Genomic DNA, 72,089 nt, shown 5'->3' with positions numbered 1-72,089 from the left:
TTTATCTAGAAAACAAATTGATATAAATTTTATTTGAGAGGTTGTCATAGGTTAGCAAGCATAGTCCCGGAAGGGACGTCCTTGCCAAGGGGTGCTTACAGCTTCCTCTGGGGCCTAACAGAACCTATCAGCTGGCCAGTTTGAATATGGACAATTCTTTAAGCCACTTAAAGTTGTGACCGCCTCTGTGATCCACATTTAAGAATAGACAAACTCCCCCCCAAGCTCTCTCTCGTTTCCGGCGCTGGCACAGGTGGCTGCGGGCCCCGTGTGGGGCCAGCGGGCCCAGCCAGGCCCTGCTTGGGCCAGGCCGGGCCGGGCCACGGCCATCCTGGAGCCGATGGGCCCTGTTCCAGCCGTGGAACTCCCCCCCCCCCCCCCACTGCCTTTCCGTGGGCAGCCGGAGCGGCTCGGCTCTCCCCCCTCTCCACTTCGATAAGCAACATTCCAGCTGCAAGGCCGAGGTGAGATTAACCCTTTTTTTGCTGTGAAGAGCTGAAAACCTGAGGGAAGAGAGAGAGGAGATGCTTAAAGCTGAAATTCTGTTGTGAAGCTATGATATATCAGAGTATCCTGTTGTAATTTCATGAAGATATGGGGGGTGGAGTGTTCAACCCGTGAGCAAAAGCACCTGCACTGAGATAGGCAGATGCTGACGCAGCTGTAATTTCATGAGAAGTTTGGACAGGGAGAGATGGACCAGATGAGGACTTTTGCTCCAAATGGGAAAGGAGAAAACCTCAGTTCCTAGAGATGCTCCCAGAGATAGTCCTAACGATGAAGATGATGAAGACCCTTTGCTCCCAGGGAAGGAGAAAGGCCTCTGTTCTTGCTTCTGAACGGCTCAACCTTAAAATTGTACCCCAAAAAACTTCAAGAGTGGACCCTCGAAAGCAGTTGCAGGAAAAGCTGCAAGTCGGGGGAAGGGACTCACATGCAGGCAGAGAGACTCCTCTTCCTAAATGGACTGAACAATATTTGGAAGTGGGCGGCTGGCTCGTTGTGATAATGTTTTCATAGCACGAGCAAGAAGAGACTTCTCTTTCTAAATGGACTGAACAAGGTTATTATGGAAGTGGTAAACAGACTGAACATCTGAAGGGTTGTCTTTGTACATTGTCAGTGGGAGAAGGGAGGAAGGTGGGGGGAGGAGGAGAGTTCTGAAGGTGGTATAATTTTTTTTCCCCTCTTTTAGGTCTGTTAATAAACTTCTTGATATTCTTTCAAGTTTGGTGCCTGCTTTGCGTTCCTCCTAATTCTTATCTCACAGCAGATAAACAGTAATGAGTATTTTAGACCAAACCACTACAGAGGTTTACCTTATTTCACCCAGTCCAGCTTTTTTTTTTTTTTTTTTTTTTTTTTTTTTAACAGCGAAATGTAAAGACAGGTTAGTTTCCTCTGGTAGAGTTTAACAAGTTCTGAGGTATGGGTCAGCTTGGAAGCTGAAGCATCTAGTGGTCAAAAGAAAGGCACAAGCCCAAACAGCTACCATGTGGCAAGCTCACTGCAGTGTTTGGGGCTGAGCTTCAAAATGTTCGTCTTTTGGCAAACGAGCATTTGACGGTGTGCTACTGACACAATCCTTTCAAACAAAAGGTTATTTGAATAAATTATACAACCTTTGCCTTGAAACTTGGGAGCTGAAGATGCAAAACAAACTCTTAAATAAAAATTTCTTTTATTTCATGGCAAGTATTTGTTAATACAGCAAAATTTATGATGTACCTTTGCCTTGCCCATTTGCATTCTATTTCCATCAATGCCTGCCACCTGTATAGATTGCACAATTAATAGTTTAGAATCCCCAAGTATTCAATATTAATTAGGCACTCAAATTATTGTTCTAAAACAGCTTTTGTGATATGGAGGACATGTTTTTCTGTCATCTGCTCAATATTTATTTTAAACCACCTCAGGAATATTCAGTGCACGAAAACCTTTTTATGTTTGAATGGATTAAATGTTCAAGTCCAAATTAAAGCTACATATTGCATTTACATAGTTCATTCTCCACAAAGGGCAATTTGTTTTGCATGCATAGCTTTTAATATATGCAAATGAAGATGAAAATACAACACATTGTTAATTTGGACAAAGCAGAGCTTTTAGACCGTTTCAACCCCTGGCTGATGATCTTTCTTTCAGTAGCAGTTTTACAATTATGCAGCATGTACATGTGTTCTCAAATAAAAAGGGTCGTGCTAAGTAAACTCAAATAGACCTCACTTTGGCTCTTAGGAATATAATAAAGCTTCAAAAGCTATTATTAGTATTTTAGTTTTAGCATAAATAGGAAAGGGCAGCTGGGGATAAGCAATATAAGTGAACAGTATGTTACACACTACTGTCTTTCCTTGTCAGTTTGAAACATATGCAAGAAAAACACAGCCAAGATCAAATACTAGTTAGTATTAGGGTTTGATTTAAAAAAACCAAAAAGTTTCCTAGAGTTAACCAAAGCACCTAACCATCTTGCCCTATTTGAAATTGGTAGAGTTTATGTGGATAAATCCATCTGTCATTTTGAAGTCACAAATCCCACTATAATTTTGAAACCATGAAACGACTTGTACATTTGGAATGGTTGATGTTAGCAATCTGTTTTGCAAAACATAAAAGCCTTAATATACCCTACTGCTTCATTCTAGAAAAGCTGCCTTGTATCATACTAACAATCAATAATGCTCATAAGGATAAAAGTATGGGTGCTTGACGAGCTGTTTGATGGCCCAGTCTTAACTGATTTGTGTTCATTTACAGGTACTTAAGAAATCAGACTCCCATTTTTTTTCTCTTGTCAGCCAGTCCTACCTTTTTAGGTCAATGGAAACATTGAAATTATCATCTTCCTTCTGCCTTTAACATGTTTTTTCATTGATTAAGAAGAGAAACCAAACTCAGAAGTGTCTACAAGCACCTACCTGGCAGTCACATAAAATAATTGATGCCTGGACATTATTTGAGTGAATTTAAAAGCAATATTTAAACCAGCCGATATTTTTATAAGTTTGTTGCCTCTATCAGCACAACATATGTACACAAATTCAACAATTTGAATAGAAAATTATGCCTCTCTCTTACTATGTCCTATTAACTCACATAAATAAAACTTAAGATTTATGTGGCCAAAAGTTCTTGAGTTGTAAATATTGTTAGTATTATTATTTGTTACCACAGCACACATTTCTAAAGCCTGAATACTCCTGCATTGCCTTGCTTCAGTGGCTGGTCAGCTTTCATTTATTAGTGCCACCCCATTATATGTAATTTCAGCTTTCGTTCCAAAAACTCCCTAAATGATCATGTCCCTCTAAAATTAAGGCAAATTCATAACAAATGTATAAAAGAAAACAAAATTAGACAAACAGTACAGTGAGGATACAGGCTAATACTTTGGCACAAAATTTTCTGTCCTTGAACGCCCTTACACAACACCTCAAGTGTCCATGTCACAGGGGCCCTGCTTGCAATGATGTTTACCCATTGGTCCTCATGGGAAGGAGCTCTCATGTTTAAACACATTTCCACCCATGACTGTGTAGGACCTCCAGTCAGTAACTATGTTCTGTTCTGGGTTTTGTCTTTCTTGGAAAACAGCCATGGAGATGACACTGATGAAGTGTGCAGACATTGGCAGCTTGAGGTTATCTCAGAAAAGATGCTACGTTAAACAGAAAGTAGACATGCTCACTGCCTGTTAGAAACTGTTCAGCATTGTCTGCCTTATGTCAGAGCCTACGTCCTCCAGGAATTGACATGGTGCTTTCTGAATCTGGAGGAACTATTATCAGCAGAAAGCACATTTCAGTTTAATTTTTTTTTAACTGATTGGGACCAGCTGAGGGTTTATTCACTGCACTCTAATCCCTCACCCTCTTTAGAATTGTTAGTAGCTCTAAGTGAATATGACATGGATTTTACTGGGCTTGGCCTTGTGGCTACTGCAGGACTTCTGGGGGGGACCAAAGCAGTTTTGCACAGCAATCCCCTTAGTCAGAGAAAATGGGATGGTGTCTGCCTTTTCAGCTATGGAAAATCAGTCAAGGAAATTTGCAGTGGAGATAATCAACAAAACCAAGAGTACGGAGTCTGGTTGGGATAGAGTTCATTTTCTCATAGCAGCTTGTACAGTGTAGTGTTCTAGATTTGTGGCCAATACAATGCTGATAACACAGCTGTCTTGCTGAACAGTGTTTTCCCAGCATCGAGGGCTTCTCTGTTTCTCCCTCTGACACTCCAGTGTGGGAGCTGGGGGTGGGCAGGATGTTGAGAGGGGACACAACAAGGCAGATGTGCTGAGTTACCAAGGAGATATTCCACATCATATCATGCCGCAGCAGCAATAAAACAAAGAGGAGGGGGTTTAGAAAGGTTTTGCTTCAGAACTGGCTGGGCAACAGTCTGCCTGTGAGAGGTGGTGAGTGGTTTTGCACCACTTGTTTTGTTTCAATGTATTTCTTTCTTCTTCCACTCCTTCTTCACTTATTGAACAATTTTTGGCTGGAGCCAAAAGATTTTTTGCCAATACACTTCCTTTGCTCCTCCCCCATTCCACTGGAGGAAGGGAGAAAGTGAGAAAACAGCTGTGTGATACTTCACTGCCTACCAGGCTTCACTCACGTGATGGCGATTAATGTTTGACAGGCTGAAGTTTCTGTAATTACTGAGCAGAGTTCACTACTAACAGCATGAGTTATGAGAAATAAAAATGTTAAACCAAACTTACTCACATTGAGTAATTTTGTTCAAATCCTGCTTTTTTTCTGTTAATTACATAGAAATTATCACATTTTTCTCACAAATACTTGCAATGTGAAGTGTATGATAGTTGTTGTTTTCAAAGACTTTAATGATTTTGATTACAATAATTTTAAAATAATGACTGCAGAAAAGCCAAGGTACTCCCCCCTCCCACTTTTGAAAACACCTTCTCTGGTAATGGAAAAGATTTAGGTCTCACTAATGTTGCATAGAGCTATGTAGGGGGTCCTAACTTGACAGACTGTAATGTCAAGTGGAGTGTCCTCGCTGCAGAGTCAAGCCAGAGCTTTGTCTATTCCAGTTGACCAGGCAGGTCACCCTTACACATGTGTCAGGAGCAAGCCCTTGCTGGCGCTGGTGGCCACTGGCATTTGTAAATCAGATGTTTTGATGCTTTAATAAACTCAGATGTTTTGTGGTTCCTCCATGCTGACTCATAAAAGAACATACTTCTTCTTTGGATGTGATTATGGGAGGCACCAGAGGCCTACCCACAGTTGGCTAACACCAGCTGCAACCTCACAGCAGCATGGACGACTTACAAAGCTGAGCCCAAAACCTGGTGCAGGATTTAATATCTAGCCTAGAGAGCAAGCTAGCACATCTAGAGGGTCACAGTGGGTGACCCCCACAGAAGATGGGCAAGGTTTTAGCTGGTGAAGAGGAAGACTTATGTCAACCATGTAGTAAGTGCTCAATTTATTGTAAATATATATGCAGGTACACTATCTGGTGGGAAGTTTTGCTGCTGTTCAGACAGAGAGAAGTGGACTTGGAAAGTACATCTAGGTCAGAAAACATGGAGTGCTGTGAGCCCATTGTGTTGAAGTCTGGCTCCGGGGAAAGTGCAACGTGGAGCTAACACACAGCACAGGGTATTCTAGCGTGTCATAGACCCTCATCAGAAAGATATGTACTCTCTCTCTACAGAGGCCTGAAAGGAGGGTGCAGCCAGGTGGGGGTTGGTCTCTTCTCCCATGAAACCAGTGACAGGACAAAAGGACACAGTCTTAAGCTGCACCAGGGAAACTTTACGTTGGACATTAGGAAAAAGTCCTTCACAAACAGGGTGATTGGGTACTGGAATGGGCTGCCCAGGGAAGTGGTGGAGTCACCATCCCTGGAGGTGTTTGAGAAAGATTGGATGTGGCACCCAGTGCCATGGTCTAGGTGACAAGGTGCTGTTAGGTCATAGGTTGAACTCAATTATCTCAGACATCTCTTCTAACGTAGTTAATTCTGTGATTCTGTCCTTCATTCCTGTGTTGAAGGACCATTTGACTAAGACTGGAGCTGTTCAAGGCCTTATTTAACAAGCTGTAACTAATAAGCACATCTTTAACATTTTTAGAGCTTACAAATAGCCCATTGGATAAAAGCTGGTTACCGACAAAATCATGCTTTTGTTCAACTTGTGCTGTCTCCCAAACTGCACAGAAAACACAGGCTGTGCTCTGAATGTCACTTGGTTCTCTGATCCCCCATGTCCTGCTGATGCACTCGCTCTCTTTCTCTGTGCTATAATATCAGATGGCTCCCACTCTCAGCAAAACTGCTGGCAGTCAGCCATTTGGAATACACAGCCACAACATGCAAAGAGAGTCTTGCTCAGCTTAGTAAATGAATTTTACAGGACAAAGAGTGATCAAAAGCTGGAATTTTCCTGGGAAGTGGAGTATTTTAAAGTGGTAGTTTCCTCCCCCCTGCCCTTTTTTTTTCTTTTTTTCCTTTTTCTTTTATTTTTGCAAGGTGCTATTTGTTTAGTAATCTCTCTACTTCTCAGTCTCTCCTCTGTTTGCAAGTTCACCTGCAAGTTTGCTTCACCTGCACCATGATTGTTACAAAATACTTATATTTCAGAGAGAATGATCCCCCTGACAAATAAACAAAAGGATAGGCTTTCAGTCTTACAGTTCTTGTAACAGGGAATGACCAACATCAGTTTTTATACTGGATGCAGCTTAGAGTTGTATTTGAAAGAGAAGAAAATCAGTGAGTATATAAACACTGAACCCTCAGGAAATAGTTGGAGATTTGCTCTTTGTTCAGTGTAAGTTACATCCTGCAGCAAAGTTGCTGCAGGAGCACAAGTACCACAAGCAAGTAAATTCACAGGGGAAAAATCAGTTCAGCTTAGGGGCTGCAGAAATTATTGCTCTAGAAACCTCAGCTACAGATGTTAAACGATAGTTTGTATTAGGGCGAAGCAAATATATTTGAGTGCAAAAGTGGGAATTTCCTCAACCTAATCACTAAGTTCAGTTTAGCAAACATCTGCAAGGTCGTTTCTTTCATTTGCCACATCTAGGGCTGACATTGCTCATCAACTGCTTTCTATTCCAGATACGTTAAATCATTCAAAGTAAAGAAATATGAACATGAAATAAATTATTTAAGCTGGATCTTCCAAGTCTCTCAGAATTCAAAAAAGGACTTTTGTTTCTGGGGTCTCTGGACCCAGTTGCTCATATTTTCAGCAGCTCTTTCTGAATCAGGAATTTAAACTAAAAAAAAAGAAAAATTTTTTTCATCCCTCTTCGTTAAATTTTTGTTTTTGTTTTTGGAGAGGTTTTCAGCCATATAATTTTTTTGCCAGTGGATCATCTTTCATTTGAAAGCTTCCAATGAAGCTTTTGGAGCTTGAATAACTGATTAGAAATGCCAAGTAACTTGAAGCTGCATCCAAAAACATAAGTGAAAGGAGCTGAGCATCAGAAAATAACATACGTATTGCATTGGTATACTACAGACATAATGAGAAAGGTCTAATTAAAGGAGTTTTGCTGAAATAATATTTTTCAAACAAATAACAAACATTTTTTTCCCCTGCAACTGCTTTTCCTTACTCTGCTACTGTTGTATAATAACCTTGATCCAAAAACCTCAGCTCTCCATCTGACCCTGGTAAATCCCTTCTCCCCCTAAATCCCACAAATGAACCTCTTCAGTCTCTTCTTAGGTGTTTTGCATGGACTCTGAACAACCACATCTGTGTTTTCTGTTCTAGTCCTAGTACTGCAGCCAAAGTACGATGAGTTGCTCATGCGGCTTTCTGTTTGAAAGTATGCTCATGTAGCCCCGCATGTGGGAGAAAATAAGACACCACAGTAATACTAAAATTTTCAGGGCATTCTCAGGGCTCTGGTCATGGGGATTTTTTAAGTGTTTCAAGTTCCTGAAATGCAGGTTGTTACAGAAATGCCAACAGTTACTGATCCATCTCAAATTGTGATTTGCGAAATGTAAAACCCCAGGACACATCATTGTGGTAGAGGGACAAATCTTCCATTTTACAGCTTTTACAGACAAAAATTGTCTCCAGTCCCAATGTAGAATATGCTGTACATTAGCACTTAAGAGAGCAGCACTGGAAAATAGACAACAGGCAATGAAAAATATCTGGAATGTACACTTAGAAAATAAAGCAACAATAATAAAACAAAGTCCATTTAAATTCAAGATAAAAGGAATGAACTTGAAGCAAAGAAAAAGATAAAGCCTTCAGGCATGTCTGTGATGATATATACTTGAAAAATGACTACTCTGATGCACATAAAAATAAAATTAATGGACTCCTTAACAGCCTCCAAGTGCCCCACATGCCTACATATACAAGGAGCTGATGTAGAAAATGCATTAGTTGAGGAGACCATTAATTCACTGAATCCTGGGAAAACACCTGGATTGGATGTTTTTCCATACAAATTCTATAAAATATTTAAAGAAACTGTGAGTTCCATTTCCTGTGCAACATTCACCATGGTCTTGAACATGGTGACAACCAAAGACATTTGGCATGATCTTGCTTGGGACTGCACACGTCCAGCATCATTTCATCTGTCTGCAAAGGCATTTCCAGAGGACTTAAATCTGTATTTCCCCATTACTGAAAACCACAAGTAGGTAAACTTTTTGTGCCAGAAATTATTTGTTTAATAGTAAACATATTTATGGCTTTCCTGTATTAATCAGAGTGAGTAACAAGAATCATTACTCATGGAGTCTATAAAGGATTTGTTTACAAAGCCTTAGCTTTTAAACAGTGATAAAAGTCCTCTACATCCATATTAGCAAATTGCAATAGATTTTTCAAACTAAATATTTTTCCTTAAGTATACAGAGCCTGAAATTATTCAAAGTACCCTTTTCCTCCCATAAAATTCTGATTTCACAAACCAAAAATTGTTTGTGAAGAAACAATCACTTCAACAAATTCATGAGCTTGAAAAATGTTTGTGAAGAGGTTTCAGAACTATCAAAATAATCTGTCCAAGATGTAAAATTGAGTCTTTTTCTCTAGTGTGCAAAATACTAGTTATAGTGGCAGTTTTAATAGATTGTTGGAAGTATGCCAAAGAAATGCTTTAATGGACCTTAATTATATTCTCTCCAAGTTGAAAGGCAGGGCATCCAGACTGAACCATTTCACTGCATTTCCCAGTTAACAGTTTAGAAGAGTTTATCCCTGTTACTCTGAGACAAGCAGCTCCTTCTGGCCTTCTTACTTACCAGCAAGAGACTGAAGGTTTCATCCATTTTGTGCAGGACAGAACTGGCCCAAGATTTTTTTAATCTGGATCATCTGCTATCCTTTTGTAATTTTTTTCCTCACAGGGAAATATACCATAGAAAGAGGTTTAATCCATAGGGAAAAAATTGTCATGTGTAGTTGCAGCTTTCATTTGTTTTCCTGGGGTTTTGAATTATTTAATGTGCTATTCATTTCTTCTCCAATTTTTGTTTCCACTTTGTCATCTTGGTCCTATAAATTTAATGCTCCTACTCAGTTCTACAACCTTTCTTTCACTCCATCCACTTTGTTTCTTCACTCGCCCCTTTCTGTCTAATCTCTGCCCAAATGAGAGCAGATTGTTCAGTTTCTTTGGCAAGCAGAACTAAAAATGAAAGCAAAAGCAAATTACAGTAACACAAATGATTTTGCCTGTGGAAATTATATCTACAGCTCACATTCTCATGTTAGAGGGAAGAGGGAAGATGTTGTAGTTTTAGGCCCAGCTGAGAATTAAGCACCACACAGACACTTGCTCAACCTCCACTCTCTCCCCCTCACTCTCCCCCTGTAAATTGGAGAGGAGAATCAAGGTAAGATAAAGCGGTAGGTTGAGATAAGAACAGTTTACTAATTGAAAAGAAATTAAATAAATTGAAAATAAAATACTGTAATAATGGCAAAAAATAATAATGGTAGTAACAAGGGAAAAACAAGTGAAGCACAATGCAATTGCTCACTGCCCACTGAAGGACGCCAGACCCTGTTCCCACAAACAGATCAACTGCCCTTCTAGGTAACTCCCCTCAGTTTATATACTGAGCATGGTGTTCTGTGGTGTGGAATATCCCTTTGGTGAGTTCTGGCCACCTGTCCCAGCTGCTCCCTCCCAGTTTCTCTTTTGTACGTCCTAACTGGCAGAGCATGACGCAAGAAAAAAAGGTCCTTGATTCAGGATAAGCACAACTTAGCAGGAAAGCAAAACACAATGTGTTATCTACAGCATTCTCATTCTGAATGCAATACACAGCACTGTAACAGCTGCAGAGAAGAAATTAACTCCATCCCAGCTGAAACCAAGACAGAAAAGTATTTCTTTTTAAAGGATGACAAAACCCACCAATCCGTGAACTGCACTGCCAGTGAGGGTAGTAACAAGTGTTTGGCCCTTCAGGGTTCCAGTGTGGCAAGCCACTTGAGAGTCACTTATGATTGCCAAGTTTTCAACTCCTCAATATAATTTTACATTACTACAGCTCCCAGTAATGATTTTTCTCTTTCAATAAAATATAATTAACCCTCTGAAAAATTCCATTTAAAAATCCTTACATAGAGGTCTCTTTACTTAAGCTTTAAAAGCTTCATTGTTCAGATATTGACATAATTCTTTGAGTTTCTTCAGGGAAAAAGAGGCAAAACATGACAGTTTTATTCATTAATTGAGATGTAAACCAAATAAGAGAATATGTTAGTTGCTTAGTCCTGTGTAAACACGTATTTACCATGCATATTTTAAATCTCACTTCAGAGTGACCTTGGAAAGACTGTGTCAAATGTCTAAGCCTACACTGTATCTGTTACATGCAATCTCCTTCTCATCAGTTTTCCCTGACAGTGACATCTCAAGAACCCACATACATTATGTTTTTTCCATTCATGTGCTTGCAGTTATAAAATGACAGGTAGCTTAATCAGTGTTTTATGTATACAGATCTATTTCTTCATCATTTTACAATAACACATCACACCTCAGGTACTGTCAAACTCAAAAGTTCTCTGAAATTATTGTGACTTCCTCTGACTCTGCTTGCATTTGAAATAAGCCCTACATTGCTGTGACTCTCTCATAGAGCAGTAGACAGGAAAACTTCCAAATGCTCAGCATGGCCTTGTTCCCTTTTATTGTCAGATATTAGTTACATGGACATTTAATTACATATATTTACAGCTGTTCCCTATTCAAAGATAGACTAGAAAAACAGGAGAAGGATGAAATTCAGCAGTGAGTGAGGGAAGCCAAGAACCAAGGAATGACTGTGGCTGGATGACCCTAATGTGCTTAATTGTCAGAAAGGCTAATCTGTTCAACAGGTTTGTGAGAAGGGACTAGAAAATAGAATGCAATGTAGCTGATGGGCTCAGAAAAGCATTTTTAAAAGTGTGGAACCACAGAAACAGCACACAGCTGAGTCAGTAGGACACGAGTGGAACAAAGTCAGCTTAAAACCAGGGAAGAAGAGAAAGGAAGCAATAGTTTAAAAAAGGAGGAAATTTTAGAAGGTGGCAGAAGTTTCTAAAATAGATGAATTTCCCATTATTCTCAGAGAATGAAGAGGTTGGAGAGGAGTTTTCAATCAGCCAGAGATGACGAGGTGACAAAAGAGCAAACGTGCCTCTGTGAAAGTCTACACAAAAGTTGGAGTGTTGGAATATTTCGTTTTCTCACTGTGCTTAGAGTTTTCCAGAAATGGGTGTTTTAAGTAATAGGCCTCTTTGGGCTCAAGAATGATTACTGCAGAAAACTCACTTGATTAAAAGTGAGTGCACTTACCATTCTATCATCTTCTCTCAAAAGTTGTGCTTGTCATTTCCCTGATGCTTTGCAAACCAGAGCTTGGAAAACTTACAACTAAATAACAGGAAGCTCAAAGTGAGATCAGTCATTCCCACAAAGTGGTTGGCCCATGGATACAAACTAGTTTCAAGCCTTTCTTTCTAGAGTGTTTCTTATCACAGTAAGTATACTCTAACTGTATAGATGTTGTGGGAGACAAAACAAACAAACAAACACACATCCATCCAGGAAGTAAAGAAGTTGAGAAAGGAAAAATTAACTCAAATGCTGAAAATCATTCCCGGTCATTCCCCTGTTTTTAATTATTTAAAATTTAAAATTATTTTTTGGAAACCAGGTGACACAAGAGTTCAGGAAAACATCAGACAACCAAATTAAATACATACTTCTATGAGAGATTCACAATGAGAGATGGAGGAGTCAAATATTCAACATTGATGAGTTATTACACATTTTTCTGGACACAAATATTGTTAAAATGTTGTCTGAAATCTAATGTTAAATTTAAACCTTTGCTACCTTCTGTGTCAGGAAAAAATATAGCTTTAAACAAATTGGTTAATTAACGGCAATGAACCTGTATAACACACAATATCAGTTATACAGCAGTGTCAGCTGTATAACATAAAATAATTTCTGCATGTTAGGAAGCCCAAACACAGAGCACTAACAAAAATGAGAGTGATGATCTCAGCCATCACATGGAACACAAAAGTGTGTTCTGAAAAATCTGTCTCAAAAAATAATAGTTGTGTGGAAAATGTACAAGTTTCCATTTCCCACTGTTTTGAATTTTGTTTTTCAGGTCCACTTTCCAGGCTTTCTTAATTGCTGTCATCTTTTACCTTTGGGCTGCTGAGAAATATTAGATACTTCTGCCTACTCCCAGAGGACACAATACTGAAAATCCTATTGGGGTATGACAGTCCTCAGCTCATGAACAGTGTTTAGGTCCTTGTTTTGCTAAGATAGCTTTGAATTTTGGTGCTCCACATGTGGCCAAAGCCCTCACTCCCATCCCACCCCATGCTGTGTGTCCTGCGGCTCCTTTGTCTACACCCTTTCCTCCTTGTGCCACCCCTTTCCCCTACTTCTTGTCCCCCTGAGGGAAAGCAGTCAACTGGGAGGCAGCAACACACTCTGGCCTCTGAAAAGAGAGACAAGGAGACACAGGGAAGCACAGGGGAGAGAAGAGACAGAAAACTGTCAGAAGGAGAATGGAGAGAGGAACAGGGGAGTCCCCATTCCATGGGTGCTGGGGAGAGGAGTGAGCCCACTGACCCTTGGCAAGCTCCTTCACAAAAGGGTCCGAGTAGACATAAAGGACAGAAAAAAGGTTTGAAAATCTTAAAAAGATGCCACAGACTTACAGAAATATCTGCCAAAACCACAAACACTCAAGTAGGAGAAGGCATCCCTCGTGCCTGGAGATACACGTTCTTCCCTGCCTCTCCATCTTCTTACTCCTCAGAGGAAGACTGCGGCTCTGAAGTTTTCACAACATATGCTACAGCATATGTCAGTATGTCACCAGTGCCATATGGATAATTACCATCTCACAGTGTAAACAGCGTGGAGGGGGTTTTTCAGATCTTTGTTGTAAATGATGACTAGAAATAGCTTAAAAGCATACATACGATGTGTTAGCTGTTAAGATCCTTCAATCTGGAGATTTCAAACTTTTTTTCTATTGTAGTCATCTCTTGAAAGCATATAATTACAATAAATTCCATGGTGTAAAGCTTTACATTCCCTCCAGAAATACTGTCAATTGCTGCTTTGTCCTTGACTACAGCTGAAATCCAGAGGAATAGGAAGTACTCTCTGCCTAGAGTAGTAGGCATACTTTAGGATACTTTATTACTGAAGAATGAGAGGTACAAACCTGGTACATGGACCTCTAAACCCAGGGAATGTTTCTCATTCTCATCTGCATGCCCCATGCCATCACTGCTGGCTGTTTGCTGTTCTCTAAGATTATTTTCTTTCCTGACATATGTTTGTGGAAGAATCATAGGATTCCAGTGCAGTGGCAGACGGAAATGTTGGCAAGACCTTAAGGTGGCAGACCTTAAAGCCATTTTTAAGTAGAAAAATGCAGATGAAGAAGTGTTCCAGTTTGGCCAAACTTAAAAATATATACTCTTACAGAAGGCAGGTCACTACCCCTCCCCTACCAGGTTCAGGAAAAATACATTTTCCTTGAAGGAAAGTGAAGGAGATAAAACTGTTTATTTACCAAACACATGGGAAAAGGAAAATAATGCTAAATAATAAAATCTCTCTCTGTGGAGAAAAAACCTGGGAAAAAGTGTTAGAGTCCTCCCTTTGATCTCCTCGGAGCTGGGGCTTGGCCCAGGGCCAGGCCCTCTGTGCCCGGTGGAAAGTCCTCCCAATGTGTTCTGATATTGAAGCAGTCCAGCAGAAAAGGGAGAAAATCTGAAATTCAGGGAAGGGAAAAAAGTTCAACTCTCAGTCTCTCTCCAGAGAAAAAGAAGCTGAACAACTGGCCAAAAGCTGACCGGGCAGCCGCAAGCCGGGTGCCTCCTCCCTCCCCTGCCACAGCTGAAAAAAAGTGTCTATCTCTGTGTGACCTTGAACAAGCTGCAAACTGCTTTGAGAAAGTTTTGCTCAGTTTTTCCTTCCCCCTCTCAGGCTCAGTTTAAAGGCATAGAAAGGCACAAAAATCAATTTCTGGGCATAGGGCAATAATCTGGGATACACATCATAAAGTCACCCCAAGACAAGAAGTTACATTTGAAAAAAACCTTGGCTGACGGCAGAGACCGCCACAACACAGAAGATTAAACCCTATGGAGAATTGTCTTCTGACGAGCTTACCCAGGAAACACAGTTGGTACATAATTAGTTTGGAAGGTGTTCAGATCCCATTTCAGCATCAGACATACAAGATTCTGGATTCTGACCTCTCTGGCCATTCTGGCCATGTGTTCTAGGATGCAAAGTGTTTGATGATGAGCATGTAAGTTGCCTGTAAGTGAGACATGCTTGAAAAGCTGTCTCCAAACCCAGCTCTTCTAACATGTTCACAGCAGCATGGCAGCTCTGAGCTTGGTCACTTCTATTGTTGTTGCACCCAGACTTCGTGAAAGTGGAACCACAGAGCAGCCCTAGTGCCAACAAGGATGAGATGCCTAGGCAGAAGCATTGGACTGGATGATCTCCAGAAGGCCCTTCCAATCCTCACAATTCTGTGATTCTATGAGCTCTGTGGAAATGTGTACAGGAATAGAAACAAAGCCTGCCTCTGCAGATGTCCTTTTCCTTCTTTAGACTTTCCCAGACAGGTTTTTAGCTATTCAAGAACACATTGCAGCTCAAGTAGCTGAAATGAAAAATAATGAACTTTATCCTTTAAGACTCTTACTGTTTATAAGAGAAAAATAGCATAGATTAGGATCACACTAACTAAAAGGGTCAGACTGGTTCATATATCCCCTTTTTTGTTAAATAAAATTATTAAACTGGCTTGTTCTGTATTTCTAATGAGACAGAGGGCTAGCATAGAGTATAATATTTCCATTAGTATTGTCTCTGTTATTTGTAACTCTTTATTAATAGACAGCACTTGGAATTTGTTTACCGTCTTCTTTTCCATGCCCAGTCTGCTGGAGCATTCAGAACACTTCAATAATCTGAATATTTCCCATAGCTGCACATTGACAGTATGTGGATGCATTTCCATATACAAAATGTGTGGACTTCAGTGGTGGGTCCATTTTGGAGTCTGCTGTGTCTGACATGGGGACAGAACTTGTCTTTTCTCAAAGGTCAAACATGCAGCTCTCCACTACCAAAACCTTGCCACATAAAACCAATACACCACTTCATGATAACAGACTGTCCTGTGTGCTTGTGTGCTGAAGTGCTCCAGAAAGAGCAGGTCCATAACTTCTGACATTGATTTCAGAAGACCTCTAATCATATCACCTTGATTGGTTTACAGTGGAGATGTAGCACAGAGCAATCTACACCTCATGGGCCAGTCCTAGACCCAATGTAGAGCAGAACAGAACAAGACAGTGCAAAACCAGTATAGTCTTTCACTTTTGGTCATTATCAAGCTAACTATTTATAAACTAAGCAAACAAAAACTCCAAATGAAATTGCCTCCCATCATCTCCCTTTACAAACACTTGTGCAAAGTTTGTCTTTGTTGACACTTTTTTGGCTCCACTGGTGCTGCCAGCAGCATGAGAGACATTTATGTTCAGTTCTGGTCTATCTAGACCTCCGGTGAAGAGACCAGGGCTAAGACTGGTTAAAATAAAATACTCACCCTGAATAATCTCACTGATTCTAGAACAATACCTGAGTCTCTTGAGAAGACATATGTATATAAAACTCAAGTATCAATCCACTGAGAAGCAGTGTATTTTCTGTGGTGTGAACAAAGTCCCACGGGCCCATCTCTGATAATAAAAGAGACCTTTGTCTCTTATGCATTACCAGCAATGGAACAAACCGATACAGACCTAGCAATGGGCTACTAAATGTTGTCAAAGGCAGGAGATTATCTGATTGCAGTGTATGGTTTTACCAGCAGTTGTGGACTACACTCCACAAATAATACGCAAGTGTAACACATTCATACTCTTGCTTAGGAAATGAGGCCTGGTCATATTTGTGTTGTGCTCTGTATTGTGTTATTAGCGGCTGCTTAATTTGTACCACCTTTATGGTAGTTCTACTATGATTACCATTGCATGCACTGGTGTCTGTAGTTCCCTTGATCTCTACACATATTCTTCTGTTTACTCCATAAAAATTGGATCAAAAGCTCTCTGTTGCTTGGTCTATTTGTTTCCATAATGTATTCTAAAAAGGAGGTTAGTGCCTGTTTATTGTCCCTGACAAAGTAATACACTCAGAATTACACCTATTGTGTTTTAGAACATGTTTTGCCAGAAACAGTGCCATCAGACAGAACAGGTACCATCAACATAGTCTTATTTTGTCACAATCAGGAAAAAGACATGTGGCAGCAGGCATTTTGCTTTTTTTTTTTGTTTTTTCCCTTTTTTTCTGTGGCATTGTTGTAGTTTAAGCCCAGATGGAAATTAGGCACCACAGAACCACTTGTTTGCTCAACCCACAATCTCTCCCCCTGCTATCCCGGTGGAATGGGAAGGAGAATCAAAATAAAGCGGTAGGTTGAGATAAGAACAGCTTAATAACTGAAAATAAAGTAAAATACAACAATTACAGTAAATAATAATGGTAATAAAAATGGGGAAAAATTGCTCACCACACAATTACGAATACCAGACCCTATTCCCACACACCCACCCTTCTAGGTAACTCCCCTCAGTTTATATACTGAGCATGGTGTTCTGTGGTGTGGAATATCCCTTTGGTGAGTTCTGGCCACCTGTCCCAGCTGCTCCCTCCCAGTTTCTCTTTTGTACGTCCTAACTGGCAGAGCATGACGCAAGAAAAAAAAGTCCTTGACTCGGGATAAGCACAACTTAGCAGGAAAGCAAAACACAATGTGTTATCTACAGCATTCTCATTCTGAATGCAATACACAGCACTGTAACAGCTGCAGAGAAGAAATTAACTCCATCCCAGCTGAAACCAGGTCAGGCATGTAAGTATAAGAGGGTCTTCCAAGAATTCTAAATGAGATCACTTTTACAAAGACAGCAGTAAGAATTTCCAGTGTCACCATAATAGTTCCTCAGTCATTTGTACCACCACCTTAGGATTCAACCTTCTCCCTCTGAAATGTCTACATTTGCAAAGATAATCTGCAAGTGGAAGATTTCTTGTATTTTGAAAACTGGTTTCTTCCATGTGCCCTACCAAAATAAACCGGGAGGAGAATTACCATTCTCCTCTACTTTGGACAGCATTATCAAGTCTGGTTCAACTGAAACTTTCTTTGGTAGATTCATGCTTGTCAGATAATGTGCGGTTTTTTTCCGTGACTACTAGTGCAGCTAAGTCAAATAGTTCTCAGGTATTAGGCTAGCTCCCTCTTTGATGGCTAGTGAGTAAACTACCTGACTGGATTTGTGCAGAGCTATACCAAGAGAAAGCATAAAGCATGAAAAGAATGCAGTTCACTAACTGCGGCCCCTCATGCAGTTGTAGTTGGAGTCAAAGATATTGAAAAAAAATTTTTGCCACATAACTAACCATATGCAAGTGAGCCTAGTGTAGAAGCCATTTTTTGCCTGATGTCTGTATTGCAGGGTGTTGGGAGATGTTTGCACAGACCAAAGACTTTATCTCAGACAAGAAATAAATCTAGATGCAGCTGAAAGCACTTTTTGCAATTTTAGAGATTATTTAAAGAATAAGGAGGGGATGAAGGTAACTTCTAATGCAGGAACAAATTTGGTACATTTTTAGCATTCTATTGAATCCTCAAACATCTGCAAAGGACAAAGTCTTTATAGATCAGAATAGCAATGGTCAGATAAAGAATTATATTTTTATAGTTATTGCAATATACTCAGATGTAGAAAAGAAAGTTCTTCCCCTTAGCATGAATATTTTGAAAGAACTTTAGGGAGAAGGCTTTATGGAAAGTAAAGCTACTTCTATTTAAAGTCTAGCATTTCCTTGTAAAAAAAAAAAATAGAGAAAATACTATGGTGGATAAGACCAACATTTTAGTTTTTTCCTTTTGACCATTATTTGGTAACTCCCTCTTTGGAAACAGTCAGGTTGAGGTCTCCAGGACAAAAATACACTTTCTGAAAGCATGTTTGGAGAATATGTTCCCTTTCATGTCCAAGTGAACATGCTCTTACGAATAATTTTCCAGAAGAGGGAGCCTTTTCAAAGCTGGGTATTGCTAATAAGAGCAAAACCACCACCCATCCTGCACTGCTCACAAGGGCTTCAGTTCATTCTGTTGACAAACATACACAGCAGGCTTTATAGAATGACACAAGGAAATGTGAAGAAAAGCTAACGCAAGCAAGCCAAATCTATCCATGCTCTCAATGGTACATTGTTGTTGAAGGACTTTGAGCCCTTCAAGTATTTTGAGTGGTTTTGGATGGTTCCTGAAGGATGGGTGCTCACATCTTGTGCATGCCTTTCCTGAAGTTCCCATTAACACAGTAATAGACCTGACAGATGAAGAACAGCTCAAAGTCGGTAGCTGCTGTCTCATGTTGTTAGATGAAACATTTCTCAATTGAAGTGAAAGTAATGGGGAGACCTTCTTATTTAGGTTTTGAGAATACTATACCTATCCAATCTCTTTTAAGGAGCCCTTACAATTCTGTTGAGGCTCTTGCAACTCAGTGTGAGCAGGTTACTGCTCTGCAAAGTGGATTACTTTGCTGTATTTAGAAGTAAGCATTTAAGCTCTTGAATAGTGGTTCTGGTATCTCTGGAAGGCAAGGAAGGCTCACTGGTCTTCCCACTTCCTTGTAAATAAAGAGTTTTCCAGACACTGCAACAATCAATACTCCAGAAAAAAACCGTTTACTTGAGTAAATGAGTACAGTCTCCTCAGGATGTCTTGTCATTTTTTTCTACACAATAAATTTCCCTCTCCTTTTCAAGGGTACTGTTTTCTAGGACTGCTACTCAAGCTTATGTTTTTATTAGTATGTTTTTCTTAACCCTCTCTCCCATAGTGAGATGATTCCTCCTGTTTCCCCTTATCTCCAAAAGGCAACTAAGGAAAACTATACTCTTGCCTGGAATAAAACACATATCTTTCCCACATTAAAATGGTAATCTAAAAGCAAATCCTTAAATGAAAGTCTTTCAAGGTGCACAATATGGCAGTATGCACACATGATAGAGTGTTTCTACAATTTTTAAAAGTTTAGTTGATTAGTGTACTGTGCCGGTTTGGTCAAATTTAGAAATATATCCTCTGAGAGAAGGCAGGTTACAAACCACCCCTCCCCCACCAGGTTTGGAAAAAAAAAAAAATTTTCCTCAAAAGAAAGTGAAAGAGATAAAAACTATTTATTTAACAAACACACAGGAAAAGGATAATAATGCTAAATAATAAAACCCCTCGCCCTGCTGAGAGAAACCTGGGAAAATTTCAGAGTCCTTCCGTAGTCTCTCTCTCTCCCCCTCCTTGGAGCTGGGACAGGGTGGTGGGCCCACCTCCAGGGCCAAGGCCTCGGTGGAAAGTCCTCCCGATGTATTCTGATGTTTAGACAGTCCAGCAGAGAGAAAAGGAAAAAAAAAAGCCCCAGGAAAACAAAAGTTCAACTCTCCGGAGGAAAAGGAGCTGAGGAAAAACCTGCCAAAAGCTGGCTGGAAAGAAAAGCAAGCCGGGTGCTTCCCTTCCCTCTCCCTCCCCTGCCGCAGCTGAAAAAAAACTCTCTATCTCTGTGTGACCTTGAACAAGCTGCAAACTGCTTTGAGAAAGTTTTGCTCAGTTTTTCCTTCCCCCTCTCAGGCTCAGTTTAAAGGCATAGAAAGGCACAAAAATCAATTTCTGGGCATAGGGCAAGGATCTGGGATACATATCATAAAGTCACCCCAAGACATATACCTATCAAATATTGTCCAATTAGAAGAGCAGTTGGTTAGGTAATTTTTTCCCTTGTTCTGCCCCATTGGAGCTATTCCAGGGGCTTTCTTGTTGTCTTTTAAACTCTAGTGGAAAACAAAGTGTCCTTGCTAGCCTAAAAAGCAAGACCAAACAGAATTCCAAGAAGCTGGCATAATATCTGGGAAAGCGCAGCTACTATACTAAAGTGACAAAGAGTTAGAAACTATATAGCTATATATTAAAATCCATAACACTACAGATTTAGGCATCAATCTTTAGCTTGTGAAAAGCCTTATTGTGTCCAGTAATCCTGAAGGCAGAGGACAAACTGAGACCTGGACTGGTGGTGGGGATTACGATAAAATAGACTTTGGTACTATTATTGCTGCTGCTATTCTAGGCCACGAATAATTTTTAGAAACCTTTAGCCCCATTTTACCTGCAGCTAAATAGAATGAGGATTTTGTAGCAGGAAACACAACTACCATCTTCACACCTCCATCTATTGCAAGTTTTTTCAGCATCTACATTTCATATATTCTGTAATTCATTCTACCTCTTTCTCTAAGGTTACTACAGACAGGCACTAACACCCTTACCACAACCTACAAAGGTGATAAGAATTGTAGGGGAATCAGCAGACATCATTTTAGGAAAAGATGATCTTCACGAATGGTTATGTAGCACTCTGGGAAGTGAAGCTATAAAGTGCCCAGACCGGCCCCTTAAAAGCAAGCCACCTTAGCAAAAGCATATCACATTTTTCATATTAAAAAAATACCTGAAAACAGGGTAAAAAAAGTATTTAACATGAAATTTTGATCAACAAAAACCCCAAGTGGGTCACATAATAAGTAAAAAGGCTAGATCCCTGTATCCCTACCTATTTTCTGGGGAAGAGCTTTTACTGAGTCTCTCCTGCCATCTAGTGATCCAACAAAGGAAAAATTCCAGCGCCTTTTGATGGTGCGTGAAATCAAAATAAAGGTGATCAAAACTAGCAGATACAGAAAGCAAGACGGGAACAGTGCTTCTGTAAATTCATGGAATGATCAGAGGAAAAAAGGATGAAAAGGGGGAAGCAAAATGCTTGGGAATTCAACGGTTACCTGGGAAATGAAGCCTGACCTGAAATCTCAGTCTGGGCTCTGCTGTGGTTTTATTATGGCAGTTAAGTAGCACAAGGGGCAAAGTGATGGGTCTGTGGAGATCTCTTCTTTTTTCTACATCTGGTTTCAGGTGAAGCCAGGTCCCATAATCACTCATGAATGGAAAATATGTTTAGTACAGAGGGTACCTTAGCTGACTTCAGCTGAGTTGTCTGCAAGAATAGCACACAGCTGCAAGGATCACTTCCTTTTTTGAAATGACTGAGCATGATTATTCAAAAAACTGTGGAGGATGGATGTCTTCTATGTGGTATTCCTGAACTGAAAATAGAGAAAACTTTTTTTAGTGGCTCCTTGGGGAAGTACCTGTAACAGAAATTATTCCAAATAAAGAGACAAGATAATTCAGACACTTTCCCTATGTAATAATTATTGTAATATGGCCAAATAGCCAGCTAGAGTAAAATAAGAGTTTTGTAAGACAATTTCAGTCAGCAGTTAATGATAGTTGCATTCTTTAGGGCTATAAACAACTATAGAAGATAGGTGGGATTGTGCGATGTAATGGTAGTTGTTTGGTATGGACACCAAACTTGGGTCCCTGCTGTTGCTTGCGCTAAGATGCTGCACCAGTGTGGGACTTTTTCTTCAGAGAGAGGAAGTAACACTGGTATGAACCTATCCACAGTCTTGTTTCTGAACCAGAAACTAGAGCTGTTAGTTCAGGTAAAGTACCAGGCTGGTGAAGTTATATCTGTTTCAATCCATGTATAAGAGACAGAAATTAGACACGTAATGCGTAGTCTCTCCTTACTTTCCAGCACAGAATCAGACAGATGAATTTCCTGGGTGTATAGTCCCACGTCTGCAAAAGTCCGGCTCTCTCATTTCTGCTAACAACTTCTGCTGTAACACAGCTTCTAACAACACGCCCAGGTTACTGCTTCATTTTACAAATCAGGAACAGAGATAAGAAACTTTCTGAAGTGAACACGGGCTACAAAACTCACAAATGGACACAAATCCAGGTTTATTATACTATGTATATGTAACCATTCTCCCTAACATGGGGACTCCAAATGTTGTAATGCAATTGGTGCTGAGGTAGGAACACTTCCCTAGCAGGTGGAAAACAAGTAAACAAGAAAACTCAGATTTGATGTTTCTTACGTATGCTTAATTCTGGTAACATGCAAGATTTTGCATGTAAGAATTCAAAATTTTCTCATTTCATCTAGACAAATGTGATCCTGAGCTGCCATCTATATTTGCCATCAGAGAACAAGCAGAATGTCATGTAGGGTGCTCCCATTTCCCTCATATTTCTAGCCACATGACATCAAAGGCATCAATCAATATAGCAAAAATAAAATATTCGCTGTGGCAACCATGGCAACATATGCATTCTGATCAATGCCTTATGAGGTAATACACTGGTTGCTATAGTGAATCCCTGTGCTGCAGAATACCATAGCAACAAGAAAACGCTTTGATTTTTTCCCCCCTCTATAAAATCATCAGGAGCTAAAGAGTGAACTGGTTTTCACCACTCAGTTTTCCAGTTTTGTATTCTCATGTTTCAGATTCATAGCTTCACAAAGGAAAACAGAAACATGTGTACAGTTGTGCACATACAATACCTAATACTGTATTAAATTAAGTACTTTCATTATTTTCTGGGATAGACTTTAAAACCAGCTTGAAATCAAAATCAAAACCAAGGAAAAAAAGCCTGTCTGATTTACACTGTCATAAATGTATGGTAACTCCAGCTTTAGTGAAGATACACCAAGTTTAGACCGATGTAAATGAGAATTTGATTCAGCCTCTCAAATATGAAAGTTTTGTGACCTGATGCTTGTTTTTATGTTGACATCAGAAAACAGGTTAGGATTGAAGCAGACCTGTTTATTCTGTGGGTCTGCTTACAGAATTGGGATGATCCCACACAGATGAACTGTGGCCACAAATGCCAAACTTAGGGCTTCACACCAGCTGTTCCCAGGACACATCCAGCTGTGCTGGTGACTGCCAAGCAGGGCTGTGCTCCCCATGCCATGTGCCTCACAAGGACAGAGAGCTTCCCTTGCCCTGCACCAATGCCCTTGATACAGATTTGTCTTTTACAACAACTGGTGGGACTGATGTTCAGAGACACCTTCACACCTAAATGGCACTGCTAAGAAGCACATTTAATGTAGGCTATTTCTAGTTGAAATTTGGAAGTCTGTCAGTGATCCACAGACTCACAACTTTTGGGAACAATGAATTTACGGCACTACATGGTGAGAAGGAGACTGACCCCTGCATAGCAAAAACATCTTTGGTCTGTAGAAGAATTGGGATTAATATTTTTTATCGTTGGCATCTTACCTTACTCTACCCATGTCTTTTGTGAGAAAGAGGTGATACCGGGTTTGGAGAACACTAATTTGGTTCCATAACTTGCTGTATATGACATGCCTCTATGACTGTGTCCTTGTTTTGGCTGGGATAAGGTTATTTCTCTAGTAGGTGGTACAGTGCTATGTTTTGGATTTAGGATGAAAATTACGTTGTTTACACACTGATGCTTTAATTGTTAAGTAGTGCTTACTACTTAAGTCAAGGACTTTTTAGCTTCTCATACCACCCCAACAGTGAATAAGCTGCGGGGCAAGAATTTGGGAGAAAACAGTCCTGGTTCCAGGCGTAAGGGGGTTAATTTTTGCTGTAGCCAGGAGAGGGTGTGGCCAGGACCTGGAGGTTACTCTATACCTACTTACTATTCTATACCACCTCATATCACTGCTGGGGGACAGAGGAAGGGAGTCTCTGCTGAGGTGAAGGGATTCCTTCTGATTGAGTAAGCGAGGAGTGGAAGGGTAATGCTGATTTCCACAGAGGGAAAAGTTGGGTGATGCTGGTTCTGAGATGGAGGGAGCAGTTGGAGTGGTGTGCCTGCAGTCAGGTTGAGCTCTGTGGTGAGGGAATTTTTGCATGTGAATCACTCTCTCTCTCTTTTGTACATTTTTGCTATTCATATAGCTGCTGTTACTGTTTGTTTTCTTATCTCATTGCTGTTTCCAGTAAGTTGTTTTTATCTCAACCCATGTTTGTCCCCTTTTATGCCTCCAGTTCTCCTCTCCAGCCGCTCACAGGGGGAAGGGGGAGCGAGAGACAAAGTGAAGGAGTTGTGGTGTGGTTTGGAGAGTCCCAGTGAGAGCAGTACATTGGGGAGTACCATTCCTAAACCATGACACACACAGAGCCAGAACCACTGACTCAAACTGTTTGAAAGGATATTCCATGCTGTATGGTGTCATGCATATAAACTGGGGGGAAGGATGGCTGCAGGCTGCAGCCTAGGGACTGAGTGGGCTGTAGTTGGTGGATGAAAAGCAATTGCCTTATGCAGGCAACTGTGCCTTATCACTTCTTCTGTATATTCTCTTATTATTATTAATATTATTATTGCCTCAAACTGACTCAAATTGTCAACCCAAAAATTTTACTTTTTATTTTTGCTTTGAATTCTCCCTGTCCCAGGTAGCAGTGGGGAGTGAGCAAGTGACTGGTTGGTGTTTAGCTACCCACCAGTTAAATCACAACACATAGTCAACTACTTACTTGTTCACAAAGATATATAGGTTGTAATGGCTGTTGTGGTACGTAGAATTGGAAAAAGTTTGTTTCTAAAATGTCCTTGTTTTTTCCATCTGCCTGTAATCTCAGCCAAGTAAAATAGAAATATTTCTGTTACCTGCCAGACATGCCTAATTTACATATTTCAGTACTTTTCTAAATTGGCTTGAGAAAGAACTTTGTTTTATTTAAAGGATCATTTTCATTGACTGTACATGTTCTGAGCATAATAAAGGCTATACAGTAGATTTCCTGGAACTGTTGCACACAGAACTGCGTAAAAGTTTTCCTGGAATTATTACCAGTGACTTTTAGTGACTAACACCCTCCAAAAGATACAGTACAAAGCTTTAGATATGTACTGACATCCAGTGGGTAGCTTGTGAGGGTGAGGAATTGAGTCATGCCACTAATGCTTCATTCACTTGTCATCTTCATTAGTTCTAACCTATTGTGCACTGTGATGCTGATAAATTTAAAGAAAGTTAAACTCTCTTTTTTGCAAAACCTTTGAAACAGAGCTACGTCCATGTAGACTTCATCTGCTGTTTATGAATTGACAAAATGTTCATTTACATCATTGAATCTACAGGTGTATAGAGTGTGTACTGGGTTTTCGTGGCTAGGTTTTGGTAGTGGAGGGGAAGAGGGAAGGTGTGCTACAGGAGTGGCTTCTTTGAGAAGTTACTGGAAGCTTCCTCCATTTCCAATGGAGCCAATGCCAGTTGGCTCAAAGATAGACTTGCCACTGGCCAAAGCTGAGCCCATCAATGACAGTGGTAGTGCCTCTGTGATAACTGTTTAAGAAATGGGAAAAACCCTGCTGCAAAAGAAGCAAGCAGCCAAAAGAGAAGAGTGAGAATATGCACGGGAAAGTCTTGCAGACACCCAGGTCAGTGGAGAAGGAGGGGCAGGAACTGCTCCAGGTGCGGAGCTGAGATTCCCCTGCAGCCCATCGTGCAGCCTATGGTGAGGAAGCTGTACTCCTGCAGCCCATGGAGGCCCATGGGGATGCACATATCCACATGCAGCATGTGGAGAAGACCCACACAAGACTAGGTGGATGCTCAAAGGAGGTTGAAACCCTCTGGGAATCCCACATCAGAACAGGCTCCTGGCAAGACCCATGGCCCCCAGTGCTAGGGCAGGGTCCTGGTAGGCCTGTGGAGAGAGGAGCCCACACTGGAGCAGGTTTGCTGGCGGGACTTGTGACCCCACTGGGGACTAACACTGAAGCAGCCTGTTCCTGAAGGACTGAACTCCATGGAAGGGACACATGCTGGAGCAGTTAATGAAAAACTGCAGCCTATGGAAGGACTCTACTCACATTGGAGAAGTTTGTGGAGGACTGTCTGCTACAGGAGGGAGCCCACACAGCAGCAGGAGAGGACTGTGAGAACTCCTCTTCCTGAGGAGGAAGGCAGGGTAGAGACAATGTGTGATGGACTGACCACAACCCCAGTTCCTCATCACTGTGGACTGCTGGGTGGTAGGGATGGAGGTAGAGAAAATCAGGGTAAAAATGATCCCAAGGCACAGAGCGGGATGGGGGAGAGTATTTTTAAGATTTGGTTTCATTTCCCTTTATCATACACTGAATTGATCAGCAATAAATTAAAATAATTTTCCCCAAGTTGAGTCAGTTTTGCCTATGACAGTACTTCGTGAGTGGTCTCTCCCTGTCCTTATCTCAAGCCTTTCATTGGATCTTCTCTCACCTGTACAGCAGACGAGGGGAAGGACAGAGCAACTTTGGTGGCACCTGGCATCCATCCCACCACAAAGTCAACCCCACCATATGTGCTAGCAAGCATTTGATTAAATCAAATGTTTCTTCTGAGGTCTGTGATGCAGGCTTGTTTGTGCTGGTATTGTCAGAAATGTGTTCCTGGGCACTGGTAGTTCAGGGTACAAGCTGCCAGGGTAACTCCAGGCTGATGAAATGCACTATTCCACTTTGGTGCTGAGAGACACAAAGAGCTCTACTCTCGACTCCTAGCACCATCACAAGACAGAGGGAAAATAGTCACTGGAACACATGATGGTATTTTTGGTAGCAATTCCCTCCTGCTTTCACTGCTCTTTTTGTTGCATTTAGGATGTAATGTTCCATGTATATTGTCTTTTGATTAAGCCATCAGCAAACCAGCTGGGCAAGCTCTTTGAGCAGGTGTAGAGAAATATCATATATACTCTGGAAAGATTGCCTTCCATCTAATCCAGCTATAGAAGAGTCTTAAAAAGGAAAAGAAACACAGCACATTTCTTCAGGAGGAAGGCTGCTACCTTCAGCTATATGAGAGACTTTTTAGCAGTTTATGCATGATGGTATTTACTAGCCCAAGTAGCCCTTTTACCCAGCATACAATTGTGAAATGGAAAGAGCAGCCATTTCAAAAGACTGATATTAAATAAAGCATGGTAGGGAGCAGCAAAAAGGGAGAGTGCCAGTGATGATTTGTAAACAGAGCATGTGAGGTCTGTTCTTCTTGACAGCGAGAACTAATGTTTCTGATTAATTTTCCTTGAAATAAAATAATACTCTATTTCAGACTCTAAGCTTACTTGAAATCTACACCCTGCTATAACCAGCATGATGGATAAAAATTGTGGATCAAACCCACGCATTTTCTTTAGGATGGGTTCACATTAAATATATGAGCATATATCTGTCATAATCAGGATTATAAACATCCTTTAAAGCCACTGAAAATTGAGGATGACATGCAGTCTCCTAAACCTAGGTGGATGAGGCCCAAGAAAAACATCCAACAATATAAAACCAGAGATAAAAATCACAAGTACGAGCAATACTGGCATTTATAACTTTTCAGAGGATTAAGTTAATGAACTGAGCTTGAGAGAAAACTAGCACTTTCACAGTAAGTTCAAATAAATACACCCCTGGAAACAGCTGTACTGGCAGCTGTCTAAGTTAATGAACCTGGATTTCCTGGAAAAGATTCTGCAGTAATTAATGGAAGATTGAAAAGTTAGCAATTGCTTTACCTGAATGGACCATCTGCACAATTTTCATTTGCAGAATGTGTCAGAATTCTCTGATGTTCCTGTACCTTTTCTCTCTCTGTCTCTTTCTCTCTGCAAAGAACTTCTCAGTTTTGGAGTCCATTAAAGTTCTGAACCTTAAAACCATAACAGACCTTCCTCTTCAAAGGGATCCTTTAGAGACATTAATCTTGCTTTCACAGGAAATCGTCATGGTATAGACCTGATTTTTCTTGCATTTGATAATGTTAAAATGTGCATAATAGTTCCTGGTTGGTGACTCCAGGATCAATTTTCACAATGGTTAAAAACATAGGTTCAAAAGAATTAATACATGAAACTTGGAGTCTGGACATTTTCACTCATATGAGTTAACTCTAAACAGGGACCAACCTGCACTCTCCTGTGGGCAGAAGAAGGAGGACTGTGGCTTAGAGTGGCTCGTCCCCAGTTTGGGTGCTTCAGTGGCCAACCTGATGAGGTAGAACATGTTTGCAGCACAGTTCATGTGCAGCTATAGCTACCTAGCTATAGGTAGGTATATATATATATGTGTGTATATATATAATTACCTCTGCAGAAAATGCAGATTTCTGAGAACAGAGTAATTTTTCTTCATGCAGTAAACATTTCTTTGCTATCAAAAAAAGGAAGAAATACTATTAGAAATGGATGGCAACTCTGAAAATTATTTCTAGTTCATAGCTTTCTGTAAGTGGCAGCCAAGTCTTCTGAATCTGATTTTCTTCATGCCTACAGCAGTTTAATCTGGCAAATTAGTCAGTTTCAGGGTAGAAAAAAGCAGGAGAATCAGGCTTAGAAATGTTCTTCTATTCCTATTTGTAATGGGAGAAGAATTCTGCAGCAAGAGGTGTCTTCCATTTATCCCAGTTTAATTTATGAATAATTCCAAGCAAGTCAGAGGAATTGTGCTGGTAAGAAATGAAAAATAAAGATTGCAAGGGGGAAAATCACCCTCATTGTAGCAAAAGAAATTTTTTATTTCCTTTCTTCCAAGGAACAGAGTTCTTACTTATGATCTATCCTCTTAAAAAAATTAAAACTTAACCTAAGTGCAATGAAAAGCATGTTGACCCAATATTTGGCAACACACTTTCCAGGAATTCAGACTGTAGTTCCCTCCAGGAAAGATCTCCTCCGAACGATTTGCACTGGGGAAGGAAATAAAGCAGAAATCAGATAAAACTCCTTTTCACAGAATCACAGAATTTTGCTATGGGAATCTCTCTCTGCAGTATATGTATATATACATACACACACGCACATGGGAACACACATTTTCCAAAGCAACTTTAGATGCGTTAAAATTTTCATGAGAAATGAAACAGAGAGACTTTCCAAACACCAGCCAAGTGCCACATATCCAGATGTTCTCTGTTTTATCAGAGTAATTCCCGGTTTTCTGTAGAAAGTCCTCATGCCTCTGGTATATCTGCCTAGACAACTGAAATGATTGAGGGTTTCACTTCTCTATTCAATATTATTACATATTCAAAGCATCTGCTTAATGTTGATTCTGCTGAAAATAAAGCAGGTTCTTGTCTTTGTAGCAACCTGTTAGAGTTAAAATTAGTGTGATGAGCAAAAGTTGGAGGAATGAAGAAGTAAGAATGATTGAGTACCCAGAGATGATTTTTGCTGTTTAAGTTCTTCTATTTTCAGTAACAAGAAGAAAAGGATGAATTAAGAATATTTATTTCTAGAGCAATTAGTTGTGAAAATGAAAAAGAAAAAAAAAGAAAAAGAAAGGGAAGGGGAAAGAGAGAAAGGGGAAGAGAAAAAGAAAGAAAGGAAGAAGAAGAAGAAGAAGAAGAAAGAAGAAGAAGAAGAAGAAGAAGAAGAAGAAGAAGAAGAAGAAAGAAAAAGAAAAGAAAAAGAAAAAGAAAAAGAAGAAGAAAAGAAAAAGAAAAAGAAAAGAAAAAGAAGAAGAAGAAAAAGAAAAAGAAAAAGAAAAAGAAAAAGAAAAAGAAAAGAAAAAGAAAAAGAAAGAAAAAGAAAAAGAAAGAAAAAAAAAGAAAAAGAAAAAGAAAAAGAAAAAAGAAAGAAAGAAAAGAAAAAAGAAAAAAAAAGAAAAAGAAAAAGAAAAAGAAAAAGAAAAGAAAAAGAAAAAGAAAAGAAAAGAAAAAGAAAAGAAAGAAGAAAAAAGAAAAAGAAAAGAAAAGAAAAAGAAAAAGAAAAAGAAAAAGAAAAAGAAGAAAAGAAAAAAAAGAAAAAGAAAAAGAAAAAAGAAAAAGAAAAAGAAAAAGAAAAAGAAAAAGAAAAAAGAAAAGAAAAAGAAAAAAGAAAAAGAAAAGAAAAAGAAAAAGAAAAAGAAAAAGAAAAAGAAAAAGAAAAAGAAAAAGAAAAGAAAAAAGAAAAAGAGAAAAAAGAAGAAAGAAAAAAAAAAAAAAGAAAAAAGAAAAAGAAAAAAGAAAAGAAGAGAAAAGAAAAATAAAAAAGAAAAGAGAAAAAAGAAAAGAAAAAGAAAAAGAAAAAGAAAAAGAAAAAGAAGAAGAAGAAAAGAAGAAAGAAAAGAAAAAGAAAAAGAAGAAGAAGAAAAAAGAAAAAGAGAAGAAGAAGAAGAGAAGAACAGAAGAAGAAGAAAAAGAAAAAGAAAAAGAAAAAGAAAGAAAAAGAAAAAGAAAAAGAAAAAGAAAAAGAAAAAGAAAAAGAAAAAGAAAAAGAAAAAGAAAAAAAAAAGAAAAGGAAAAAAAAAAGAAAAAGAAAAAAAAAAGAAAAAGAGAGGCAGCACATTAGGACAGATTTGAAAGGTTCTTGCCATAACCTCAATATATATACCTTTGGTTCTTTTGAGGTAGTATTGAGTATGTCTGAGTACATTCCTTATTTAATATCAGTATTTCTTTTTTCTCTGCCTTGGACAGAGAGTTATGAAATACAAATTATCTTGAAATATTTTTCGACTTTAAAGGCATGTAAAGTTTTCAGTGTAAACAGGCCTGATTACTATCATCTTCAGTCACATTCACAGACAGAAGAGGGAAAGGAGGGAAAAGCTCCTGACTTTTTTTCAGCTATTGCTATCCTCAAATACTATGTTAACATTATTAGTTCAAATATTTGATTTTTTTTTTGTTAGTATTTGAGATAAGCCAGGGATCATTGAGTCCAACCCCTGACCCTGAACAGCACCATCCCCAGGAGTCACACCATGTGCCCGAGGGAACTCTGTCAGGCTGATGCTGTGACCTGGGGAGCCTGTTCCAGTGCCCAACCATCCTCTGGGTGAAAAATTCTTTCCTAACATCCTACCTTAACCTCCCTGAACACAGCTTCAGACCATTTCCTCAGGTCCTGTCACTGGTCACCACACAGGAGAGATCAATGCTTGACTCTCCTCTCACGAGGAGGTTTCAACAAAGATATTTTGTATTGTCTGTTGTTTCTGTATGCATTTGCTATGCAACAGAAAAATGCCCAAGAAGAGGAAAACAATTCAACAGCATTAAAATATTCATTTATCTAAAAGATGCTAGCTCACTGAAAGCAGGTGCTTAAGGAAAAAAAAGCCAAATTAAAAAAAAAAAAAAATTAGGCTTTTAGAGAAGATATGAGCTCCCTAAATTTTACTCTCAGAGGATAAAGGGCTTCTCAATACCTGGTGAAGAGAGGCTGGCAGCATTTAACTAGCTCTGTGCTGTTGGCAGGGAAATCTGTGAAGTTGGAAGCATTTCCTAATAAGATGTGGCAAGGAACTTCCAGACCAGGGACGGTCAGCATTCCTGTGAAGTAAGTTACAATTTTCTTAATGAGTAATGAAGAGGAAGATGAGATTTGGGGATGTGAGTCATGGGGGCATGATCAAATGAACCATCCTGGCTGACGTAAAATCACCATCTGAGGTGGTTATGTAAAAGTACAAGGTCAAAACCCCTGAACTGTGGGATTTTTAAAGAATCTGAATAATTTTAAAAAACTGAAGTAAGGAGCAACCACAACAGTTTATTTACTTTTTATATGTAGAAATTAAACTACAGCAACCTGTTACACTTAGATAATTTTGGTTTCCTTTTCTTTTGGCCCCTATTATAATAATACTGCGTAGTAATGCTTTTCTCACTGCTGGGTCAGTGAGTTTTCACTAACTAAAATGAAGCTATGTTGCACTTAAAGCAGTGCAAGTAAATACAGAACCTTTTATTTTGTTTTAAATAGTTTGCTTTGCTAGATGTCCTCCAAAATTTCCTACAAATAGTAATGTCTGCATTCACTGGAGTAAGTGAGACACAAAAGTATGAAAGTGGTACCTCCTTCTCCATGTAACGTTGTGGACACATTTTTAATATGTTCTTATCTTAACTGGGGTAATAGAAATTGCTTGGCTTTTCTACTTTCTCCTGAGCATAAGGAAAGCATTTGCCATAGCAAGACTGAGTGGAATGCAATTTTCTTTCCAAAGCAGATTCTATTATTTTGGGGAGATTTTTCCAGTGGCTGTTCACAATATTATTCTTAAGATCAGTATTGTGAAATGATACATTTTAGTAGGGCTTCCTGGTTCCTCAGTTATGCAGAGTAGTGTCATGTATTAAAATATTATGGATGGTTAAGAGACTGATGTTATTTCAGGTGTGCTAGTTCTGTAGCCTTCAGAAAATAGTGTGGGCTTATCATTAAAATGTGTATGTTTCTGTTGCTACCATGAACACAAAGGCATAGAGAGGTTGTGGTAGAAACAGACAGTGCTTTTAGCTACATAAAATAGCAAGATCTTTCTTCACTGTTGAAATATAAGTGCTTTAATCTTCATCATAAAATTTTGTGTATCACATGCTCACGTAAGAGAGCTGAAAAGGAATTGTTAAATATTGAGGATAAATTTTACCTATTGAAACATATCAATTAATTAATCTTTTGAATAATTAATATGTTCTTTTAATTTATTCCCTAAAATGACTGTTGCATTGTGATTCTTCATTCAGATTAAGGGTGAAATTTTGAAAATAAGGATCAGCTGTGGAGTCCCAGTTAGGACCATTTCACTAGTCTAAATGCTCTATGGAAATAATATCCACTCAAAATATTGATTTAACACTAGGACAAAGAGTTGTTTAGATTCCTCCTCACTCTTTCACTCCTTCATTTCACTTTTCTGTTTCTTTTCCAGAATTGGTTCTCTGTATTGGTATCTAGTGCTGGGGAGGAGGGAATGTAATTCATCTATAACTTGCTTTGTTTATGAGTTACGTGATCTGCACAGACAAACAAACAAACAGACCAAAAACCAACAAAAAACTCCCCCCAAAAAACACCATACCCCCCACCCTCCCAAAATAAAGGCATAATGGGAGAACTAAAATCTTTACATCTTTTCATATTCTAGCTTTCAAGAACCTTTTGTCTCGTATCAACTTTTAATCCTGCCAAACCCAAAGATATACTTGTGTTTGAGTGACAGGGGCAGCCCAGGTGGATATAGCTTGGTGCTGGTGCACTGCCATGTGGTGGTCACGGACTGTAGGGGACACCCAACCCCAGCACTGTACCTGCAACACAGGCCGTCATGAAACAGGCTGCAGTCCCCGCAATCATTGCTCTGAAAGCACCATCGGCTATCTCCTTCTTTTTTGAGGGAGCAATGCTTGCTAGGAAGAAAAATAAAGTGTATGTCAAGCAGAAATACATATAAGGAAGGTGAACCTGACAGCTTTTGCCCCCACAGGAGGAATTTCCCACCCTGCAGTTTGAACTAAGGGAAACATGGAGGAAAAATGCAGCACTTTTTAGTGGGCTGTTTGAAGGCCAAGTGCCAGTGTTACCTCTCTCTGTTAAGAGGGTGACTTATATGTAAAATGGTAACTTCTGTTTGCTTTGGCAGCTTGCACATCTGTGCTGGATGACTATGCCCTTCGATGCGTCTGGCCCCATGGCTGGGTCTTGCACCTCTATGCTGTCCCACTGCTGGCACTGCAGAGTCCACTGTGGCTTCTGGGTAAAGAGGACTGCCAGCAATTCTAGCTGCCTGGTGAGGAACTCAGATGGTTTTTCAATTTTTCTTCTTCCATTGAGATCTGAAAACCTTTACTTTTATTCTTTCCCTATAAGCCTACTGCATATATGTGATTTTTACAGGAAATAGCCAACTTCATCTTTCAAACCAGCACACTGTGGAGATGATTTGCTTCTCCTGAAGCTCATGGGTAGTAATAGCTCAGGCTCATGTTTGAGGGTTAAACAGGGAGGGCTATCAGAAGGGCTTGGTTCCTTCTCCTTGGCCTCAGCACCTCTCCCAGTACCTCCACACCAAAGCCTGTACCCCTCTGTGTGCCCTTCCATTCTCAGTTGAGTGCTATGCCTTGGCAGAGCAGCTGCTCAGCCCCTAAGCTGCTAAGCTTCACCCACAGCCTGCTCCTTTGGGTGCTTTCTTTGGGATTTGCTTGACAAACAAATTATCTGTGAGAGAGGTTCTTACTCAGGCCTCCTATTACCAGTCCCAGGGAGCCGAAGTTGGCAAACCCACAAAGAGCATAGGTGGCGATGACTTCAGAGCGAACCTGAAAAACAAACACACACCCTCTGAGTGGTTTGAAACAGCTCGTTGTGATTTAAAGGTCTGAAAACATGGCATTGTGGCTCAGGGTTCCGAGTACTAAAATCATTCTGTTTTGCTTGGTTGCTACCCAAGGTGTGGCTTTCAGAAAAGTAGACTTATTCTCTTCTTGAAAGTCACAGGCTTTTATACCCACTGCCCATGTGAGGACTCATAAGCCATGTGATGATTTTATCTTTCACGTATATTGTTGTGTCTTTTTGAATTGAGTACTAATAATTAAAGACAAAAAAAAAAAAAATCTGATCTTACTAGTGGCAACTTAGCTGCTGTTTTCTGAAAGTATGAGTCAGAGAGCTATAACACAACTTGTTTTTCACAGCTGGATGCCTCTATAAAACTCTGTTGGAACCTAAAGTTTTGGTATGTATCCCTGACTTCTTTGTCCCTGAAGAAGCAGCGGGCTCTATGTACAAAGCTGCTTTGTGCATGCTCCACCCTGTGTGGAGAAGGCAAATGAGTCTCCTAGGAAGTGGGTACATTGAGGTGTTAACAGGCAGAGAGGAACATCATGATTTTGGAATCCCCATTAACAATTTCCATGCTGACTTCCACCCCCCTTCTCCCCCTGGGTAACACCATCTAAGCCTGGACCTCAGAGCAGAGACAAAGTTGGCCTTTGCCTCCATGGAGGGACACTCACAGGACACAAAATGGCTTTAGATAAAATCAGGCTACAAACATTGTGGGCCTTCAGACAAACGTAGTTCAAACATTTTGAGAAAGGAGGCAACATATCTCAACAAATGAATTTGTCCCCCTGGAAGCTCTGAATTCCTATTTACTGTGGCTTAGGTTCAAGCTGAAAATGAGTGAGTGTTCTGGCAGGTTTCCTGTTTATTAGAAGTTTCCCTGGTTTAATTCCTCTTTTATGAACATCAATTTGTAGGTACTTTCAATCAATCTGCACAAATGCAGGAAAATGTTTTTCAAGTACCCACTCTACCAGCTTTTCCTAGAAAAACCTTTGTGTACTGTGATTTCCCTGCTTTCATTTGCACTTTCCTAGCTCTGAAAACAGGAAGCCGTGTAATTAATGACTCAGGTGAAGACACTTGTTTGCTCAGAGTGAAAATCTGTGTGTGGATGAATTAGAGAGCTCTGAAGCTGAAGAGAAATTAAAAATGGAAGGCAAGCACACCCTCATCTGAACTGTTGTGCTGTAATTATGATGGTTACCAGCCAATTTTTACCAGCATTATGAATCAAAATTGTTTATGTATTTCAGAGCTTTTTCACCAGGGAAGCTAATACAGCTCTTTACAGGTATTAGAAGTGAATGTGAAAGTTCTATATGACATCTTATGGGGGAAGAAAGAAAGAAAAAGAAAAAGAAAAAGAAAAAGAAAAAGAAAAAGAAAAAGAAAAAGAAAAAGAAAAAGAAAAAGAAAAAGAAAAAGAAAAAGAAAAGAAAAGAAAAAGAAAAAAGAAAAAAAAAGAAAAGAAAAAGAAAAAGAAAAAGAAAAGAAAAGGAAAAGGAAAAGGAAAAGGAAAAGGGAAAAGGAAAAGGAAAAGGAAAAGGAAAAGGAAAAGGAAAAAGAAAAAGAGAAAAAGAAAACAGAGTGAAACAGAGTTCTTGGGATCTGTGTTTTAAGGCTGTATTCCAGGCTAAAAAAACCTTATTCACTTATACAGGAATTCAGTGCCACATTCACATAGTAGAAGGAAGCACTTCTATAGCAGGGCATATCGAAGATCATTCTAGCCCAGGACCCTATTGCCAACAATTTCAGGAACACTGGTAATGGATGCTCAAGCAAGGGTGCAAATATTTGACAGGCCATCTGGCTTTCTACCTCCACATATGAAATATGTTCTGTTAATCAGGAATGCAAGTGGTCAAGAACGTGGGTTTGGTTTTTAATATAAGAGGTATCCACAGCATCCCATCTGATTCAAATAAGGAAATAAGAGCTGTACAAAATACTTTCTAATTCAGGATTTCTCTACAGTGACAATCTGTCTCAATTTGAGAAAGAAGGATCAATGAAGGTGAAAAGCTGGATATCATGGTTTTCATTGCCTGTGCTCAGGAAGAATTCAGCATGTGCTGTGCATGTGAATGCCAGAGGGTGGAGCAGTCATGTCTGCAAAGGTCAGCTTTGATCACTGCATGACCTTTGGCCCCGTGCACACACACCTAGGATGCCCTTAGCGCTGCCTTCCTCAGGGCACTGTAGTAAAAGTTACAGGTCGGTTGGGTAGACTGTGAATGAAAGGTGGGACAAGGCTGGAAAGCTCACCTGAGAGAGGCTGGTTGGACTCAGTGTGTCAAGGGAGGTGTATGCCGTGTAATACATGTCTTTTGTTACTGTCCTCTGCAGAGGGAACAACAGCCTACACAAATGTGTGCCAGTAATGCTGCCTGCTGGAGCTTGCTGGATGCCTCTCTTCAAGTTTAATGCTTGAACAAACCTCTGAGGGCAGGAGGATCCTCAAGTTCTTCCTCAGGGTTTTCTTGGGAGAGTAGCTCATAGGAAAGTGCTAAGAATCAGGTAAGAAGAAAGTTGCCTTGAAGAAAGCCTTGTCTTAAGTGCAGTGTCCTGTGGGACACTGCATATTTCCAAACCCATGCCTTTCTGTTTCTATGTTTATTCAAGATGGCTAGGGCAGTGAAAGTCATGGCAGCCTCACAGAGGAATGCTGCATTCTCATAATTGAACTCTGTCACTCAAATACACATCTTAAGAGTATTATGCAACCATTCTATGGCCATATTAAAAAATAAGTTGAGTTTCAACATTGAAGTATTAGATCAAATAAATCTGTAGAACAGAAAATGTTACTTACTGTCATATACTGCTTCACACCATTAATGTACATGCTTCCACCCTTTTCTCGGTTTTGAATCAGTTTTGAAAGGCGTTCATAAGCCACAAACTCATTGAAGAAAGTTTTGTAACCCAGTAGTCCACCGACAATAAAACTGTCTTCCCAGTCTACTCCCATCATGAAAGAGAATGGCATGAAGACATACGCACAAATGTTCTGCAGAATGTATAAGACAAAGCAGGTCAAGAGATATGGTTGGTCAAGGAACAACAGCATGCAGTAACTTTCCTAAACTTAAAATAAGGATGGTTTTGTTTTAGCAGAGGAAAACTGGCTTTGAATTTCTGCTGGCAATAACTCTGGGAGAGTTTTTAATAGTAAGGCATGCTTGAGTAACTTTTAAAATACTAATCCAGACTCTAGATATAACAAAATATTTATATATGTCCCTAATCTTATATCTAAAACAAAACAAACATTTCTGTGCCTTTTTTCCCCTCAATAGGGCTTCAAATTAGGCAAAGTGTTTGATGACAAGAAGGAAGATTGAACTAAAAGAGCTGATAAGAGAAGTGAGAATTCTAATTCTTCTCCTAATTAAATCAAATGTGTTAATGAACATGCTTAATTATCAGGTTATTGGACTCCAACCAGCGTAAACAAAAGAGTTGTCTCTGCATAAAAACTGTGCATCTGATACAATTAAAGCTGTACCTACTTTTTCCTGGCATTACAAGATCTATGCAAATTGAAAAAGAAATCCCATTCACAGTATAGCTTATTTTTATATGGGAGAAAATAGCTCCAGTTGTGGAAGGGTTTGGTCAGATTGTCCTTAGGGAATGTAATGGAGGTCTTAAAGCAGTTACTATTTCTGGCTGGTTTCTCTGCCCACAAAAAGTTACGTTAGTGTCTCTCCTAAGGGAAGAATGGCTGCATGCATCATGTCTGTGTGTTTCAACTCTTTGTGGACTATCTACCTGTCCATATCTTGCACCATCCAGAAGTTATTAAAATACCAGCCTTTGCATGAGTATGCTTGAGGCACATACTTGTGCCTTTCCTCAGCTGTGGGTGTTTGGGGTGCAGTGAGATGTCTTGAAAGCTCACCAGGGTAATAACTTAGTATTGCTGAAGCCAGATCTGTTGTGAGTGACTATTCACTTCTGCAGCACCTTTAACACAAGTTATATCCATGTTTCCCACAGGGCTTTTATTAGGGTCTTGCAAAACAAAAAGCCCCAAACCATTGAAACAAGGTAGTTGCATTGGGTCAAAATTCACATATTGACCTAGGTTTAAACGCAAGTCCTGTTTGAAACCCCTTTGCTCAGTTGAGTGATTCGGGTACAGTTTTATGTTGTAATTGTATTGAGAACTAGGAGATATCAAGTCTGGTTTCAGACAAGTCCAGCCTTGCCCCAGTGTCCCCATCTAAGCGAACCTAGCAAGCATTAAGGGTTTGATGGGATTCTCTGAAGCTAAAGCCACTTTAATATTTAGCTGAAGGAGATGTTAATGGCTTGGCAGGTGTGTAACTGACAGATCTGCTGCACTGCCAAGTCAGAGGGGGCAGGTGCTAGCATACTCCGTGTAAACATACTTTGAGGGTTAGAAAGAACACCACAGAGGGAAACTGTATATGGACTAATAGATACAGAAATACTTTTATGGCAAAAATTTTACTTTAAAAAACTTTCAGAACATGCAAATGAAATATGGGTTTAGATCATGTTAAAACACAAAACAACAACAAAAAAAACCCCTACAAACAAACCACACAAGCACTTAAATTTGAGAAAGACAAATTATGCATGTATCCAAGCTGCATGAAGGACCTGGAGACCATACCTCAAAGTTCAGCTGTGGATAGTCAAACAAGTTGCCCACCCAAGAAAGGCCTGAGTCAAGGAAGCTCAGCAGGGCAAGGAAGGAGATCACATTCACGGCATGTTTGCTACCAGCCCAACGGAGGTAGAGGCACCCTGACTGGCTGCTTCCAGCAGATTCTTTGATTCACTTTGACAGTGAAGAAAAAAACAGTGTGAACATCTTTAAACTCAAGAACAAATAATAGAACTAAAATGCACATGCACTTGATTTAAAGTCTAGTACTGAAACAGTTTGTTCACTCATAGAGAAAATAATGAAAAAGAATTATGAGGTGAAGTTGGATTTCCCTGTCCTCATGGCAGACACTTGAAGCATATGCTTGTGGTGCCCTGAGGATGAATTCTGGTACATTCAGGGTTGGGCAAGATATGGATCAGATCTCAAAACTGTAGCACTGCTGGGATTAGGGAGTGTCACTGCTCCTCTTCCATGCAGCCCTTGCAGAAATGCCTGGGCCGTTCAGGAACAGATCCTTACAAACCTTTCTGCTTTGCCTGTCCTTCTTAAGAGAAGTCTCCCTGCAGATGGGCAACAAGTTTGCCGCTGTTGTTGAAATGATTGCTCTGCCTTTGCTTTTACATGTTTGTATTTTCAGATTCATTACAGAAAAAAGGCATCAACATTACAAATGGGAAAGCCTCCTGGCAGGTCCTCAGGTAGGTATTTCCCTCTTTCTTTGGAGAGTTTACAGTTTGACCCAGGTCCTTGGCATATCTTAGATTATTATTGGGCACACTCACCTGAAATCACAAATCAACCATTTGCAGTATATTAGTCTGTAATTAATTTATTGTTTGCACTCCTACTATGTAATCTCCCTAAAATTTATGTGTGAGGAGTTACTTTCCCAAATACCATTTTTGCAGTAGTATTAACTAGTACCTGGACCAGCTTACCTTTTTGCCATTTGTAGGCCACTCTTCAGAGTTACCAGAGGCTTTTCAGTTTCAGGCCAGAATAATTTGGAGGCAGCTAATGATGCTGGTGCTGACATGACAGAAGCAGTCAGCAGGTGGGAGGAGGAAACCTAGAATTCCAGGTGATAGAAAATACTCCATGATAACCATATCATGCACAAACATGGAGGAAAGCAATTAAATTGGTTAGTTGTTTGGATGATTTTTTCTACAGGAGGTCATCAAAAGTTCTTATTTCTCATAAGGAAAAGAGAAAGAGCTGTCAGAAGACCAGGAATTTTTGTGGTTAATTCCTTCAGAGAAGAAAGAAACAAACAGTGAGAATGATTGAGGGACATTTTCAAAGCATTTTAGCTGGGCTACATACTTAAAACCAGATATTTTCTAGTTCTCTTCCCCTGTCTTACCCCAAAAGAAATATATGCTCCTAAGACACTTCCAGCGATAGTTGAGAATCCTGCTGTCATGACTGCATGGAGTTCAGATTTGGTGATGTATGGTAAGTAGGGCCGTACCAAGAGAGGAGACTCCGTCTGGAAGTGAAAAACAAGTATCAAATTAAGAAATCCCTAATAAAATCCCAAAGATTTCTTTTATTAACAGGGCAGAAAAATGAGTGTCTGCATCACACTTTCTTAGGTGTCTTTGACTAGTTAATCCTAGTGCTAACAAGCACTCATATTTCATTAGACTGGGGATTTTTTATCCCAAGAAGGAGAATGTCTGAAGACAATTCTGGCTGGTTTACTGTCTCCCTGAAAGGCACAATGAAATTGTCAAGAAATTCTATTCCAATTCTGAGTCACTTAGGGACAGCCACAGATAAGGCTGCTTGTTAGTCAAGTGAAACATGCCCCTCTGGCATGCGTGTGAGCACATTCTGGAGGCAGTGTCATGGAGAGGTACTACCCTAAACCTTGAAGCAGGGGGATGCGGTGATGCGCCACTGCTAAATATCATGCCAATATTGCATTTGGACTTGGATGTTAATTGTTGATCTTTCTACATTGCTTTTAAGCTTTCGACAGATATTGTTGTAAATGTGGGTTTCACTCATTTCCCATTAAAGTGGTCTACTAGATGCTGTCCACTCATTTGGTGGATAAGGCCTTATACTGCTAGCCCTGGATCTTAGTTTTCTGCATCTCTCTCTCCTGCCCTTGGGCTGCTTTGCATGCTGTCTTTTCATACCACTTGCCTTTTCAATTGAAAAAGAACCCTAAAACTCTCATTTCTTCATGGCCTTGGAGTAATCTGGTAGGGAGACCTATCACCTACATTTATGCTTGACCTTCTGTCGGGAAAACATATCACTTCTCAAATCCACTCCATTGTGCATCACTGCCAACATAGGAACATACTGCAATTTTGGAAATCAACATTAGACTTGCTGTAGTGGAATCCTGGCTTTATAAGAGATTTTTTTTTAATACACAAATGCTCAAAGAGCAGCATTATTTCCCTATATTCTGTAGTATTGTGTTAGCATGTTTTTCTGTGCTCCAACTCACCTGTCCCACAAATATGTTACTCGCAGCTACCAGAGACTCAACAGGAGTTGTCCCCATGAAAATGTGCATTATCCAACCAACCTAAAATGATTTAAAAAAATAAACAAAAATTTGTTCTGGCCGTTCCATGCCCTTCTTGAGTTAATCATATAAATTTAAGAGTTCAGAGACATGTTACAATACTTCCTGAGTTATGATTTCAGCTCCAAGGTGTGGCACATTCATGTAATTATTACATCCTAAAATAAGATAGAGGAAGAGCAATTTAACAGAACTGAGAGTACTCCAGGCTCCTTCTGGGCACAAAATGTTAAACAAAATTAAACAAAACAGATGTTTTCATGTGTTCTTATTATTTATGTTCTTGTCCAAAGAGACTTGGACCATATGAAGGGGAAAAATATGAAATTTAGATTAAGGTTAAAATTGTCTCATTGCAATTTTAGCACACCAGGTGCTAGGTGAGGTTCATGGTGCTTATATAACAGTACTATGAATGTAAAGGGGCAAAGTACTTTTAATTTAGGAGTATCTTTAAATAAGGTTTAACGACCACCATAGAGGAAGATCTTTTCCCTCATATGATAGTTTTACTGGACAGATCTTATCTTAGTAGACACTAGCACTACATATAGATGCTGACAGAAATGAACACTTAGGAGAATGAGGCGAAGAACCTGCTTTGACCTTATTTGGGTATCTGTGATAGGAAGGTACATGCAATTGCTACTGAAACGCTTAGCAGAAATCCACTGTCTGTGACTTAATCTCCATCCTGCACTTTGAGGGCTGTGAGAAGGGCAGGCAAAAAGGAAGATTTAAGCAAGTATGGCACCTGAGGAATACTAAAGCTAGCCAGGGAAATCTAACAATTAATATGACATAAGCAATGAAACCAGACTGAGAGATAGAAAATGTGGAATGTGATGCCAATTAAGATTTTGCAATGGTAATATTTGGAACTATTTCCAGGCTAGGTTCCTCTGCATGTGTTCAAAATGTTTCCCACACTAGCCAAATGAGCACCTAACTGGTAAAAATGCATACCTTTCCAATAAGCCACTGCATAAATCCCACGTGGTAAAGCATAGACATAACCGTACTGAAGAAAACCACAATTGGCAGTACCTGGTTTGAAGACACAAGATCATTAAAACTTCTGGAGTAGTTTCCTGTCCTTTAGGCCATTTAATCCTTGAAAAGGGAATCCTGCTTTTGAAGTTGTACTTACAGGTATTGAAAAGTCATCTTAAAGTTTACTCTTAGCTGTAAAATTTTTGACCTTCCTGATTGTGCTGTAATTAAGTAATTTTCATTTATCTACATAGTTTTCTAACACAACCGTGATTGTTTTGAAACTGTCTGGTTTAGCATGATATATGTTAGTTTATAGCCATGTTTAAGTTAGTTCAAACATTTACATTCTTTAAACAGAATCTATTTAAAGGTATATACTTACTAAATACAAAATGTGAATATCCATCTCTTACTTTGGAGACTGAAAAATACTTTCTTTCAACATAATTTAAAAGAATTGCATGAATGGATTATTAAATGGATTGGATTATTAAATCTGATGGATTATTAAATCTGTTGGGTTTCCATGCTGAATAAAACTAATATAACTTGATTCTCAAGTATGTTAAATATACAGGACCCCACCACTTCTATGCTAATACACAAAAGAAAGAAAAATTCCCCCAAAGTCCACAACTAGTCAAGACAGATTAGTTACAGCTAAAACAGTACCACTGTTACATGAAAAGGGGAGGCTTCCTCAACCCTTAGTGTGGAGAGATTTATGTGACCCTCAGTGTTTAATTTGTCTGACAGTGTCCCAGGAAAGCCAAGACCCTTGTACCTGATCAGTTTGTCAGCATCCCATTAGGGGGACTCCTCATTGAGCAGTCCTGCTGGATTGGAGGGTGGTTTGACTGTCTTAGTCAGGGACACACACCACCAGCACAAGGGAGACCTCTCAGCAGGTCTTTCCCTTTATTAGAGTGTATTATCCATTGCTGGCAACTGCTAGCATCTATGAAGGATTCACACTAACAGTTTATAGGATAACACTCTTTATTAATATAAAATCATGACAGGTTAAGGTTTGAAGATTGTTGATGATAGTATCTGACTGCAAAAATATACTTAAAGGAATACACAGACATGCTCAAATCCCCAGTAAAAGTAGTCAGGGTGCATAGAGTCTGGTTCTTACCCAGTAGGTGTTCCTATGGGAAAGAAGACAGGTTCAGCCCATCAACAGCAGCTACGATGGAGTGTTCCCTAACTTTTCCTCCGTTCTTAACTTACATAATATTTCTTCGTGTTTACGTGCAGCTTGAGTGACTCTAGTCATACATACCTTTGTTACTGATCAGTGTAAAATTGTCTCCCTTCGCTTTTAAAGATACAGTCAAAAATAATGCAGAGAGCATCCCATTGAGGGGTGGCAGTACCTCGGGGACGGGTAACTTTGACATGGATGTGTGCATTAATATTATTATTAGGCTTTAATGAAGCAAGTTCATCAAAGGAGAGGGATTTCGCCACAGTTGCTGGCTCAGCAGTGGGACATCTTCCCTTCTTTCCCCGGGTTGACAGCTGGTATGTGGCTTATCAGCTACAATGTACCACCAAGGTCCCTTGCCTGCAAGGATTTCCACAGAGCCTGGCCATGGTGTCTCCACTCTGCTTCACCCTCCATGTCATCCCCCTTAGTAGATGATGGTAAATCATCGTGGAAGAGGTTTCAAGTCATGCGCCAACCATACTCCATGCAGGGAGCAGCAACCGTGATTTACCGTGTATTATAATTCCTGTTAAGATGCTAATATAACCCCTCAGTTTCCTCTAAATGTATCTCCAGTTACCAGTCCACAGGGCCTCAGTCATTTTCCCACTGCCACATAAGCTTTCATGTGTGTTCACTAATGACATAATGCATTGCAAATAAAATCAAGTAACAGAATGAAAAACAACAAACCACTTTGTTAGTTCAGGCCTTTTCAGTAAACAGACGCTATGCCTTTCTAGAGGAGAGCTGGTACTATGAACAATTTTGATAAACATTTAGAAACTCAATTTTGATGATCAGAACCTTTCATTGAAAGGACAGAGTGCAATTAACCAATATTGTTGTGCTGTCAACAGGTTAATATAATGCTGCTTTCTCAAGTTTGGTTCTTTGATCTTTTTGTGATTCTGTAGGGATAGTTTGCCATGCAGTAATACCAGAAGCTTTAGATCAGTAAAACAAATATCTTTCTCTCCTGCCTTTTCTTTTGTTATTACCATACAAAGCAGGGAGTTAAAATTGTTGGCTGCTCTCAACTCCCCTCCCATTTGTGGCTTGATGTTTAACTTTTTCCTTGTTTTCCTTTAAAGAAGTTGCTATTGATGTTTAAGGAACATCCTGCTTTTTCATACACTCCTAAAGCTTGACCTTCAAAGCAAAGCCTTTCTCAGGGAACCATAAATTTTCCTGGTGTTAAAAAGAAGCTAAAGATTTAACAGAAGTCTTATTTCTTCTTTGCTCAAAGCAAACATTGCCTTTTGTAGTCAACAGGATAGAAGACAAAGTACTAAAAGGTCGTTTCCATCTAGTTAACTGCTTGGAAGTGCTTATTTATGTGGGAAAGTGTTTTTTTTCAGAATTCAGAAATGATGCATCTGCATACACAAATACACATCTAAAATAACCCAGTTTATGTATGTAAATGCGTGCATTTTTGACTAATTAGTGCTTCCAGAACCGTGTGCTCAAAGGCACTGGGGGACTGGTGGGCCAGGTCAGAACCCATACAGGTGTGCATATGCACATATGGGATGTGTCTGCTCTGGTAACATGTCCACTTCACCTGGCAGAAAACTGATGTGTCTCTGCATATTGCTAAGGATGCAGTATGGATACAACTGGACTCTGAGTTTTCTGCAAAGACATATCCTGTCCCTTGTCTAATCTCTCAGGAGCTAAGCACTGTCTTTGAAGGATGCTTTGAAGTATCTTGGGGCAAGATTTGGAGAGATCATCACAACATGCAAAGCCCATAAAATATCTGAAAGATATAAAGAACCACTTTGGACCAACTTAATGTCTAAGTAAATGACAAGTGTTTCAAGAGAGAAGAGGCTGGCTGTCACTCACTGTTGTTGGAAGAGGGAATTCCCTGTCTACAGGAGGAGCAGATGCAACACGTTTTGGTTCTGCTGTACACTTGTCTGCCATATATATATACACATATATATATGCAGCTCTGAAAATCAACTCATGGGTTTTTGTTTTCTTGTTTTTCAATGTGAGAATAATCTACTTGCTCCTGTTATAATCTTTTAAAAATACCATGGTTTTGCTGGCTTGAACCATAGCATAAGACTGATGGATGTTTGCCTACACAGAAGGAAACTAGGGCTGTCTGGTCCCTAGTTATGGCTTTAGTAAGCAAAGTATTTTGCATCATCACTAAGGCACTAAAAGTCACCTTGGGAAAGAATCATATTCATAAGGCATTGTCAAAAACTACAGAAAAAATAACACAGGGGTGTGGGAATTAAATAATTTAATCCCCAAAACATGCAGTTGGAAATAAAAATTGTTATTTGAGTACTCAATAGAGTAAAAGTGAGAGGAGCCTGGAAAGCGAAACTAAAGGTGCAAAAGTACTGCTCTTAAAATGTAATTCATATTTATTGATGAAATGCCTAATTTCTTTTTTCCTTCTAAGATGTTCTGACTATTCTTAGTAGCAGGCTATTTTGCATATAGCAGCTTCTTTCTCAAGTAATGAAAGAGCTAAGGTTGAAGAATATCTAGTTTGGAATATCACCTCAAGAAAAAAAATAAGATAAAAGGCATATAAGTCCATGGTCAGGTATCTGAAATATCGAAAGAATGGTCTCTGAGTAAGTCCTGGTACATTTTTCTTATTTGTTTGGGGTTTATTTATTTGTTTTTTGGGTTGGTTTGGGGTTTCTTTTGACTTATATGTTCTTAATTCGAACCTAAGCAGGCATTGTGGCATGAGCGACTTCTCAGACCAAAACTAGGAAGGATGCTGGTACAGATTAGAGAGCACAAAGCAGATGAACTGCATTCCAGCTGTTTCTTAGGTCTCTTAAGAGAAAGATGGGAAATCTCTCTGTGATCTTACCAATGCAATAATAATGTAGTATCATGTAATTCTTCTTTCTAAGGGAGCTTCTAGCTCTTCTCCCAAGCATGAATAAATACACATCTAGGTTCTACACTTCTTCAGGGGGAATGTCTGTGAGGCAGTGATCTGCACAGCACTTAAAGGCACAACAACATAGCATGGTAGAGCACTTTTACTCATGGAGAGGTAGGGAAGATAGGTAGGAGGTAATATTTCTTTCAGTGGCCAGGTACAAGCCTTTTAACCTATTCCTTGTAGAGAGATATGCCAAAGTTCTGTCTACATGCAATATATGTTGTTATAATTAAACTAAATAAGTGCAATCTAACTCAGTGTATAGCAGACAATGAAAGGGCTCCCAAATTTTCTATTCAGAATGTCACATAATAAGGCATAATTTGCCTGCTGATTTCTCTGATGACTACACAGGTATCACAAGACAAAATAAATTTATTTCCCAGCTATACTGTTCCTCTTACCATTGTCTATCTGCCACATATGGCATATAACAACCGTCTTACCTTAAAAGCAAAGAAGTGATCCGTGTATTTGTCACCAAACACAAACTTGGCACCTGTATCAGAGTACTCCAGAAAAGTCTAGGGACAGAAAGCAAAATAACTTATCCATAAAACCTGGGTACCTGCCAAAACCCAAGAAAATATTGCTAGTTGTCTTGCAGAAATTTGGTGAGGTACAAGAAGATTGGGCTCTGATTTGTAGGGGTCCAGGCCTCGCTGACTGTGTTTGGCTGAATTGAGGATCTCTGCTGTGCTCTGCTGAGTACCCGACAAAATAGAGGCCATAAGCTACACTGAAAGAAACATTTACTCTTTAATCCAAATATGCTGGTGCATTCCTATGCTCCATCCGATGTAAATAGGTAAAATAAACTACACGGCTTAAAACGGAGGTTTGATGGCTGAAGTAACGAGTTTGGGAAGGTGTAGCTAAGAGCTAGCCTAAGGGAATCTTCTACTTTTTAATTCTGATCCGGTGGTGCATTTTTATACTTCTGATGCAAATATATGCGTTAATGATACAGTTTAAAATGGAGTTAAAATACATTTTGTAATAGCTACCATAATTAGTTCTGACAGGAGAGACTGTAAGACATAAAAATATGAAGCTAACGAAAGGGGGCACCAGACCTGCTTCGGTCAGAAACTGCAAACCTGGTAACAAAACCCAGCTGACTCCCACTGCCTGCAGATTAGACGTCAGATCTGTACTTTTGCTCCCACACAGAGACAGTACATTCTGCACTGTCTGGTTTTACATGTGCTTAATTACCTGTGAAGAACAGCCGTGAGAATAGTATCCCTGGGGTGAAAAGTCTGAACGTCCTTCAGGGGGGTACTCTCTGATCTATATTTTGGATATTGCTTATTCATTAGTTTACAGTACGAGACGTAAAAAAATTTTGTGTCTGCAGAGACATCTGTGGACAGATCCCATCCCATCCACTTTTTAGAGATCCCTTCTGGCATGCAGATGTGGTTTTTGCCACCTGTATGTATCTGAATTAATTTTCTTATATGTTATGAGGACTATGAAATGTCCTGGGTGCCAGGAATGTTGCTGCTCTCAAGATAATTAGGGCTGTGCCCTAAATCCCAAGGCTTTTCAGCATATCATGTTTATTGCAAGGGTGATTTGGAGTTGAGTCATTTCTAAAAGTTCCTATGAGTGCCCTGGCACAACAGTAGTTTGTGTTTCAAGAATGCCAATTTACAACTTCAGCCCAATGATGGTAAAGCCATTAATAAATGGGATTACTCTGGCCACTGTATTAATGGAACAAAAAATAAATGAGAAGAAGGTTGAATTCAGGAAGTCAACTACCTTTCTGAGAATCCATTTTTCCTCAAGAGGAGAAAAAATCAAGGGACAAATGGATCCTTGAACAGACTGTTCATATAATTTAAGACTTTCAAGACAGAAAATTATATTAAACAAGTAAGGATTTTGCTCAATAGCTTACCTGGATCTGAATGCCTAGCCAGTTAAATACATCAAAACCCACTTTGGTCCTCAGAATAAGAACCCCAAGAATAAACTGCATTCCTATTCCTGAAAATACTGGTCTCCAAGCAACCTAGATAGACAGAAAAATAAAGAAACTGCTTGTTATTTATATAAATAATAGTTTACTTTGGATGTTTGTTTAAATAATGTAAGGGTATTGCCTGACTATACTGCAGGACAGGTGCAGCTGCCAAAACAGGTTGTAGGGGACTTGGATCTTCACATATCTGGACAGAGAATAAGGAGATATTTTTATAGGGTTTGTCATTGGGTAATTTCAACTCTGCTTCTGTCCACTAGCTTTAAAGACTTTTGATACCTGAGAACTACTCAGTTATGTATTGTGATTCATCATATAAAGGCAGTCATAGGAAAAACTGTGACTGCTTATGATGAGTTTCTCTTCACTACACTGATGATTCCTGTTCTGCTGCCTCAGAACACATCTTTGTTTTGTAAAATTGAATCAAATTACTTACAAGACAAAAAGCTGAGATGGTGTTCTCTAATTTAATCAGATCATATTTGAGTAACACAAACCAATTAGGTGTAATGAGGACTCATGGGAGAGCACAAAGCATTCGGAGTATGAGTTTTCACCTCAGTTGGAGATGACAGCAGTTGCAAAGGATGGGGTAAGTTCATCAGTCCTGGCTGAGAGGACTTCACCTGTTAAGAAAGTCTCAGCACTGAGAGAAGACATATTGAAAAGTATTGGGAAAACCTGATGACCTGGACAATAGATATATGATTAATGAAAGCATGCAGAGGTATGTGAGGCATGCCAACAGGAGTAAAAGCTAAGGTGGTAGTTGTGGTGGCTGACTTAAGCCCTTTGTAATACCACAGCAAACCAGAGTGGACATTTCTGGTGGAAAATTAAAATAAATGGCATTTACAAGCCTATGGGAGTGGGTGAGCAAAAGGTGAGGATCTCAGCTCAGCCTCAGCTGCTGAATTTGCAGTGGGAAACAAACTTGTGAGGGGTTAAGAGCTATACAAATCTATCATATCTCTGGTTCCATGCTATTTGTGTTGATGTGATGATGGTGTCCTCAAGTAAATAACTGTGATGTGCTGAGGACTGTGGTGAGGCTCCTGTCGGTGAAAACATGGAAAAGGCCTATCTCAGCTTGCACTGATACTCCAGGAGCAAGTGTATTCCAACCTGTATCATGGCTAGAACAAAAGATGGGCAGCTGCTTCCCAAAATAGTGAGAGACCAGTGTTGGTACAGCCCCACGCATGCTCCCCAACAGCAAATTTACTTTCCTCAGAAATTAAATACGGTGCTTAGTCTCAGGCAAGCCTATATTTCTACTTTCCCACATTTTGTTACTCTTACTAGACGTGGTGCTAGGGTAGGGGAATAGCTTTTTAGACACAGAATAAGAAAATTCCCGAAAGGCCCATCAGGGAATAAATACTCACTCTGGTTGGATATTTGGAAAAGATAAGCATCAGGAGAACATACATCACAAGCCCACCAAAGGAGATTAGCTGACGGGATCCTTGTTTTGTTGTGTCGAAGATGAGCCAGCAAATTATAGTTATAATAAGAGCTGCACACAACACCCTAGATAAAAAAAAAAAGCATCATGATATCCTGAAATAGCTGTTTGGGATATTTCTTTCCCTTCCTGTACCCAAAACATTTGCATCTCTGTTTGTAAATAAACTCTTTGTACAATGTATTGTATGAAACCTGTAGCTCTACACAAGCAGGAACCTGCCCTTGCTGATGCACCTCTGGCAGCATCCTTGGTGACATCTGGAAGAAATGTCCTCCAAGGCAGAGTATGGGGGGAAACCCAAAAAAAGCATGAGTTACTCTTGTCGGGGTGTTATTTCTATTAAATGAATTGTGATATCTTTCTTTCTCACTTCATCCTTCTTTTCCTTCCCTTCCTTCCTTTTCTTTATTGAATCTTTCTTTAGTTCTAGGCAAGACAGGCTGTGGTTTTTACAACTTGCCCTATGCTCTTTGGTGGGGCTATGAAGCACACTCTACTGAGGAGCAGGCTGTAAACGGCTCTTTGTAACCATTTGGTCTGCTCAGCTATCTCAGAAACAGTGGCAAGAGACGTGTACATCTGTGTTTCAGTGTTTCTATGGTCCCCACTATCAGAACCACATTAAGCTTATTTATTGAAGGTAATTACCACAACAACAGCCTGGAAGGCAACAAAATACATCATCCCGTATACAGAGAGGATATAAATACAGTCCCAGATCTTTAATGCTAGTTCTGTCTAACTGTAAGCTTTCACTGATTTCAGTGGTACCTAGGTACATAAATTCCATTTTTAGATGTGGATTAAAAACATTGCAGGCAAACTCCACAAAATGGCTTGGCCATTGCAATGCTGAGTAACCCTTTCTACACCTGAGAGACTTCCTGTCTCTTGGAAGGAAACAGTTAAGCACCTAATCTGCGTATGTACAATTTAAGGATTGCAGCCCAGGTAACATGGCACTTACTGCCCCAGCTTGTTCTGTCTGCTCCTCGGGGCTCTCCTGTTCCTTTTGCTCCTTCTCCCAGAGAGGCTGTCAGATCATCTAATGGAAATACTTCTGTGTGACTGCTTTCTAATGTGGCTCCCGAGGAGAAGGACCACAATCTCTATAGGACCTTTCTCAGCAAAACCATTTTTAAATCTTAAGAATAATCTGGGACATTTCATGCACTGAGAATGACTCCTCCTTAAAATTCTTTGTCTCTCAGCTAGTAGTAACCTAGCTGAAACAGAAGGTAGCTTGTGAATTTAGCTTTCCTTTTTAATGAGATTTCATTTGGTCTTTTCTTTGGTCTATAAGGCTCCTTGTCTCCTCATTTTCCCGGGGATAACTTCAAAATCCCTGATCACTGCTCATGAATACTTGAAATAACTATCTGACAGGTCTAATTATTTACCATTTATCTACCAGATGAATGTCTACCATCCCAAATTAAGGTCATACGACCTTATTATGACATTAAATCTGGCTGGCATGTTTTGATTCCTGAAGGTCAAGTAAAAATTGCTGTGGAGATATGTGGAAAAGCAGTATCTAGATAATACACTCCAATCTTTAGCAGTTTGCATATGTTAGAATTAAGGTTTCAATAAACCTAACAGCTCTCTGAACAGTGAAGCACTTTCTGGCTTGCAGAAAGAATGCAAAAGCCAGCAACACACATGGACTTTTTTGAACATATTCTCTTTGAACCACAAATGTGTTCTGCCTCAATTCATGGTATTTTTCTACTCTTTCTGTGAAGACTTTTGATCCTCAACTACTGTATTGAAATCCTGAATGTGTTCCTGATATCTATAAACTGGTAAATACTGAATGATTCTGTATTATTGAGATATGTATGATTGACCCATCTCCTTGTGTTTATGGGGGAGTAAGTTGAAATAAAATCATAGGGGTAACTTGACTACTGCATTGTCCTTCTACATAAATAGAAAGTAATTAATATTTACCATTTCAACCAAAACCACTGTTTTTTCAGATATCTGTCTCCAGGGGAAAAGAGCGCAGCAATTCTGTCTTCATACTTAGCTATTAAAAAATCCCAGCAGATGAAGAAGATGGCTAGGACAGTGACAACAAAGAGTGGCAAAGCTCTCTGAAAATTCAAACTGCAGGCTGCAATAACTACTGCCAAGTATGCTGTCACAGAAACAAGAATATACATGTGAGTTAGGTTGGTCTTTTCAAAAACAGGATCAAACCTTAAATTTATAAGATGTGATCAAAGTCAGGCCCATGTTTATCTTTTCGGTGCTTTTCTGACTCTCAGACTAAATACTGAAAAATTTTGCTTCTGTGAATAGTGTTGTTGCTTATGATATGCTCGTTGATATGAAAGGTGGCTTTCATTCTATCAGAGCAGGTTATACGCTTTTGCCAAGGCAAATTCATGTCAAACATGTTAATCACTCGAGAAAATTAAACACATCTATAGAACTTCTCTTTCCTGTGTAAAAAGTATGAATTAAGAGCATGAGTCTTTTTCCATTTTTCAAAAGAGGATGAGTTTGCCCAATAAAACTAGAAACAAACACTTACAAACATATGTCAATTGACTGAATTGATGACCTTTCCAAGTAATTGTGAAGCTTAAAAGTAATTTATTTCAGAAAGTAGTTACGAAATTATTTGACAGGTTCACTGGTGATAAATGGTGGCCAAAAAAATATTCCGTTCTTGTAAAGAATAATTTGATTTTGTCTATGGCAAATAATGAAGAAGGACTACTGATTTTTGTAATGCAAGTTGGTTTTTTTACGGAATTAATATATGAAATCCTGTCATATTCTTAGAACTCACTCACTCTCTTGAGCCAGAACATGTCTGTACTATGACAAAGCAAGACAAGATGATGTTATGAGGGCAGGATATTCAGCATGCAAGCAGCACTTTTATAACCCCTTCTGGTGTGCTGATGCCTATCTCACAGACATATTTCAAGTCTCTGGGTTCCCAGTAGTCAAGCAGTAAGATCTCAAAAACAAACTTGGTGAAGTGGAAAGAAACAAACCAACCTGCTTGCAAATTAGGAAAGGGAGAAAGAAGAGTATCTGAATGATTTTGCAGTGCATACTGTCTAAGTACATTTACTCTAGAAAAAAATTGCTGTGACTATTGAGTAATATGGGTCAGAAGAGAAAACTTTCATTTCCAGCCTGTTGATTTAAGTCCAGTCCTATTAGGTGGCTGACTGTTTTTAATGTGATTTCATGGTTTTGGACAAGTTACTGAAATCGTAATTTTGGAGTCGCTGGTGATAGAGTAGACACAAAGTCTGAACTATCCTGTTATCGCAAGTTTAATTGCTAGTCAGACTTTAAACATGCTGGAGAAGCAGTTTAGCAAGATCTGTGCTTTTGTTATGTTTGGGAATGAGCAGGTTTTGCAATCTGGAATTTTCTCTGGGACTAAATTCTTACCTACTTTGAAATACATTCTTAAAGACAGTCAAGAGTTTTTATGTCAGACAAAGACACTGCACAGCCTACAATCTCAAACAAGTAAATAAAAAAGGCTTCAGCAATCCTGGGTGTAACATATACTGTACCTGTTATTAAAATTCCATAGACCACAAAATAAATTCTGGTTTTATGTTTCTTGCAAAATTCGCAGACTTCATCATATTTTTTTTCTAAGAGCCTAGGAAAAAAAATTAACAAAGAATAGAAACGTAAGCTTTTGCAGAGGAAAATTGTGTTATATTGGTCAAAATTTCTCCACTGGAGTTCACTGAACTTGGTAAGGGTTAAATTTGGATCTCAAAGTGACAGATAAGAAGTGTCTTTTGAGAGGGACTTCTTCGGGTTGATGTTGGACAAGTGAAAAATAAAATACAGCAGATATGTAATGGGACAATCTGTAATGTAATGGGGCAAAGTCAGCAGGCCAGTTCTCCTACCCTCTAAAGTACAGCTCTTCTGTGAAGAGATCTGTTAATGGAGTTAGTGCAAACTGAGTAGGTAGGTAAAGATTGAGTGTTCGTTACTAGACCCACAAAATCTGCTAATACAGCCAGCCCAGCATTGCTATGCAGAACAGTAGTGTTGCTGTAATTGTGAAGGCCTAACATTTGTGTGTGTGTGTAAAATAAACAATGCCCAATAAAACCTTATTACAGTGTGCATAGATGTTTCTGGATTTTTTAAAATTTTGTAGTTATTACATTAACTTTTCATCTCATTATCTCATGACAATTTTATTTGTTATATTTGAATGTCATGCTCTAGTATCAGTTCCTCCAATTATAACGTATTTCACTTTGTTTTCCTCACTAAAGGTAACAGCGTGATTTCATGAGGAAGGTTGAAGCCTAGGGAAAGAGAGGTAAGGGAGTTTATTCAATACAGATTTCCGATGTTAAATATGCTTGTGATGTGGACGTATATCAATTACAAAAGCAGTGGCTAAATAAACACCTTCATATTGTGCAAGCTGGAAAAAAATTTCAGCTATGGGTCTGTCATCTCAGAGGCACTGCTTTAGAGAGGCACATCCCTAAAGCAGTGCCTCACATTCCCAGTCCATAAAGGCAGTGTTATATTTAGAGATGTTAATTATCCAGACTGTACTTGTTTGGAAAATAAATGCAGCTGGAGCTAGATGCACACTGAAATCCAGCATGAATAGCCTTCTTTTTTGCACTCAAAAAATTTCAATTAATTTGAAATACATTTGAGAGAAAGAAATATTAATTTAAATTATATCAGCACTCAGAAGAACAGAGCAGGAACACACTCCTTCACAAGTACAAAGAGTAATAGGTTCTCTGAGAAATCTTGATTGCTCTTGATACTTCAATTTCAGTTCTGGGAATTCCTGTTGCTTCACAAATCATAGCCTTTTTTTTTCTGACTTGTAGGAACATTAGGTTATCTACCCAATCTCAGCAGAAAGATTAGATAGAACAGGAAAAGAAAAAAGGAGAAATGAGAGACAAATAGATGAAACAGGCATTAAATTTATGGCTCGTCCATCACCCAAGAAAAGGAAAAAACACTATCTACAATCTGTTACTGCTCCTTATGACTCCTTTGTGATTTAAAATTGTTACTTTCAGATTACAATTTCTTGTAATTCCTTCTTTTATCTAACATCTCTCTCTCCTTGTTTTATTAATTTAGACTATTATCACCTTGGTACCAGGATATCTTAAATAATTAGACACATATGTCATAAATATGCAGCTCTGTTCTGAAAGGTGGCAGAAGAAATATGTTCCTTATGAAATATGGTTAATTTACTAAGGAAACATTCTATTCTGAAGTTGATCCCAGAGGCTTGAAATGTAACTGAAGATGTTGAAAAAACAGGTCTAACTTAAGCACATTAATGTGAAATATTTATATATGTCAAAACTATTCTTGCTTGCATTTTGCAACTCAGAAATCAATTTTCTCTTGTGTATGTACTCCAGAAGAGAATGCTAACACCTTGTACTTGTGTAGTGAATCTGTGTTATCAATAGACTGATCTTTCAAAAGCGCTGTGTCTCAGACCACAGGCTATTCAGTACTATCTGTTGAAAGAAATCAATGACACTTATGAACATTTAGTATGATTTCAAGTATTGTGTCTTTACTTTTTTAATACCTTAAACAGGGTTTGTTATTTTCACAAAAACTCTAAATCCTCAAGTAAAATGTGGATGTGTGTTTTCACTCTGTGATCACTTGGGAGTAGTACAAACAAAATGTAAAACTTTTCTCCATTAAAATGGCTTTTTTTCACAGCTATTCTGTTCTTATTTTGTGCTGGAGTAAATGGCTATACAAACTGAAAGACAATAGTGAATTTTTAACTTCCCAAAAGAGACCACTCTTTAAGATCTCTCTTTAAAATCACTGCTGTAGAAATACTAGAAAAGAAGTTATTGTAAAAGTAGAAAAAATATTGCTCCTTTAATTTGCAAGGCTTTAAAAGGACAGTTCCACACGCACAGATGTCATTTGTGAGGTATAATAATTTTAAACATGCTGTGTTTCTGTATTACACAAATTGCTAGGCAATACAAAGCTCTATGTAGCACTGGGGTACAGCAGTGAAATTTAGAGCTGTCACTCCAGAAGTAGAAACACTGGCAGCTTTTTGCTTAGGCCAGGATGAAGTGAGTGGAAGACTTACTCATGCAAAAACACATTACCCTTTCAAGCGTGGTTGCTCGTCATCTACGGATTCACGTTTGTTTTCATGCAGATCACTCTCAATATTGATGTATTCATCCCCCTGGAAAGCAGATCAGTGCCAAGGTTGTCAGAGGGGTTTATGCTTCTTAAGTAAGGTGCAAAAAAGCATCCCCACTGGCAGATGGCTGAAGCATTCTCTAGACTTTCGTGTCTGCACTGTGTGCATGGCTCCACCTCTCCCATCTGCCACCAACTCTGTGATCAGTATCAGGAAAACCCAGTGTTTAGCCAGGCTGAGGAATTGCCCAAGCCATCCACACCATTTTCAAAGTGGAAATAAAGGGGGGAAAAAATACCAGTGTTACTCAGAGCTGAAGAGGGCAGGGCCTCATAGATAGTACTACTGCATACAGGTCAAAAGCGCAAACCGCAAATTAGCCAGCTTGCCCAGCACCTCCTGTAGACACCCCCTGGTTTTGTTGTTTCTCTCTTTGCAGAACTTTAACATGATGGAACTTTTGTAAACGGAGACTGGTTAAATTGGACAAGGCTCAGTGTTTTAAAAGTTTAAGCCAATAAATTTGTTCTTAAGAAAAACCACTGCCTGAATCCACACAAGCATGGCACTATTAAAGCTTTTGAACAACTACAGGCTGACTTGCACGCTGTCGAGGACTGCCTTTAGGCGGCCAGGAGGGGCACAGTCCCTCAAAGCTGCTCAGCACACCTGTGGGGACCATCATGCCCACACTGCACCACTTCCCCCACCCCGCTCTGGTGGGGCACAAGGAAGGCACCTGTCTCCTGGCTACTTACCTCCATACCTGTGGTGGGGCCTGCAGAGTGGCCAGGGCCCAGGGGAGGTGACCACTGAGTTCAAAGACAGCAGTGTACCTGCATATGGCCCTCACGCCTCTCCCTTTGAACACCGTGCCAGGACACTGTGACCAGCTGACTGGCCTGGAGTGTCTGGCCATGGCAGGCATTTGTCTGGCCTGGCAGGCATTCCTACCCTCTTCAGAGGAGCAGCCCACTGTTGCCCAGCCACTTTTGGAGCAGTGGCAATCTGCAAGTGAGTTTGTCTTTTGTTACTCTGTCACTGTTGTTTATAGCAAGTCAGTTCCCCCGTCTGCTGTGGAAAGCAAGGCCCATCACAGACCTTGTCCTGGCCCCTGGATTCTGTCTGTCTGTCCTCCTGCAGGTGCTGCCAGAAGTCCTGGAAAGCCCTCAGTTAGTAGCCAGGGAGAGACTTGAATCACAGTCAAAGAATGGCCTGGGGTAGAAGGGACCTTAAGGATCATTAAAGATCATCGAGTTCCAACCCCCTGCCATGGACAGGGACACCTCACACTACACCAGGTTTCTCAAAGCCTCATCCAGCTTGGCTTTGAACACATCCAGGGATGGGGCATCCACAACTTCTCCGGACAAATTATTCCACGGTCTCATCACCCTCACAGTAGAAAATTTCTTCCTACTATCTGATCTAAGCCTTCCCTTTTTCAGTTTAAAGCCAGTTCCCCTTGTCCTATGACTACATGACCTTACAAAAAGTTGCTCTTATTTTTTCATAAGCCCCCTTTAAGTGTTGAAAGTCCACAGCGGGATCTCCAGAGCTTCTCTTCTCACAGCTGAACAACCACATCTCTCTCAGCCTGTCAAGTGTCTTCGGACTTTAATGATCTCAAAGGCAGAACTAACGCATGGTGAGACCAGAGGAGTATGTACATGGAAGCCACTGTTCACTCTCCTAGGTAAAGCTCGGCGTAAGACCAGCAGGAGTCTGTTGGTCCTCTTGGCTGCAGTTTTTGGAGTGGGGTGCTGTGGAGCTCCACTACAACTTATGGCCATATTTTCACTAAACTCAATTTCTTTCCCTCTTTGGTCTTGACTGTGAAGTAAAGCAAACCTGAAAAATGCCTACTAAGTTACTATTACTTTTGGTAACTGGCAGTACTCTTCTCAGTGGCTGTACGAGGTAGGCTTCTCATCTTAGGGACACTGAGTGCTGATAATATCTAAGTATCATTTATTCCTGAGGTTAAATTTGGGATATATTGCATATCAGTGCTTCTCACAGATTTTTTTAACCTGCATTATAAATCAGGAGAGTCCCAGCCCTCCAGGCTGAAGTGCTGTGCTTTCATGTTTGCAGGCACCTACACTCCCTTTGGTACTGTGTCCACTCTCCTGGTTGCGGCTTGAAGCTCATGTCCTACAGATATTGCTTTCATCCCCACCATCATTCCCAGTGCCCCCACTTCTTGCACTGCCTAGGACAGGCCATGCTCCTCTATCTCTTTCCTGCATGCCACAACATACTCCCTTTGCCTTGTCACTCACAGCCTGAACTCTGGCTCTCCAAATTTGTGAAATATATGGTTTGTCTTGAGAATATAACCTATTTTTCCTTTTGAGTATTTCAATTACAAAAACATCAATCTACATCTTTTCACATAGTTTACAATGTATTTAAATATGCTCAGAATATTACTATGTCAACCTTTTATTGTCACAAATACTTACGTACAATAACATTAAAAGGTGCTGAAAAAATCTGAAGTCAAGGACAACTTTCTGTGAAAGTGTGCAGACACAAAAGGAAATTGGGAGAATGGATGCAAACCCCTTTTATTTTTTTTCATGGGCAAACATGATACCAGGTCTGGCCCTTGGGGAGTGTAGGCCCTTGCTGAGAGTTACCTAAGGGCTGCGTGGAGCATGTGGACTTCTGCCAGCAAAGGGACACACTGCAAAGTTCATGTTGTAAAGACCCTCAAAATAAATTCTTACGCCTCAGTCACAGAGTGCCTGAGAAATTGTTGGTGTGAATATATGCATTTCTAATACTCTTGAATCAAGCAGAGGCAGAATATTTTCAGATGAACCTTTTCAGTGGGAAATTGGTTTCTCTGGCAAAAATCAGGCTTTCATAGATGCCACTGCTTTTCTCCAATTTTCTACTGTTTCAATCAGTTCTGAAAGCCCTTTTTGGATTTTTTGCTTTAACAGTTTCCTTTTTGCTGGCTTTTTTGAAGATGAAGGTATAGGCACCATCTACCACCTTTCTCTCCTAAGATCTCAGATCCCAATCTAGCTCCCAGGAGTTCTTATCGGAACAGTCTTAGTGATGCTTTCCATCACTGTATATCTGGAATTAATTCAACTTTGAGAGCAGAGACATCACTTTGGCAGCATGCCTTTGCTGCCTCTGATCATATCCAAGAAAACAATAGAAGGCAGAAATGAGTACCCACTGCATCAAGTATTCCTTATATGCTGCTTTGAGTACTATTACCAAATTTGGCAAGTAGATATGATTACAACAGAACTGAATTTTTAGAGTAGCAAGTTATTTCTGGAGTGGGGATCTGAAAATATTAATACCTGACAATGGTAAAATAACTGTGGATTTTTTAACCTGACTCTCATGTCTTCATAGTGGGATATTCACTATGTGGGGTTAAACAAACATACAGGCAAAACAAGTCAAAATGAACATGTTGTTTATTACAGTAATCTGTATTGTGTTCTCTTCTTCTCTGGTCAGTTTTACACAGGACCTGTTTCCTCAAGTTTGTGTTTGTCTGAAATTTTCCCTATTTTGGATTTTTATTTCATAATTAAATGTTAATATATTATTAAATATTTAGTAATATGAATTCTCTGTCTGATTGGAAGATTGTATCTCTAAAACCAGGGATTACAGATTCTCTTTTACCACCTTCTTATGACAACGTGTGTCTATGTCAACTCCTCATCCACAGTCTTCCCTCTGATTACCATTTCTGATGCCTCTTTTGTATGAGGCCATTATGACATTAGAAAAGATTTTTCTGAGCCCTACACACCCTGTAATTTTGTTTTTTCCTTAATGTATTTTTGAGAACAAAACTCACTTCCCTGTTTATACATTTGAAATTATATTCAGATTTTGTTAGAACATCTTAGATATATTATTACATTGCTGACATTGAATTTGAGGTTTACTAATTTTCATAAGATTATTTGGAAGAAAAAACGTACCTGATTAGTATGCACTGTTTTCTTATTTTGTGAGTTCTTGATTGTCTGTGAATTGTCTCCAGTGCCTTTCAGATTTGTAACATCCACACCACCGCTGTCATTCTAGGACCAGAAATTATACTGGTTCAAATCAGAAGCTGAAAGCCTTTCTCATGTACAGTAAGAACTGATTTACACTCTGATGCCTGGGCTTCCATGGAAGAAAGTGAATGGGCAACAGGAAATGGCCTCAAGCTGCACCACAGGAGGTTTAGATTAGATATTAGGAAAAATTTCTTCACTGAAAGGGTGGTCAGGCATTGCAACAGGCTGCCCAGGGAAGTGATAGAATCACCATGCCTGAAGTTTTTTCCAAAAACCTGTAGATGTGGCACTTTGGGGACACAGTAATTGGTGAACATGGTGGTACTAGATTAATGGTTGGACTCAATGATCCTAGAGGTCTTTTACTACCTAAATGATTCTACAGTTCTTGGTGTTACTTTACTGGAACAGGGAGCCCAAAACTTGGTGTGCAAAGCCTGGCTGTTCAGTTCCTGCACTATAGCCTTGGTCATGCATGGTGCTCATCTAATGTGAATCTGCTGTTTTCTTGACTAAACTCACATATCTCCCATGGTGAATTGTGCTGCTCATTGTCTCAGGACTGGTTCAACAAGTTTATAAAAATCCAGCCCTTCTCCTCACCAAGGGCAAAATGGACTATTGGGGCCTTCCCCAGTTGTTAGTACCTTTGCTCTGGTATTTATGCTCCTTACATGGAGTAAATGTGAACATGTACTTCTATTGCTCTTAAAATAAGACACTCAGGGTACCTTTAAAGAGAGGAGTTAGTTTTACCAGACTGAGGGATGAAGACAGTCATAACCAGCCCCAGTATTTCTATATTTTTTTTAAATAAATTCTGAATCTCTCTTTCCTTGTTCCTTAACGTTTTGAAGGATACATTATCTCTTTTTAATGGTCCTAGAATGTCTGGTTCTTGGTTTTGTAAGAAAGCTGCTTAAACAAAATTTCAGATAACTTATACCTGCAGTCACTGTGAATGCTTTGTATTTCAGTAGTTTCTTATGGCAGCAGTTACAGTATGGTCAATTAATTGGGTTTTATTGCACGAAGTAGCTCATTATTTACATGGTAATAAACCCAGTAAGTTAATATTTACAACGACAACAATCACTTCCACATGAATAATACAAAATAAGCTGAATCATAGTAAATTATGATAAACACAGGAATAAGCAGTACTACTAGATATAAATTGAATTTTGCCTTTTAGCAGAAACATGACCTTAGAAGCAACTAGAACAATGCTCAGTAACATATTTTCCTTAAAGATACTTTGCCTCTAAACTTAACGAAAAATCAGTTTCAGTAAAAGTGTTTCTGTAACATTGTGTGTCTTGGAGAAGAGAGAGGAGTCACAAGAAGGTGTTTATTCAAGTGCTGTGGCCTTGATATATCAGTTCCCATGCTTCTATGTGAAGAGTTTCTTTTCCTTCCCGTAAGATAGAGATATTTCTTTTTCAAAAGCATTTGTTACTTGTTTGCCTTCTAACTATGCCATCATAAGAGTTTACTGTAGCTGCCCCTGCAATCAGCAACAAATGCAGCTACTGAATACTCCATACAATTAAAAAAAAAAAAAAATATCACAGGAAGCAGTGATTAACTGTACCACTGAGATATATTAAAAATACTACACAGGACAGCATAGTGAAGTCAAAGCTGTATAGTTCTGTAATTCACATACACACACACACACACACTCTCCTGAGACAGTATCTTTGAAGATTTCTATACTTGGGGCTGAGGAAGAAAAGGTAGGTTTCCTAGGACTTTTGTCAGTAAATGTGTGAAAAACAATAAGCATGCAAGCTGCTGTCAACGAAATACACAGGTAAAGAACAATCTGTGTTGGAAGAAATCTCTAGAAATCACTTTGTCGAATCCACCACTCAAGTGTAACAATTACCTAAGAGTTTCATTTATAGAGTAATTGAATATATGAATGTATGAGTATTGTAACAAATGTAACAAAACCAGTAAGAGCACCACACGATTGCTGGAATTCAGTAGCCCATGGTGCAGAATGGTAGATTTTTGTCCTTCTCTGTGAACATAAAAAGTCCCTATTTCAACTGATCATATCACATTTCTGGAATATTACTGATTCAGTAGAAACTGCTTAATTACTATGGATAACAAGTTTACTTTATGGCACTCATTCAAAGACTGTTGACTAGAACAGTCTTTGAATGAGTGCCATAAAGCTGAGTAATTTTCTTATTTCACAGCTGTTTTTTAAAGCACTGTCTCTTCATCCTCCCCTTTATAGAATTATTTTGTTTGTTTTGTTTGGTGAAAACATTTAATCCTACTGCTTGAAGACAAAAGGCTATTTTTAATTTCTAATAAGAACAGAAATATTCAAGTGATAAATAAAACTGCCTATTCCCTTTTCTTGTTTGCTTACTGTCTGAGTTGCTGAAGGAGCTTCTCAACAAAATGTCAGTCTGTGCATATCACCTGCTGTTGGTGATTGCTATCTAAGCACCCAGCACAGGCAGAAAATGTGTATCCCATTTAAGAAGTATCCTTTTCCAGCTACCTGTAAATGTCTGGAGAACAAAACACTGTAAAAGCAAATGGGAGTTCAAGCCCTAGGAACTACAGTTAGCACAGTCCTGTTATGAGCACAGACCAGTCCAGCAATATGTAAAGTCACTTCTGAAACTTCAATCTCCAGGTGACATGAGAGCAGGAAGTTCACAGAGAAGCTTGGATGGGAAAATTCTCTTTGCTTTAGTTCAGTTCATAGTTAAAGGATTACAGAATAGATTCATCTATTTTGAATGTTTGCAATACGAAAAGTGTTTTGAAATTCTGCTTCTGCTTTCACAAGCTGCTTTGCTTTGACTGACTGGAATTCCACTCTTGTGAAGTATTTGATTAAATAACAAGGGCATAGAGCTGTCTCAGCTGTGTAAGTGAAATGTTCTTACAATGTTTGTTTAGCTCCCCTAGATGAGTTGTTCATTCATCAAGTATTGTTGCACAACTACATTCATGGCCCTTCCCTGACTTTTCCTCCTTGCTTTTGAAGGAGGAGGGATTTTGCAAAGAGCTAGTAACTTCTATTGTGCTTTTAAGAATAGCAGACACTCTGGAGTAGATGGTGTTACACTCATGCTAGTTAGGGATGAAAACAGGCTGGCCATCAGTGCATCCAGACTGCTACTTAAACTGTTTATGGTTTAAGGGTGGGTCCTTACATTATACTGGAGATTAGAATCAGGATACTCAAAGAACTCAGTGGAAAACAGAGGCTTCAAAAGCAAATAGTTTAAGTTATAATATCGGATTTTGTTGCATCTTATTAGATTTTTAATTGTATTCGCCCAGCAGCCGTGAAGCCATCTAGTTTACAGATCAAAATTGCTTTTCTTTAAATGTTCAGTGCAACTGAACACCATTCATCTAAATTTTCCCTCATGTATTATTTTTTTCTAGCCAGTGACATGATTCTGAAGGAGTTTAAATGCATTTTAAATATTGAGGAAGAATCTTTTTAAATTAATGACAACTGCACTCATAAATACCTGCCGAATTATAAAACTCAGTGTACAAGACAGGAAGGATGAATGTTCATTATCCACGTACTAAACTACAGTAAATGAGCTGTAGAAACAACAGATAAGAAACAGGTACTGCCGGATTTAAATTTAGCAGACTAAGTCTTCATGGGCTGTTTTGAAAAGGACTGTAAATAAGACTCCCCACCACTGAGTATATTGTTGTTTTCTTTAAAAATTTAGGTTGTCAGGGTAAGATAGTTCGATAGTATCCTGAAATGTAGAGTTTTTTATTAAAAAAACCCCAAGTATGGCTTTGGAAAGCAAGTTTTGAAAATGTGGAAAAGGACTGCATAATTTCCTGACTGTATTTGGTTAAGCAATGCAGTGCAACACCGCCTCCATTTCCAAGGGTAAACATAACAGTGATGCTCACGAAATATAAATTCTTAATAGCATCTACAGCCTAAATTAACCAACCAGACAAGAGTATCTAGGCAGCTGTGAAGAATGGCAATAAACAGAAATGGCATTTTTTAGGACATGTTTTAAGCTTGTTCAAATGAAATGGAGTACAAATACTGCATGCATTATGGCAATACCAATGTCCTACCCTTTGGCAGAATTTGAAAGGGGATCCTTCCTCAAGTCAACTTCTTAAGAGCATGGTATGCTCTGCTACAGAAACAGGTACAGGCTGTTTAATGCATCATAACACTAACAATAGGAGGCCAGTAAACAATAATTACTTATTAGCTGTTACTTCCCTTTGCATTGTATTTATTTTATGTTTGCCTCTGTGTTGCTTTTAAATGTAGGGGAGCTTATTTGTCCCACGTACCATTCCTTTTTATGATGCAACTTTTATCATTCCTTATGGAGTGTGACTTGATGTTTAATGTTATCAGAGATTTGAATCATCAGAACTGATTAGATAAAAATTTTGCCTCTTAAATGAGGGCTAAATACAAGCGAGGTAAATCCAATCTCAGTTTTAGGGTTATTGTTAGTGATACAGGGTTTATGAGCAGGAAAATCTGTCAGCAAGTGTAGTGATCCTCCAGCCAGCAGTGCCATCAATGAGAAGTTAACTGAACCACCTTGCAGACAAGAGATACAGTTGCGTTTCCACATATTACGTATGACATTATTGTAGCTATAGATACACAATCTATTACTCTGGTACATAGACACTTATCAGGAACAATTTTCTGAATTGAGCATAATGATTTAAGTTCCTTAAATTACATGACATTTTTAAGATAGAAAAAAAATTAACAACCTGAGTGTCTCATTATAAACAGTGCAGCAATCTGTTGATTCTGGTTATGAGACAGCATCCAAAGCAGGTAACTTTAGCATGTAAGTCTTAACTACCACATTGGGTTTTATTAAAGTAAATACTTTATTACTGAAGTGTAGGGGCATGCTAGGGAAGACTGGCAATATGGATAAAGCTATGTATCTTCTTAAAACCAGTACAAAAACCTCACTTGTAATACACTCAAATGGCTGTTGGTAATTGAGATGCTCCTAATATCAAAAAGAGAGACAAAGAGAGATACAGCAGAGGGGTACATTTGGGGTTTATAGTCTGTTTTCTTTTGAGACCATTTTGAGCTGTTAATGAGGGGGAAATTTGCTTTTGGGTCTCCCAGGTACTGGCATTATCACAAGGCAATAATGCAGGACTTGCAAGTTCAGTGCTATATTCCAGTGGAAACTGCACTGTGTACTAAACAAGTAGCTGATATTTTGCAGAACCATGCATTTTTAAAAATGCAATTAATGGTATTAATATAACTTCATGCTAGATTGATGCATGTCATATCTGAAAGTTAACGTTGGTTAACAGAGGGTGTACTACAGTACCACTGAAAATGGTGATGCAGTGAAATGCTTCTGTGATGAGTGAAAATCTTTTCACAGTGCAGATGGACGTGTTTATATATCGATAGCAAATGAGAAATTGAGAAGAGCTCATAGTTACCTCCCTTTGACCATTAGCAGGACAAGTCAAAAAGCGGACTACTCTATATTACAACTTATTCATCCTGTTGGAGTCCCTTTGCAACAGAAAACACAATGCTTCTCATTCCTGACTTAATAAAGATCTGATATGCTCCTTCGTCCATCTTGCTAGCCTTGAGCTGCTTTGTATTACATTGAGAGCTGTTTTGCTAACTTAGGCGCTTTATAAAACAAATTACCTAACTCGGATTTACTTTGTCTCTCTCTTACCTTATCCCCTTGTGCACTACTCATTAAATGGTTCAGGTGCATCTGAAGGTACCTATGGATACTTAAAATGGTACGTAAACAGATACATAAAATGGTTGAAATTAAACCTTTTCCGGAACACTTTTGTGATTTAAGTAAGATACTCATTGCTTAATACTGTAAGACATTGTTATTTTGAAGGAATTTAAGTGTTCACTCTTTGTGCAAGAAAAGCTTAAATACAAGAAAGAGTGGGCAATTATGAGATTGTTTACTTTTCAGTGGCTTTTACTATGAAGTGATTTATTTGCTTATATACAGAAGTTTACCTATTTCCTGCTGCATCTTCTTTTCTCCAGAGAGTGACTTACGTGTTGAAACAGAGAGAGACAGTATCAAAGTAAATAAAAATGGTCCAGGTGAGCTAGCTGAGTAAGGCAGAGGATTAACCCAGGTCACTGTACTGTGCTCCACGGACCTCTGAAGAAAAACGTGATTTTCAGCTTAGGCCGTTCAAGAGAGCTCAACACCGAGCTTCTGTAGCTAGGACTCCTCTCCTTTTTGAGTTTGTAAGCACACTTTGGGAGCTGATTAAAGTAGCTTAGGCACACATTTTGTGTGAAAACACAGACAGGATGAAACCTTCTCTTATCTCGTTCCCTTGAACTGAGGGAGACTCAAGTTCAAATTGCTTGTCTGTCTGCTCCGAAGCACAGATGCGTTGAAGGCTCTCTGATTACCCAGGAGAATGCCCTAACCACTGGGCTATCATGTTTTAAGAGTTATCTCTCTTGCCAACATTCCGTAAATATTCCCTGATGTCCCTGTCTGTCCCTATAGCGCAATGAATAAATACACAGAGCGGTTGAATGTCGCTGATGTTAGGTAATAGTCCACATGCTTAGCATCTGCAAAGATCCTTCTGTGTTATTTGAATAGTGTCGGCTGAGCTCAGGGGCAGCGTAAGGATCGGAGGCTGCAAAGGAGAGCAAGAGGCTGCTTTGCTAACATAGCTTCAGAGTACTTCAGAGCCACTGTCTCTCCCCAGCCTATTCTACTTTCAGCAAAAACTACAGTGAGCCAGCCAGGCTGCGGGTTCACAAGTTTCTGTTTGTCCCTGATCTAATTCCAGTGAAAGCACAGGGATGCTGGACACTGAAAAAGAATAACTAACTAGTTTTGGGGGTTTGCTTTTTTTTTTTTTTTTTGGGTGGTGTTTGTTTGTTTGGGGGGGCTTGTGCTTCCGCTTTTGAAATCTGCGTTTTTTAAGAAGCTGTTAACGTTACTTTATACCCGGAAAACGCAACACCTTCTGGGCTGGCTCCTTACCTTCTCTCTTTGTTCTTCTCGAGAGCATAGCAAGACAATTGCAGTTACTTTATGTATGTAAGAATGATTTGCCCCACTATGATTACATTACTATTTTTCTCATATTATTGATATACGTTGCTTTGATAAGTTATATGTCCACTGCATGATGATGACCTTCTCTTCAACAGAACTGTAAATTACCTATCCTCAGGAAAAAACAGCAGCTGATACAGCAGATGGGAGCCAGTTGTGAGATTCATCAGCCTATGAAATATTACCGAGTCAGGACACATTTCGAAGATAGCTGTATACCACTGAGTAGAGCATACTCCTGAATACGCCAGTTGTGCTCAGACTGCTTTTTACAAGAGCCGTGTACTTTGGCAGGGTATCAGCATGTAGAGTGTTGTAAAATACCTGCAGGCACAGGGCAAAAAAAAAGCTTTTTCTTTGTTCTGGGGCTGAATTAAACGTTGTTCAACGTTAAGTCCTTTCTCTTCCCCATAAAGCAAAGGAAACCACGCTTACCTGGAAGGCCAAATTGTGCACTCCTGAGTGATCATGGTCAATCTCCGTCAACTCCATCTGCTTAGTGTGGACAAGAGAGGTCTGGGTGGACGTTGGAAGCTACTTGCAGCGCAGGGCAGAATCTGCCAGCACCTGATTAATCCATCCACGGGACTGGTATCACTTGAAGTCAATTAACTGGAGGCCTTCTCAGGTTACTCTTACTCCCACTTAGCTCCACCTTCTCGCTCCGCTGGCACAGCCCCTTTTGGCCAGCATGAAAAACGGCCTTCAGGGACAAGATTAGAGGATACCTGCAGGCCCAAGAAACATATTTCACCCAGTATATCTCTGGGTGATCCTAAAAGCAAATGTGTATACTTATATGAATTCTGTCCTTCCTCACTTGCATGGGAGAAAACTCCACACCCAGATTTTGAGAGGCCACCATGGTTTTTGTCCTTTCTTACAGGTATTCTCAAGTCATTATTTTTGTGATATTATTGTAGCTTTATTTTCATAGTAGTTGGGGACTTCATCTAGCAGGAGAAAAACGAAAATGCGAACAACACTCAAAACTCTGACATGTACTGGTTAAACCACTTTCAGGTGGCATCCTGTACTTTATGGCACCGAGTCTTTTGGTTATCTGTCCACAGATTACTCACCTTTACCTGAGGAGTTTTTCTAATACTTTTCAGGCTTGCTATTTGCTGTATTGCAAGTAGATGTTCTTAAAACTATCAATTGAGTCTCTTATCCGCGTCTTTTGTTGGCTATGGACTTGGTGTATGCAGCTTGTTCTATATAAGTCCTGAAAATACTAGCACTATTACAGATGCCAACGTCAGATGGGATTTGTGTGAATATAAATTTTGCCGTTAAGAACAGCAAAAATGACAATGTTCTGTTTCTTGGAAATACAATAAAGTATATTTATGAATTCATTAGCTGCCTACATTCATAACTTTTTACATGCAGATGGAAAATGTCATGAGTTATGCCTCACCCTGTGAAAAGCAAAAAACTATGCCCTGTTTTACGTATAAAACCAGAATGGATTGGCATGACTGAATATATTATTTGAAATAATGAACGATTACATGAAAAATAAGATGATGTATCTTTCTGAGTAATCTTCCAACTGTTTTACTAATATTATAAATCATACTGTTGCAATATGTGCTTTCTGAATATTTTAACTATTGCTCAAAAAGGAGGACTAGCTGGGTTTTTGTTTTTGCAAGGAGTGTAGGGTTTTTAATGATTTTTAGATTTGCAGTGTTCAGAATATTTTTGGTGACCCAGGTTTTGAAATTAATGTGTTTATTGTTAGTTGTATTTGCCGTGTGAGTAGATAAAATTTTCTGACTAATTACTTCTCTCTACACAACACTTTTCAGCAAGAAATAACTACAAATATTTTTAACGAGTTTTTATACTATTGCCTGCTGATTTCTGCATACCTCAGCTGCTTTGCCTTCCTTTCTTCCTTCTCTCCTCCTTCCAATTCTAAACATGGTTTTACTACAAGAAGGCAGAGGAAACAAGGCAGTGAATAATTTTCAAAACCAGTCCATGCAATCTTATAGTCTGTAATCTGCATTTGCATGGTTGGAAGAAAGTTCTACCCTCCTAACAATTACAAGACAAAGTATTTTCTGCTATTGCTTTTCGTCTTCTGGCAACTCAGATAATTTTTAAATCTCTCTTTCTCATTAAAAAATCTCAGAATAACACTAACTCAATAATTTCAGCGTGGTTTCCTCCTTTGAATTATATTTTATGTTAGAAAACTCACAGGCTATTTAAAACACAAATATCCACACATCCAAGAAAAATCTGAACTCACTATGAAAACCATGAAATATGCCATTTCTCTGTGGACAGAGGACCACACATTTAAAGAAAATTAGGTAACTCTCTGATATTTTTTGACATGATCAGTCAGAATTATATTTAATGTTTGATTTACAGAAACCCATTCCTGTTTCTGGTTAGTTTAAATACTTGAAGACATGTTATGTGTATGAGGGATATTGCATCCCACCATTTCAACTGATAACAAGCCTGAATGTCTGTTTTCCACTTATGTGATTCCTTTGGCCGCAAGAAAGCATTAAAGACTCACATTCTTAAATTTGAGGATGTTTTTACAACAATAGATTAATTGCTAGGCTGAAACAAATATGTGTTGCCAAAATTCTACTGACTAATAGCAGAGAAAAAAAATTACAATAATCTTAAAATTGCTTCCAAAGAAGAGTGTTAAGAAACTTTATGTTCCATCCCACTATTTCTGCATAAACTCTGGAATCTCTTTATCTTATTTAGAGGAAGACCAATCAAAAGGCCTAATTCTCTTAGTGAATTTCATATATAAATGAGATTTATATTTTTCCTAGTGTGAATAATACATGGAGGAAGTTTATTTTCATTTGAAGGAATAATTTTCCTGGGTGGTCCTCAATTCCATTTTTAATGGTAGAAGTTTATGAATTTATTGAAAGAATGCTGCTTTTTTAGTTAGCAGGCCTGCGAAACTAGGGAAGTAAAGTATTTTAGTGTATTAAAACAACAATCTGGAAAAGCAGAAACTACTTTTCATAGAGAGACTAAGGAAAATTTAATGTTAATGTATTGGGTATTTTTACAATATTATGTATAGCTGGTACAGTGAAGTACTGTTATTTCATCATACATATGACCAAAAGGTAGAAAATTAATAAAATTTTGTAATTAATATTTTTTTAAAAGTTTTGAATGTAGCAGCTGTTTTCTTGAATCCTTTCCTCAAAACATGTGAAAAGTGGGTTTAGTCATTCCCCAGAAATTTTTAAGGAAGCTGAGTGTTATCACACCCTCAGAGTGTTTTTCCTTGTATTCTAATGCAGCTGAAGGAAACAAGAAGTCTTGTTAGTTGGAGGGGCTTTCAGCTGAGCTTTTTGCTTAGAGGTCTGAGTGGCAAAGAAACTGAATGCTATGGCAAGTAAATAAAATATTTTGTTAGCAAATGAAACATTCCCACTGCTAAATAACCCTGCCATGAAATCCTAGTCACAAGGTAAAGCATTCAGAACATCTTTGTGCTTCAAGTAACAGCACAGCAATGCTCAACTTGTTCTGAAATTGTCACACAGACTGGCTAGGCCAGAAAGGTTTTTTTGGGTAGTACAAAAATATACAAATATACAAATATACAGAAATAACAGCACTGCTTAACTGTACACACAGCAGGCAAATACATAGCAGCGTGATTCCTAATAATTTATTGGGTGCATAGAGAAGATGACCAGGAGTCTGAAGAAACAAGGTATTTAAAAAAACAGTACGGTCATTCTGGGTTTTTTTTCATTGTTGAACTGTGAGAAGCAACTTCATAGTTAGAACCTGTAAAGTTCTAAATTTCAAAAATTCAAAACTTTTACATTCTAAAATGATCCTATTCATTATGTATAATTTTGTTAGCATTACTCCGCTGTCATTCCAAGAACATTTCAGTTAAAATTTTCAAAAGCAATGAGATAGACAAAACTCAATTTTTCATACATGTCCTGAGTAAACTGCACCTCAGAGGAAAGGTGAATGAAAAAAATCATGGTTACCATTGACAAATGGTTGGCAAGTAGAAGATTAGTTGCTTTACATTTTGCTATATGTCCTCACATTTATGTAGCCAGTCCTGCTTATATGTCTTCTGACTTCTCTGAGTGAAAAAGGTGTCTTCCATGTTTGAAAAGACATGGGCCCAAAAGATATTTTTGTCAAGATCTATAACCTCCAAGCTTCAGGTGTTCGCAGTATGGCCTATTCAGTTTTTAGAAACATTTTCATACCAGTGTCAAAGATAAACTATAACCCTTCACCTCAT

General features: G+C 39.1%; 1 protein-coding gene across 1 annotated transcript; it reads right to left on the bottom strand.

Annotated features, from left to right (window-relative positions):
• Window positions 1–29,074: 29,074 nt before the first annotated feature.
• Window positions 29,075–68,402, bottom strand: SLC28A3 (solute carrier family 28 member 3). Its single transcript, XM_019288381.2, is given in 19 exon segments — window positions 29,075–29,263; window positions 31,711–31,834; window positions 33,599–33,697; window positions 34,525–34,606; window positions 37,453–37,650; window positions 39,286–39,386; window positions 39,389–39,453; window positions 40,224–40,354; window positions 40,652–40,777; window positions 41,756–41,836; window positions 42,803–42,883; window positions 47,430–47,507; window positions 48,893–49,006; window positions 50,368–50,512; window positions 52,407–52,596; window positions 54,005–54,096; window positions 56,597–56,679; window positions 60,606–60,707; window positions 68,240–68,402. Coding segments are annotated over 19 exon segments (2,052 nt in total). The 5' UTR covers window positions 68,297–68,402; the 3' UTR covers window positions 29,075–29,160.
• Window positions 68,403–72,089: the final 3,687 nt, after the last annotated feature.

This window comes from Corvus cornix, chromosome Z, assembly GCF_000738735.6.
Source record: "Corvus cornix cornix isolate S_Up_H32 chromosome Z, ASM73873v5, whole genome shotgun sequence".
NCBI lineage: Eukaryota > Metazoa > Chordata > Aves > Passeriformes > Corvidae > Corvus > Corvus cornix.
Note: the sequence above shows the minus strand (reverse complement) of the source record. Positions and strands in the feature narration are given on the sequence as shown.